Raw genomic sequence first — 72,089 nt, 5'->3', positions numbered from 1 at the left:
GTGAAGAGAAGAATTGAATCTCCTTTACAGTGGAGTATTTTCAGAATTCTTGTGAGAGGAGATCCAACTAAGAGATCCACTTGGTGTTGCTGTTGCAACTATTAATGAATGGGCTAATAGTTACAGTTTTATTTACAAATTTACTTTTCTGTGCGACTTTTTTTTCAAGGTTATAGTTAAAGGTGGGTCTAGGCGTTATAAATTCTTGGGGCTGCACAAAGCTATAATACCCCGACAACATAGTTGTGTAGGGTATAAAAAGGCTATGTAATTTGTAAATTTAGTAATTTAGAGTTTTAACTTAATCATATTTAAATTAAATACCATGTAGGATCGTCGCCACTTTAAGGACTTATGTATCTCCAAAGTGTGGTAAAAGATATAAAAACAAAGCTGTTTTATTGCGATCTGATACCTTGAATTAAATCCAATAGCAAATTTTGAAATAATCTCAATTTGTTATTGATTCATTTTAAACCCGACGTAAAATAGAATAATTTGTAAATGCCTATTTTTAGGTTCTTAAGTATCCCACAAAATATATACTGGTCGTATCATTAATTTCTCCGCATACCACTTGAGTAAATACGGAGTTTCTTAGCCGAACATTTTTCCGGAAACTATGCCCCATTTTTCAACAAAAAATCCGCTATTTACTAAAGATGCGACCATTTAGATGGAAAATAACACTTCTAAAAAAGTTTTATAAATTTCTCGTAAAAATGTTCTCGTAAATTTATGTTTTTTTTTTTTTATAAAAAACTACTGAGATATTTAAAATTTTAATAATTCTAAAAACTGCGATATAATTAATTTCAAAATGCCAAAATATTAGGTTTGGGAAAAATAAATAAATTATTTTTATATCAACTATAGGACTTTATTTAACAAGCTTCGGAATGTCCGATGTGGGCCAGATATGCACCGTTTTGTTGTATGATTTGTTGCCATTTTAATGGTAACTTCATAATGTCTCTCTCATAGAAGTCCTGCACTCTATTTGCAAAAAGAAACTATAGTAGTCGATTTTCACAATCCTCCCTAGATACCAATTTTTTATCATTAAAGAAATTTAGCAATGCAAGATAAATATGATAGTCGCTTGCAGCCAAGTCCGGACTGTATGGCGGTTGCATTAAAACTTCCCAACCAAGCTCCCGAAGTTTCTGACGAAACTTCGTGTCCTAGCGTTGTCCTGGAGGAACACTACACCTCTCTTGTTAGCCAATTCTGGCCGTTTGTGGTCAGTTGGTATCTTCAAACGGTCCAGTTGTTGACAGTAGAGATCAGAATTCAGCGTTTGGCCATATGGAAGCAACTCATAATAAATTATCCCCTTGCAGAACCTTCCTGGCCGTTAGTCCTGGTTTGGCCACCCTTTTCTGTTGCTTCAGCGCCTTTTGACCACGATCGTTTTCGCACAGGTTTATCGTATGTGATCCATTTCCCATCTCCGTTTAAGAAATGGGTCTATCTCATTCCGTTTGGCCAAGGATTCGCAGAAATGGAAATTCGATCCATCCTCTTTTTTTCTGTTAATTGATGTGGCACCCAAAAATCGAGCTTCTTTTGAATCCAGATTTCCTCCTGGACGACTGCTAACATGTCGGTCAGCTTCGATCATTTCTCCGATTTTATCGACATTTTCGACGACCAGGCTAATGGATTTCCGTTTTCCCCAACCTAATAAAATTTGCGTGTAAATAAAAAATAATAAAATGCCTCATTTTGCTCCATAAATGCTGGTAGCATGGTAGAAGTAGATCGATGGCTACCATCTTTGAACATCATCTACGAATTACGTAGATCTGAATGAAAGCGGACATTCAATCCTTTGATATTGATTTAACAAATTTTCAAAATATTTGCACCTTGTGTGGGAGGTACTAGAAGGAGTGAGCGATGGGTCCCAAGTTCTGACTTGACCTAGATTTGCTAAAAATATTACGTATGTAAAGTTTGGGTCAACTCCGGCTTCCATTCGCAAAATATTGGATATTTAAAAATAGAAATAGTTTCCTGAAAATACTGATGAAATCGCTCATAAAGACAATATCAATACAATATCAAATATAATGCACACCTTTTTCGGGACTTTTGGATATGTCGTTATTACCGACATATCGTTATAAAGGATTGTAGTTATTTTTCTCTCTAGAAATTTTGCAAAAATTATGTGTTTTCCAAAATGGGGATTTTTTAAGGGACTTTTTTGTCACTATCACAGCTTTCAATATCGATTTCTGAACCGATATGGAGTAGAAGTTTGCATTGTACTAACAATTTATGCTGATTTCAGGGTATAATATTTGAAATCGTAAAATGAAATGAACTCACCATTTCTTAATATTTTGATGATATTGAAAAACGTGTAACACCAACACGCTTGAGACAAGAAAATAAAACACACACTCGCGATATAAACAAAGGTATGATTTATATTTTTTGATATTAAGGAAGTATTAAATGCTAAGTTTAATTTGATTGACATTTTTTTTCCGATATTTAAAAAATCACACATTTTACCACTGACAATTTATTCAACAACGACGACGTTAAACGCATAAGCATTAAAACGAACCGGACGAAATGAAACCGACCGAAATGTGATACTCCCATGTAAATTTAACATTTACTAAAGAAATTTGTTGGTTTTCGTTATTCAACGAAGGAAATACACATTTATGTTATACACATTTATATTAACTGTAAATTTTAAGAGGAAATGCAAAAGCTTTTCGACCGGTAGCGGCGGATGTATTTGATTTCTCTTTAATAGACAATTTGCAAAGCAAAAGAGTAAAGATCTCTTCCTGTTAAGTCGTGCTCATATATTTCTCTTTTAACCGAATGCACACACTCTTTGTTATCACACGAACGAACACACACATATTCACGAGCACGAAAACATTGTTTTTTTTTTCTTTTTGCATCAAAGCTTGATGAAACAAACGAAAAGACAAACGGCAATACACAAACATATCGATCTGATTAAGAAAATCGATTTTATTTCATATTTTAGTACATTTCTTTATTAAATTTTTACAAATAAACACTCAATATTGATTATTTATTGAATTATTAACACTTTTGTAACATAATTTCATTTATTTTCTTAATTATTCACAATTTTATGGGAGAGCATCACAAACACAACCGAACTGAATGAAGACGACGGAAAGAACTAAATTGAGAGTAAAATTGCAATTAACATATTGGGGGGAGCTGTGAGAGAAAGAGTCAAGTGTTGTTGTTGGATCTCTGCATTACTTGAGTGATAACATGATAATTAAAATGTTTATGGATTATGGTGAGGGCCAAAGGGAGGGAGGCAGGAGGACTCTTAACCAACATAAAATTTTATGCTTGCTCTGTCAGGACCGTTTTAAACTGTGATAGAGTAAAATTGAAGGCAAGTGTTATTATTGTTTACATTAGAAGAGTCGGAAACAATGAGAACGATAAATGAAATATGTAAATGAAAATAAATTATGGTTGATGTTTACATTTCATGATATAGCATGATTTTTATACAAGCAATGCAATTACAGTTATAATACATGAGAGTGGAGAGCTGTTGAAACCGTTGAATAATAAACCGAATTTTTTACTTCGCAGAAGGCAAATTCTTATTCGGAGGGGATCATTTTTTTAAGAATTTAAAAAAAACCTTTGGTCGCTTCCAGTACTTTTTTAATAGTAAAAGGAGTAAAAATAATTTGAAAAGTTCGGAAACGCAAATCTAGTAAATATGCCCAAAATTAGATGGCAATTCTTTAAAATCAACATATAAGCCAATCAGATGTTAAGGCTACGTCTAGACTACTAAACGTCGATCTCAAACGTCAATTCCATTGCGTATACATCACGTTAATCCAGTTCACAAATCCAGTGGATTATATTTGACGTATACGCTATGGAATTGACATTTGAGATCAAGTGGATTTCGCAAATCTAAATGTAACATAACACTCCGGTTTACCATCTTTACTCGGACAAATTTTTCGAGTAAAAAGTTTACAAAGAGAGCACCATGTTGTACCAGTTTTGTGGGTTCAGGAACGGGTTTCGAGTAAAAAGTTGCAAAACTTGTAAAATTAGTAGATTCTTTTAGGTTCGGGAACGGAACTAATATTTGTTATGTTTATATAAATATAGTCATTTAATATACCGATTACAAATGTCATACCGCGAAATCAACATTCATTTTTAGTGCAATGGAAAGTTCCACTCTATATCGGTTCAGAAATCGAAAGGTATGAGCGTGGCAATCCCCTTAAAACCAAAAAAGGGGTCGCTTTGAAAATGTTAACAGAAAAACTGAGAACACTCATAATTGCAAAAACCCACTATTCCCGCTTATACAACTGATGGATCAGAAGGTGATTCGTTTAGTAAAACTGCACTATAAAAATAGTTCGATATCCAGACATGTAGTAAAAGAGACACAGGCACAGAATTTTTAAAAAACATTTTTCGAAGCGTGGAAATTAAAAAAAATATTTTCTTCAAGGACTATTACATGAAAAGATTAAAAAAATCGAGGCTTACGACAATGAAGATAAATAATATTAAACTATCCGAAGTGTGGAATAAGCTTCAAAATATTTGTTGAGGCCTATCACTTACTTACCTTGCTTATGACAGAACATTTGTTCCATAAGCCGAGCATAACAAAGATTTCCAGGCGCGTCGGTCTTTTGCGTAGTTCTTCCAATTTGAAATACCATTTTCCGAGATCTTTCTATCTATCATTCCATCTAATTCGTGGCCTTCCCCTAGTACGTGAACCATCAACTGGTTCGCTTTTATATGCCTTTTGATCTGGGCCATTCTCATTCGTTCGCACAACATGGCCTACCCAACATAGTCGCTGCATCTTGATTCATCTGACTATGTCGATGTCCGAGAATAGATGGTACAGCTTATAGTTCATTCGACGGATGTATTCAATGTCGACGCAGATCTACCCATAGATCTTTCGGAGAATTGTTTTCTCAAACACTCCAAGATCTGCCTCATCTGCTTCAGATCCATACAAGAGAACGGGTAGTATCACCGTCTTGTAGAGTGTGCGTTTGGTCTGGCTAGAGGTGGCCTCTGTTGGCCAACACTATTCTCCTCCGAATTTCAAAACGGATGTCATTAGTTTTATTTATGGTTTTACCAAGGTATATACAATATTTTACTACATCGATGCTGTAGTTTTCAAGTTCCACAGTTGGCCTTTGCATCTCCTACCTTTTGCAGCAGAATGTTAAACAGGACACACGACACGCTATCACCTTGTCTGAATCCTCGTTCGGTACTGAAGGGCTCCAAGAAGCCCATTTCGCCTTTAAATGCTGATCTTGTGCCACTAAAAACTATCCTGCATAGCCGTATTAATTTTGCAGAAATGTCGAAGGCAGCCATGACTTTAAACACCTCTGAACGGATAGGGCTGGTGAATACGGCGAATACGATTAGCTGAAATGTGTCGATGTCTTTTTCGTGGGTCTTTTCCAGGATGGAGCAAAGTGGAAATTTGGTCAAGGGTGGATTTTCCAGGTCTGAAGCCACATTGGTATGGTCCAATAATGTCATTGACCATTGGCTTCAGTCGTTCAAACAGCACACTGGATAGCACTTTATAGGCGATGAGAAGGAGACTTATTCCTCTATAGTTGGCACATATCGTCTTGTCTCCTTTTTTGTGCAGGGGGCACAGGATGCTGAGGTTCCAATCATTGGACATGTATTCCTCTAGCCAAATTGTATTAATCAGCTAGTGCATGCTCCTGACCAGAAATCTATGCACCGGTCTTAAATAGTTCGCTGGTAATCCATCGGTACCAGCTGATTTTTTATGCTTCAGCCGAATAATCGCTACTCGGACCTCATCTGGGCTAGGTGGTATACAATATATAGCGTCATCCTCCTCACCGCCACTATTTGATACCAAAAACTTTGCAAAATGCTCCCTCTAGATCATCAACACGCTATCTGTATCTGTCACCAGATTTCCATCTTCAAATCTACAGGAGGATGTGCCTGCACCAAAGCCTTCTGTTTCGGCCTATCACTAGCGTGTACTAAAAACCAGTAAAACCGTCGTTAAGGATCGGAATTTTTTTTAACCTCTACCATTAGATGGATATTCAAAATACCTAAATCATTTGGAGCTTCCATGATATGGCATACGTTGGTCTAAGACTGTGAATATACCCAAAATGAGGCATGCAGATTGGAAACGATGTCGTAAATCAAATTCTAAAGATATTCGGCATCTGAGTGAGTAGTCTTGGACAATCTCATTCAGTTCAGTGATCGAACGAACTAGATCATTTTTTAAAACTGAACCAGGGCGATCAGTTACTTACATCGTTCAAGTAGTTATTCAATTCAATTGACATGGCGACGTATTCGAATTAAGTTGTGGCAGTTCAACCAACCGTAAAGAATGATTGCCTTTCCCAATCATTCGAAGGACTTTCCTATATATTTGCTCCACTTTGTTATTGGGTGGTGGTCGATGGCATAACTTTGTTATTTTCGGCAGCACACTTGTTTGCGCTGCAGTTGTTGCTCTGGACGCCTTTGCCTCTTTTCCGTGATTTCCATCTGCACAGTTGTCTAGACCAAACTCCCTGAAAAGCTGAAAAGAATAATGGGAGGTACCATTACATGGGGATAACCTCGTAACTTAGGTCAATATTGATTACTTCTGATAAGAAGATATGCTATATAATGAGAAAACGAAAATACTAAATTACAACCCAAAATAACAAACAAATAGATTTTATACAAAAATGTGGGCCGATATAAATAGTTTCGTTCGATTTCATGTAATTTTTCCGATTTATAAATTTTGCAGGTGACGAAACTAAGTCTGACTTGAGTTAATTTCAGAATTCGACATACCTCCCTAGGATGCTACAACGAAATTCCATGTAAAAAATCCTGTGGTATATTCAATTTCAATTGGTTCAGATATAGATGCCACCGCAAATGGAATGCATTTGTATTTCATAATATAATGAAAGTAAAATTTTCCTTAAAGCATCTGACCATATAGAATCTATAGTTAAAAATTTCTTAACCGATTATCACTTCTTTATTAAATAATATCTTACTGTTGTGAAATATCTACACATATATAGATGAGAAGCGTGCCGAATAGTAAATTATATCGCCACCTATAATAATCGCCATTATTTTTATATTTAAACCACAATTTCTTTATTATTAAGAAAATATTCCGAACGATTATAGTTACGTGTATGTCTATCAGAGTGATAGAGTGATCTTATTATGATTAATTTGACGAACATGGTTCGAATGTACACGTCACAAAAGTGAAAAGTGAAGTTCCTCCTAGGGATGCGTAGTCGATCGTAAAAGTCGACTTTTCGATCTTTCGATTTTGTCAAAATTGTTCAAAATCGATTTTCGAATTTTACTGACTTGTGCAAAATTGATTGATTGATTGATTGATCAAAAGTCGACTTCGACTTTTAGACTTTTCAATACAAATTTACTTATCCCTAGTTCCTCCATGAATGAATGTCATTCATTAATTTCAAAATGAATATAATAATATATTTCCTTTTCTTCCAAGAAAAGCAAAATGTTTCACACATCGTTTTCATTATTTCCCCGGAAAAGGATTCACATGATCATGATGTAGTGCAACATATATAAACAATGCTAACACTCATTATATTAATTCAGTCGATCCAACCATAAATGCGGTTTATTTCCGGTGGCTCATTTGAATGTCAACTTCCGATTTTTAACCGCATGGCAAAGACTAGAAACAGAGATATACACCGCAGATTTGTAATTGTTATTAAAAAGAGACAACAAAATGTTATCGTCATTCATATTCGACGGTTTCAAGTGACAAATATATGGAGTATAGACCCCCTCACGCAATAAAATCTTTCTTTGATCCTTGCCCTATTTAGATTTATATAAGATTTATGAAATGAGGTGCATCAGATGCGGTCTTAGAAATAAATATAATATAAAAAAGAATACTACGATCGATACATAACTTCCTATTAGAACGGTACGAAAAGTACTAGATGTGGTACCATTTGTATTTGGCGAACCGGTAGATATGGAACATTTAAATTTGGAATGTAGGAAAAATGTAAAAAGACTTTTTTGAAATTCAAACTGAACGTATCCCAAATGTACTAAAATTTTAGGTAGTTCTGGAAATTTGTACTTATATGTACGAAAAGTACTAAATTTTGCTATATTTGGTAAAATTTGGATTTGACTGAACGGAAACACTGAAATTTGAAACTAGAATTGAGGTATATGGGTAGTTTTGGAAATTTGTACTTATATGTACCGAATGGTACTAAAATTTGATACAATTTGAATTTTGGTTTTACCGATAGAGCCTGAAAATTGGAGTTAGACTATTGGGGTACGTAGGAGTTTTGGAAATTCGTAATAATGTGTACTAAATTGTACTAAATTTAAGACAATTCGGATTTAGGTGATCCGGCAGGGTTGGAATCCTGAAATTAGGAAATAAGATTTCTATTGGAGTGTGTGATGTAGGTAGTTTTGGAAATACGTACTAATGTGTACTAAATGGTATTAAATTTGTTACAACATTAATTTGGGAGATACGATATACCTGGAGTCCTGAAATTTAGAATTAACATTATTGTTGAAGTGTAGAATTGAGGCAGGGATGTAGTTTTGGAAATTTCAGATAATTTTCGATATATATATTAGAGTGATATATATAGGACCCATTTTCCCATAGGACCGATAAATTGTTTATATTCTCTAGTTTTGGATTTCATCATCACTAAAATTGAATTGTGTATGGCATACAATATTTTATTAATTTCTCTTTCGAGATGAGTTACATGATCGGAGTTGCAATGAAAAGGAAAGCCAGAGAGATACTACATTCCCACCACTATGCGACGTGTTTCGCCGTTGGTTAAGCGGCTCATCAGGCATATTGGGCAATGTGGCTTACAAATGTCTTTACTTGATAAGTTGTATTTGTGTCGACTATTGTTGCGAAATTGCATCTACGAATTAAATTCAACCGTGTCAATGTTCGGCCATTTGGCATCACACCAGAATATTCCTATTCAGAGCAGATTTTTTCATGTAGTTCATCTCCAAAGAGAAATTAATAAAAAAACATTTACATGAATGATCCTTCGCCCTAAAAAGGCATAAAATAAATAAAATAAAAAAGGCATATATTTGCGGTTTCAAAAACTTTCTATAATTGCAATTAAAATAAGTGACAATATAATATATCACGGCGGCAAACATCACGTCTGTGTGTGTCTTTATTTCCGACATACCGACAGACGGGTGCGTCTTTAGTGCATCATTTATTTTAACTCGAATAAAATCAAATATCAAAACTTCAATGAAATTTAACCAAAAATCGATGGCGTGAATCATTCAAGCCGAACTTACTTTAACAAAAGTTAGTTGTCGAAATAGCACTTGGAAGAAAATGGTAGCCTTATTCTTCGGCAAACGTAGTCATGTTGCGATTGTTCCGCTTGAATAGTGTTGAACTTAGTTACACCACAATTGGTTTGCCTGGAGAAGAAATTTAAAAAACGATCTAGAGATAACGAATTATTATACACCATGCCAATGCGAGCTACTCATACATCGGCCAGAATATGGTACTGATGTGTTATCCGCCGTACAACCCTGGTTTGGCGCTTAACGACTTATTTAATCCTGGACATCAAGAAAAACAGTGCGTGGCCCAAAAATATCGTCGCCACAAGATGTTGTTGAAAAGTTCAGAATCCATGTTTTAGAGGTGTCTCCATCGAAGTGAAGAAAAAGCTACGACAATTGGTTTGAGCGCATGAAATAGTGAATATTTCATTTCGATCAAAAATATTGGAATTTTCAGCCGTTAAAGAAATATAGGTTTAAAAAAACAATATTCTGGTAGTTCTTGAAAATTTGGCATCGCTGCATCCTTAGATTCGGGAGATACAGTACATTCTTTCGGAAAAATGAAAGCCCAATTAGCGATTCGAATACGAAACGATTTAAATAGTTTGGACTGTATACACAAATTAGTACTGTACACATTTTGTCATCTTCTCTATATTGAAAAGCTCATAATTTCCCCAAAATTTTTCATTTTTCAGATTTTTCTTTCGATATATGTTGTCCAAAATCAGGTCTTGACATGCGAAATCCATATATATATATATTCAATCGGGTCAAACATTTTATATCTTCCTATGAAATATTACTGACATGAGAAAACGAAATACCAAACTGCAGATGTTCAGATTGTAAAATTGGGCACTTTGTAATGCTAAGATATTATATCGGTTGGAAGATGCTCCTACGACCATAAAAATACCAATAAAGGAACTGGATCTTTATATGGGGAATGCGCCCAAAGATTGACATTTTTTTTTTTTGTAGAAAGATTTGACTCCTGTGAGCACATTAAATACAGAATATTGGGGGGTAACGGACCATTTTTCATACCATCAAAATACCTAAAGAGAGGTAGGACCTATACATGAGGGCTACAATCAATTATGAACTGATATTTATAATTTTTGGTACCAAGATTTGACACCTAATGAGAATACAAAATACCAAATATTGGGAGAACCCATTTCCAATACAAATATCCTATGAGAAGTAGCAATACCTGTACATACATATATGCAATATTTCAAGACTTTATCTAAAATATTAGGACCACTATCGTGATTTCGGCAGACAGACGGCAAAAATACGTATACAATTTTATTCTGAATATTTTGAGGTGACAGACTCGATAATGCAGGGTATGAAAATTGACGTTTAAAGGAATTAACACTTTGCGGTTAAAAAAAGGTTCTTCAAAAAAGACTTGCTTTAGAATCGGAAGTGAACTGCCAACACAATGAACGGAAGTATCATTTGTCATTATTTATAACCGAATCACCTCCAACTTATGAAATTGTCTGATATTGCCGTTAGAAAACCACTGAGCTGGAGTGGGTGTGTATGTGAGAAGTACCTAATTGTCACAAAGATTTTTTTGAGATAATAAACCTGTTTACTCTTTTTATGTAATAGGAACATATATTTCCATTTATTAAGAACTAGCATATACCCGCTACTTCGTTAGCGAATGTGGGAAGTATTTAAAACCCAATACCAACCATTATTGAAATTTAAGAACCATTTAGTACATATGTTCACTTATAGTACGTTTTCCAAAACTACCTCTATATCTCAACCCTACACACCAATTCTCACCGCAACAGAAATCTACCACTACGCTATATTTGGTGTAATCTTTTTACCCTTTTAACTCTTGTAATAATTATTTTGAAAAACAATAACCCAATACCGACAATTAGCTTAATTAGCTTCACCAATCCAAATTAATACACGTTAATATAAATTTCCATAACTACCTACTTTAACAATCATAAGTACGAATTTCCAAAACTTCCTACTTAAACCCAACCTTAGATCTCCACAGTGATCATATATCAAAGTTTCCGGATTCCAACCCTATCGGTTCACTCACAATTCAAATTGTACTAAATTTAGTACACATTAGTACCAATTTCCTAGACTTCCTACATACCCCAATCCTACACCTGCACAGTGGTCCTAAATCCAAATTTCAGGATTCCAACTCTATCGCTTCACTTACAATTCAAATTGTACCAAATTTAGTTCACAGCAGTACGAATTGTCAAAACGTCATACTTAACCCAAACCTTCACCCCCACGTCGATCCTAAATCCAAATTTCAGGATTCCAACTCTATCGGTTCACTCACAATTCAAATGGTACCAAATTTTAGTACATAGTAGCACCAATTTCCAAAACATTCTACATACCCCAATCCTACCCCCACACTAATCCTAAATCCAAATTTCAGGATTCCAACTCTATCGGTTCACTCACAATTCAAATTGTACCAAATTTATTACACAGTAGTACGAATTTCCAAACTTCCCACATACCCCAATCCTACACCCCAAACTGATCCTAAATTAAAGTTTTAGGATTCCCACTCTACCGGTTCACCCATAATTCAAATTGTACTAAATTTAGTACATAGTAGTACCAATTTCCAAATCTTCCTGCATACCCCAATCTTACACCTCCCCAGTGTTCCTAAATCAAAATTTCAGGATTTCAACTCGATCTGTTCACCCACAAATCAAATTGTACTAAATTTAGTACATAGTAGTACCAATTTTCAAACCTTCCTACATACCCCAATCCTACACCTCCACAGCGATCCCAATTCAAAATTTCAGGATTCCAACTCTATCGCTTCAGCCACAACTTAAATTGTACAAAATTTAGTACACATTAGCAGAAATTTCTGCATATCTCAATCTTACACCTCAACAATGATCCTGACTCCAAATTTCATGATTCTAGCTCTATTGGTTCGCCGAAAATTCAAATTGTAACAAATTCAGTACCACTTAGTACGAATTTCAAAAACTTCAAACTTAACCCAAAGCAACACCCCCACAGTGCTCCAAAATCAAAATTTCAGGATTCGAACTCTATCGGTTCACCCTTAATTCAAATTGTACCAAATTTAGTACACAGTTGTACGAATTTCCAAAACTTCGTACTTAACTCAAACCAACACCCCCACAGTGATCCTAAATCCAAGTTTGAGGATTCCAACTCCATCGGTTCACCCACAATTTAAATTGTACCAAATTTAGTACACATTAGTACAAAATTTTAAAACTTCCTACATTTCTCTATCTTACAACTCAACAATGATCCTGACTCAAAATTTCATGATTCTAGCTCTATTGGTTCACCTAAAATTCAAATTGTACCAAATTTAGTACCATTTAGTACGAATTTCAAAAACTTCCAACTTAACCCAAACCAACACCCCCACAGTGCTCCAAAATCTAAATTTCAGGATTCCAACTGTATCGGTTCACCCACAATTCAAGTTGTACCAAATTTAGTACACATTAGTACAAAATTTTAAAACTTCCTACATATTTCAATCTTACACCTCGACAGTGATCCTGACTCCAAATTTTATGATTCTAGCTCAATTGGTTCACCTAAAATTCAAATTGTACCAAATTTAGTACCATTTAGTACCCATTAGTAATAATGTCCTAAACTGAGTCCTGACCCCAATCCTACACCCCTAAAATGATCCTAACTCCAAATTTCATTGTTTCAGCTCATCGGTTCACCCAAATCCAAATTGTACCAATTATAGTACGATTTAGTACTTTTCGTACACATAAGTAACAAATTTCCAAAACTACGTACATATCCCAATCCTATACTCCGACGGCAATGTTACTTTCAATTTTCAGGATTCCAGCTCCATTTGTATCTCCAAATCAAATTTGTACCAAATATAGTACCATATAGTACTTTTCGTACACATGAGTACACGGTTTCAAAACCATCTCCTTATATCGACCCTACTTCCCAACCCTAATTCGCATTCCAAATTTCAAGTTTTTAGCTCTATCCGTTCTCATGCTACAGAATTGTACCAAATTTAGTACATTTTCGTACATTTCGGATAGTTATAGTTCGAATTTCCAAAAACCCTTTGGTACATCTATCCTACACTCCATCAGTGACCCTCAATCCAAATTTCAGAGTTCTAGCTCTACTGGTTCGCCAAATACAAATGATATCATATTTAGTACTTTTTAGTACTTTTCGTACCCTTCTAGTACGAATTTCCAAAAACCCAGCCTTATCTGTCACATTTGGACCAAGAGTGACCCTCACCCAAAATTTCAAGATTCTAGCTTCAGCCGTTTCGTCTGGGCGTTGATGAATCGTTAAATCAGTCAGTCAGTCAGTCAGTCAATCACTTTACTCTTTTATTAGTATAGATAATAAATTTCTAAATGATATATTGGGCGTGTGTCTATTGAATTCTCACTTTAGCCTCCACACAACAATACAGCCCTATTTTAGGTATTTTGAAAAGGCTTGTTCCCATCTCAAGTTCGAATGGACTGTAATAGATTATGTATTTTATAATGATTATATATATATATATATATATTGGAACTCCCAACTGATTTAACGCATGTACCACATGGCATATTCTTCATTCATTATTGTGTTATATTAATTATAACCGATTCACTTCGATTATGAAATTACAAAGCCATAGCGTCTTCTCAATGGCTTTGTAATTTCATAACCAAGCATATCACACGACCACATGATCACCACATTCGCTGATATTGCCGGTAGAAAACAATTGAGATGCTGTGGGTATGTCGGTGTGAAGTACATACCCCCTTATAAATATAATTCTCATTATCGAAGGTTAGTTTTCACACTAGAACTAAAAATGGTTGCTGATTTTTTCTTTGAGATCATAAATCGGATGACTCTTATTTGAAAAATAGGAAATGATAGTTTCTTTTAATTCAACTAATACACATATGAATGATATTTCGAGTGTGTGGGTCTATATAATTTTGATGTTAGCCCCCCAAAAACAGTGCAGCAGATATTTTAAAGGGACTCCCATATTATCCTTTAATTGACTGCAATAAATTACACAGTTTTTAAAGATTTATGTACTTGTCGTATAATTAGGAGAGTTGGATGCCAAAATGATTAATTGTATTAAGAGCGACTTAATTTAATTAAATGATAATATTTATAAGGAGTAAATTATGCACTTTCTCACGGAATGAATAATGATCGGATTGGTTTAGAAATCTTTGCTGTTAAATGCTGAAGAAAATAAAATGTGCGTGTGTTTTTATTTGACTCGTTTTTAGGGCCATATATTTGGTAAAAAATAGTATCACAAACAATTTGTACTTAAGTATTAGAATTAAATAAATAAATATTAATAACAAATAAATAATACACAAAAAATAAATGTATAATATCACAGTCTAAAATATAAGTTATTTCCCGACTCTGTCACACCTTCTCCCTCCCTTGACAATTTATTGCCTCCAATGCGCCAATATCCATGGCAAATGTCGTTGAACATCAACACTAACACTGGGTCAACCCTTCAGACCACACTCCTTTTTGCCATAGGACATAACACCGATCACAAAATATTTTTTCTCACGATGACCCGCATGCATTGAATGCATTAGGGCGCCACCCGAATCACCCAAACACGTATCGACACCCTCCACACCGCCAGCACACAAATCATAATTCACATTGACATCATAAAATGTTGTTCGATATTTTTGACGGCACACCATCGTGTCCCATATCTTCAGATGCATTTTGAACTGGGTTGTGCTTTTGATTCCCTCAAATTGACTATCCACACCCCAACTGCCAAATTCCGCTAAGGTATTGGTCAGTTTCTCAGATTTAAGGTGATTATCAAAGGGTATACATATTGGTCGTATAAATTGCGAAAATTCCACATAACTTTCAAGGCGTATCAGTGCTATATCATGATGTAAATTTTCAGGATATTTGGGATGAACAAAGATTTTATCGATTTCCAGCGATTGAAATGTTGTGGGGTAATTACCACCTGGTTGGGTTAAACATTCGATGGCATTATTTTGATCTGAATGTCCCAACCAAATACGTTTGGCTGTCCATTTCTTATTGGTGACACAATGAGCTGCTGTCAGGATGTAATTGGAATTGATTAAACTGCCACTGCATAGATATTCGTGTTTGCTGGGATCTGCAAGGAAACAAGTGGGAAGGGTGATATTTAATATAAGTTGGTATGACACAGGGTCGAGTTAATAAAATTGGTTGCTAACCGCAAAAATTGTGTCACTAGTTCATTTTCAGTGAGAAGCACATGTTAAATGTCAATAGTAAAATGCATTGTGTTGGGTATAGTCAGTCCACAGTATTGGTGACAAGTCAATACTGATTTACTGTAGCCATTTCCTACAGGGTACTTATCGAGGCATATTAATAAGGTTATTCAGGGAGATCAGCTGGATACCAACTGTTTCTGAAATTTGCTGTCAAAATCCATTATTGTGCATTGACTTACATAATGAAAACGTAAACAAAGTAAACATTTTTGACATTCGACTTGAGAAAAAATAGCTGACTTTCGCTTACTGGCTGACCTTGTTAAAAGATCTTGCAACTAATATCAGCTGATTTTCCTGGGTATCCATAGTCCATGACAGAATTATTTCTTGATTAGAGTTCGCAAGATGCGTAGAATTAGGGTTGCCATGTCATTCGCATAAACCCCCTCTCCATTGATGCAATACGAATATCACACACACTCATATTTACCTTCTTTGTACTCATATTCGATCAATGTCATCCATGGATATTCTCCATCATTTATAAGTATCTTCGCATCGATAGGTTTACTTCCAGCACTCAAATGCGATGCCGTATTCTTAACCACTCCACACTGTTCAGTGTTTTGGGGACAACAAACCAAAACCCTATTTTCACGATCCTCAATTCTGGCATCGTAACCGCATTGAGAATTCCGTATCAATGCTTGTTCTTCTTTGGTTAATTGTTTGAAACTTTGAAATTGTTCATAGAGTATTGGACACATTTTGATTGGCACACAACTGCCACTGTGGGTGGCAACCGAACATTGCAAATAGTTGTCACCTTTAGTAACAACAACAACACACAGTAAAAAATAAATACGATTGTGTTTAGTAACCGGGTTTGTGAACGCATTCGAATTTTGGTAACCACCTAAACTATTTTTCGAATTTCCGTTTATTTTCTTTAATTCTTTTCACTTTTATTTCAGTTATTGTGTACTATTCCGATTTGCAGATTTGTATTTCCGTTTCGATTTTTTATAATTCTATATATCCGATATTGTGTTGTTAATTGTTTTACTCTATGATTGGAATGAATACAATGCAGTAGCATATCTTTGGTTTTATACCAACAAAACTCAATACTCGACCATATTCTAATAAAAGATCGGTATTATTCATGGCATTTTGCCGGTAACTGCAGTACCTACGGCATTACATCGAGTTATCTATTTGAGTTGAAAACGAACCTCAAGAAGCGGGGAATTTATGTAGAAAAACCACACTTATTGTAGCATATAATGAAATTGAAAACGGGCAACGGAATTACAATATGGCGCGAACATCAATTGAAATCAAAAAGACTCGAAGTAAGGAATTTCCTGAATATCAGGACTTCTCGTTTGGAAAAGTTTTGAGGAATCCTCAATCAGGTTTCTCAGCCGGAAACCGGGTTATAATGAATAATTGTTTCACTTTATAGCCATATATCCAACATGATCATCGTCATCAGTTATGATCCTTTTCAAGGATTGAGCCCAAAGCGCCACCTTTTTTGGTCGAAGACGCTGAAAAACATTTACGAGTTTTCGATCATCAACACACTAGAATCTTGAAATTTTAGGTGAGGGTTACTCTTGGTCCAAAGGTGTCATATAAGGCTGGGTTTTTAGAAATTCGTACTAGAACGGTACGAAAAGTACTAAATATGGTATCATTTGTATTTGGCGAACCAGTCTAGCTAGAACTCTGAAATTTGGGTCACTGATGGAGTGTAGAATAGATGTAGAAAAGGGCTTTTTGGAAATTCAAACTATAAGTATCCGAAAAGTACTGAAATGTACTGAATTTTTTTACTTATGTGTACGAAAAGTACTAAATCGTACTATATTTGGTACAATTTGGGTTTGGGTGACCCGATAGAGCTGGAACAATGAAATTTGGAGTTAGGATCATTTTGTAGGGATGTAGGATTTGGGTCAGGATTCAGTTTAAAAAATTAATACTTATGGGTACTAAATGGGACTAAATTTGGTACAATTTAAATTTTAGGTGAACCAATAGAGCTAGAATCATGAAATTTGGAGTCAGGATCACTGTGGAGGTGATGAAGTTGAAATCTTGAACCTGAGATTTAGAATCTCTGTCGGGTGTAGGATTGGGGTATGTAGGAAGTTATGGAAATTCGTACTACTGTGTACTAAATTTGGTACAATTTAAATTGTGGGTGAACCAATAGAGTCGGTATCCTGAAACTTGGATTTAGGATCACTGTGGGAGTGTAGGTTTGGGGTAGGAAGGAGGTTTTGGAAATAAGTACTACTGTGTACTAAATTTGGTACAATTTGAATTGTGGGTGAACCTATGGAGTTGGAATCCTCAAGGATTTAGAATCACTGTCGGGGTGAAGGATTGGGGTATGGAAGAAGTTTTGGAAGTTCGTACTACTGTGTACAAAATTTGGTGCAATTTGAATTGTGGGTGAACCTATGTACTGGGATTCCTGAAGCTTGATTTTAGAATCACTGTCGGGGTGTAGGATTGGGGTATTTAGGTTTAGTTGGGTATTTAGGTTAGTTTTGGAAATTCGAGTCACTCGATCAGTGGCATCACTATGGTATATTCACACCCTTATAAATTTATAAACAATAACAATGATAAGTATTCATTCAATTATTCAAGCCAAAAACGTGCTCTTCATATCCGGTAACTCAGCCGAGTGACTACTTTCGATTTTTAACCACATTCCACAATGAATGGCATGCGCCTAAGAGATGTAAGGAATGAATGGAATGATTGACGACTAATGATAAGTATTTCTGTGTGTTTTATCCTTTTTGCTCAAAATAAACATATTTATAAATTCCCCATTGCCTGCTTCTTCACGATCATCAATCTGCGTTATATTATAAAATAAATTTCATTCCACAGGCGGCTGTGGTTTTTTGACCTTCCAATTGATACCAATTATATAGCTGTATGTGGGAGATACACTTAAATATAATATTTACGGGTGTCTACGTATTCATGTATTATTTAGTAACCATTACCACGCTACAGGGCGCAAAATTTAACGCTACTCGCTTTGCAATTTTCTATGAAGTTCCAGTTGTGGTCAAGGACAACGCCAATAATAATGTTGGGATGAAATGGACCGAAAACTTAATTTTCTTGTGTTTTTTCGAGTCGACAATTTTAAGCCGAACAACACAACTCACGTAAAGGGAATCTGGACAAGTAATTAGAAGGGCTGTACTGAATATTAATAATATTCGGAAAATATGTCAGTGTAAGGAAGAGGTGCTGTTGACCTCTAATCGGGCAATCACGCCATATTACCCAGGCTCTGAATAAACATTCGCAGAAAGTTAGAGTTCCGTGGTAGTTGTGTAGTATATCATATGGTCCGCTCCGTCCGACTATACTACTCCGCTCATTGTTTTATATTTTTTTTTGTGCAAAGTTTAACTGAATTCAAATACAAAAGTGGATAATAAATATATATATATAGAAATAGATATTTTAATATAATTGTGTACAAAAACATGTAGAACTGGTGTTCTTAGAGTATAGTATCAGGGACCACGCCATGCCATTTCCTCCTGCAAAAGGAGATTTCTTTGACAAATATGAGAAGGTCCACTCGAGAGATATCGCATAAATTATTCAGAATAGCTTCTTATTCTTTATCAATTTATTAAAACAATAACAAAGATGATTATTAATTCAATTATTCAAGACAACCGCGCGCTTCATATCCGGTACCTCATCTCTGTTACTACATCTGATTTTTAACCACAATCGTTATCGAATGGCATGCTTTAAAGCCACGTAGGAAAACAGCTGCCACAAAAGAAGAATTCCCGAGTTTTTCCAGAAAGACTTGCTGAGGACATGTTATCACATTTTACAATGAATTAGAGTTTGATGTATGGTACTGTGGTGGTTATTTAATACTCTCTCTCTTTCGAAAAAACTGATTTTATACGGTTACTGCACCTGTTCTCAATACGGGTTTCCAAGTTGTTGTTTTGATTTCCTGGAAAATATTCTATAACGGCCGTTGATAATCAGCCGAGTTATTACCATGCAAAATCTCACTGAGGCGATTTTCCAAAGATCGTTGTTTAGACCAAATTCTTTACAATTTTGCTGTACAATTTTGGAACAGTAGAAATTCGCCACAAATATTTCCTGCCGAGTCGAAAAATATTACCATAGGCTTGGTTTTTAAATTAAATGCTTCTTCATTGTCCTTTTGCTGTTGTTCGTCCCGTTTTCCGGTATCTGAAATATTTATAAATAGCTGCGGAATTTGTCAAAGATAAAGCTTTTAATATGGTCTTAGAATGAATTGTTTCAAAAGTTCGATAGTATAAATATTCGATGACATGATCGACAAGTTCGGTAGCTGTCCTCGTGGTGTAAGAATAAATATTCTCTAGTTCGATTAATGTAAAATTTAGCGTTACTACCCTACACTGTAGGGGTGTGCAGAGAGAAAGTATTAACCACTTTATCTTCAAATATTTGTTTAGGAAATTTGGAGTTTTTTTTTTAAAAGCAGATCTAAGAGTTAATAGGTAATTATCGTATATTAAACTTATATTTCCGTTTACCATAAAAATTAAAATTATTTATTTAAAAGACAAGTTTTAAGTATCCGAAATTGTGTAAACACCTGAATATTTTCCATATTTTCAAGAAGGCATGATGATATAGTTTTGGTAGAAAAAGAACATTTTCGTAAATTCCCCCCATTAAATTGTTTTAAGTCCAAATTTGACAAAATTATAACGATCATACGATACCCTACACAACTACGACGGAGTTCTAACTTTCTAAGGAAGTTTATTCCGAGCCTGGGAAATATTTCGTGATATTTGCACCCTCTTGCCCGATTAGAGGTCAACCGCACTAATATTCAGTACAGCCCTTCTTATTAATTGAGCGTGGGTTGTATGGTGATGATCGACTTATAACTGTGGCCTATACAACGATTCGAAAAATAGCATGGACAATTTCAAATCGATAAGCGTTATTAGTAATGGGTTACTAAATAATATCTGAATACGAGTATTCGATCAACGAATTCATTGTATTATCCCTTTGGGTTCAATACGATATTTATACCCTACACAACTATGTTGTCAGGGTATTATAGCTTTGTGCAGCCCCAAGAGTTTGTAACGCCGCGAAATATTGGTCCTAGACCCACCTTTAAGTATACCGATCGTCATATCTCGACTAGCTGAGTCGATATAGACATGTGTGTCCGTCCGTCCGTCTGTCCATTATAATTTGTAAACACGATACAGGCCACAGTTATGGACCAATCTTCACATAATTTTGCATGTAGGGTGGGTTCTGGCCAGTGAAGACCCCTATTGTCTTTTCTACAGATAGGTTAACATTTAGGGGATGAAATGGACCAAATACTACATTTTTGACCGTTTTCTAGTCGCTTCAGAGGCCGCAAGTATACCGATCGTCATATCTCGACTAGCTGAGTCGATATAGACGTGTGTATCCGTCCGTCTGTCCATTATAATTTGTAAACACGATACAGGACACAGTTATGGACCAATCTTCACGAAATTTTGCATGTAGTATGGGTTCTGGCCAATGAAGACCCCTATTGTTTTTGGTAAAGATAGGTTAATATTTAGAGGCCGCAATAATGTCCTGAACATCGCGAAATTTTACATGGAGAACGGGATCGTGCTAAAGAATAGGCATGCCTGTTTTGATAAAGATTGGTCAATATATAGCGGGTCAAATGAACCCTGACTTTTGTCTGAAAATTGAAAAAAAAACCAGTGAGCGGAGCAGTATAGTCGGACGGGGCCGACCATACGATACCCTACACAACTACCACGGAACTCAAATTTTCTGCGGATGTTTATTCTGAGCCTGGGCAATATTTCGTGATTTTTGCACCCTCTTGCTTGATTAGAGATAAACAGCTCGTCTTCCTCACACTGACATATTTTCCGAATATTACGGGTATTCAGTACAGCTATTGTCCAGATTCCCTTCACCGTGGGTTGTGTTGTGATGTTCGGCTTTCATTTGTGGTCTATATATCGACTCGAAAATAACACAAAAAATTAAGTTTTAGGTCCAAAATTATTATCTGATCATCACCGAAAATTATACGCGTTGTCCTTGACCATAACTGGAACCTCATGAAACATTTCAAAGCGATCAGTGCTATAGTTCCGCTCTCTAGAGTGATAATGGGTTACTAAATAATATAGGAATACGGAGATACCTGTGAATATTTAGGTGTAACTCCCACATCCGAGCACATACAACAATATAATTGGTATTAATTTAAAGGTCAAGCACTGCTCTTGGATATAAAATCAACTTCTCGGGTCTATGTCCTTCAGGGGTAAATATATACGCTATAGAATACAAATTTTGTCATTTTTCACACAAAAGTCAAGGTCCATTTGACCCGCTAAATATTGACCGATCTTTCTCAAAACAGGCATGCTTATTCTTTGGCCCGATCCCCTTCTCCCTGCAAAATTTCACGATGTTCGGGCCATTATTGCGGCCTCTGGAGCGATCCGAAAAACCGACAAAAATTAAGTATTTGGTCCATTTCATCCCCTAAATATTAGCAGATCTTTCCCAAAAACAATAGGGGTCTTCATTGGCCAGAACCCATCCTACATGCAAAATTTCGTGAAGATTGGTCCATAACTGTGGCCTGTATCGTGTTTACAAATTATAATGGACAGACGGACGGACGGACGGACGGACGGACACACATGTCTAGATCGACTCAGCTAGTCGAGATATGACGATCGGTATACTTAAAGGTGGGTCTAGGACCAATATTTCGCGGCGTTACAAACTTTTGGGGCTGCACAAAGCTATAATACCCTGACAACATAGTTGTGTAGGGTATAAATATTCTATAGCGTATATATTTACTCCTGAAGGACATATCCAAGAGGAGTGGCTGGCCTTTAAATTGATACCAATTATATTGTCGTATGTACTCGGATGTGGGAGTTACACGTAAATATTTACAGGTGCTTACGTATTAATATATTATTTAGTAACCCAGGACCACACTAGAGGGTGGAAATATAGCGCTGATCGCATTGAAATGTTCCATGAGGTTCCAGTTATGGTCAAGTACAACGCCTATAATTTTCGGTGATGATCAGATAATAATTTTGGTATGAAGTGGACCGAAAACTTATTTTTTGTGTGTTGTGAAATCCGAACATCACAACACAACCCTGCTACAATAAGTGTGGTTTTTCTGCATAAATTCCCCCCGCTCTTGAGGTTCGTTTTCAACTCACATAGATAACTCGATGTAATGCCGTACGTATTGCAGTTACTAGCCAAATGCCATGAATAATACCGATCTTTTATTAGAATATGGTCGAGTATTGGGTTTTGTTGGTATAAAACCAAAGAGATGCTACTGCATTGTATTCATTTCATTCGTAGAGTAAAACAATTAACAACACAATATCGGATATATAGTATTATATAAAAATCGAAACGGAAATTCAAATCGGAATAGTACACAATAGATAGATAACTGAAATAAAAGTGTAAAAAGTTACGGAAAATAAACGGAAATTCGAAAAATAGTTAAAGTGGTTAGCAAAATTCGAATGCATTCCAAAATCCAGCTATACATAATCGTATTTATCTCATTAGTGGGTGTTGTTGTTGTTGTTAAAGGTGACAAACCTTTGCAATGTTCGGTTGTCACCCACAGTGGCAGTTGTGTGCCAATCAAAATGTGTCCAATACTCTATGAACAATTTCAAATTTTCAAACAATTAACCAAAGAAGAACAAGCATTTATACGAAATTCTCAATGCGGTTACGATGACAGAATAGAGGATCGTGAAAATAGGGTTTTGGTTTGTTGTCCCCAAAACACTGAACAGTGTGGTGTGGTTAAGAATACGGCGTCGCATTTGAGTGCTGGAAGTAAACCCATCGATGCGAAGATCCCTATAAATGGTGGAGAATATCCATGGATGGCATTGATCGAATATGAGTTCAAAGAAGGTAAATATTAGTGTGTGTGATATTTGTTTTGCAACAATGGAAGGGTGTTTTGAATGGCTTGGCAAACCTAATTCTACGCATCTTGCCAACTATAATTAAGAAACAACTTTGACATTAACCTCCAAATTTTTTAAAATTTAACATAAGAAATAAAAGGTATTCGATTTATGGGTGGCCTGATTGATAGTCCTTGAATTTAGTTATAAAGTGTCGTGGGTCGTTTTTTTATGTTATATCAAATTGATTAACCTTTATAGGGGACGTACTAAAAGTACAGGGGTGGAGAAGTAAATTTTTCGGAGTTTAATAAACTTATATTAAATATTACCCTTCCCACTTGTTTCCTTGCAGATCCCCGCAGACACGAATATATATGCAGTGGCAGTTTAATCAATTCCAATTACATCCTGACAGCAGCTCATTGTGTCACCAATAAGAAATGGACAGCAAAACGTATTTGGTTGGGACATTCGGAACAAAATAATATCATCGAATGTTCGGACCAACCTGCAGCAAATTGTCCTACCACTTTTCACTCACTGGAAATTGATAAAATCTTTATTCATCCCAAATATCCTGAAAATTTACATCATGATATAGCACTGATCCGCCTTGAAAGTTATGTGGAATTTTCACAATTTATACGACCAATATGTTTACCCTTTGACAATCATCTAAAATCTGAGAAACTGATCAATACCTTAGCGGAATTTGGCAGTTGGGGTGCGGATAGTCAATTTGAGGGAATCAAAAGCACAACCCAGTTTAAAATGCATCTGAAGATATGGGACACAAAGGTGTGTCGTCAAAAATATCGAACAACATTTTATGACGTCAATGTGGAGTATGATTTGTGTGCCGGCGGTGTGGAGGGTGTGGATACATGTTTGGGTGATTCGGGTGGCGCCCTAATGCATTCAATGCATGCGGGTCACCGCGAAAAGAAATATTTTGTGATCGGTGTTATGTCCTATGGCAAAAGGGAGTGTGGTCTGAAGGGTTGGCCCAGTGTTAGTGTTGATGTTCAACGGCATTTGCCATGGATACTGGCGCATTGGAGGCAATAAATTGTCAAGAGGGAGGGATAGATCCGGGAACTAACTTATTTTTAAGACTGTGATATTATTCAATATTTATTTTTTTATTCTATGCGTATTATTTACTTGCTATTAATATTTATTAATTTAATTTTAATACTTAAGTACAAATTGTTTGTGATACTATTTTATACCAAAAATATATTGCCTCAATGGGATCAAATGAAAAAATTACCCACACATAATATTTTCTTATTTGAAAAGCTACAATTCCTATATCAATCCGATCGTTAATCATTCCGTGATAAATTTCATAATTTTCTTCTCAGAAATATTAGACTATAATTAAATTATAACACTTTTAATACAATGAATCATTCTCTCCTGATTATACGCAATTGAGTGACGGATATTTATAAAATGCGTAAAAATAGGTAAAATCGGGTTGTACTGTTGTGTGGTGGAGGTTAAATTTAGAATTTTAATAATGACACACTCCCAATTACACCCTTGAATATTTATTAGCTATATTAAATGAAAATATCACCCCCGTTAAGATTAAAAAGAGTCATCCGATTCATCATCTCAGAAAAAAAAATCGCTAACCGTTTCTAATTCTCGTATGAAAACTAACCTTCGATAATAAGAATTATAACTATAAGGGGGTATGTACTTCACACAGACACACCCACACCATCTCAATTGTTTTCTACCGGCAATAACAGCATAGGTGCCCATCAGTATACTTTAAAGTAGCTGCCTACTCACACGCATTGTTATGCTCTTTCATTCAGTCGTTGTTTGACAGCCAACGAATGAACACAAGCTAGGGTGCGCGCACGACGTCGTGTCCACACAACTAGAAAATCAACGAAATCACACTTAGGGATAAAAGTATTTCAGTATATTTTTATTTAATTATTCAAAATGAGTTTGGGAAGGCACAATGTTTTGTATGTTTTAAAACTTTTAAAAACAAATATTTAATTATTTCAAGAATTAAATATTTGATAATATGACTATTATCTCAGTATATGCTACTTTATAAACTTTATTTGATTTTTGTAACATATACAATTTGTAATTCATATAAAAACATTTTTAATAATGCTTTTAATCTATATAATAACAAAAATTAAATTCATCGATAATTTTTTCCGACCACAAAAATGTACACACAATTTTGTTCAGTACTGTTCTGTTTTCTCTCACACATACTAACGCATTTCAATTTTGGGCACCTATGACTGATGGGCACCTATGCCTATGAATAACAGCCACCACATTGGCTGTGGTCGTGTGAGAGGCTTGGTAACGTCATCAGAATGACTTCAGAATTTCATAATCGAAGTGACTCGCTTATAGATTACAAATATTAGTGAATGGTACATCCGTTAGTAGAGTTGGGAATTCCCTTCCGGTTTGTGGCCACCATATATACCTCCAGTTAATTAAAGGCGTGATTTGAGAGTATCTAGAATATGTATATATATATATATATATATAGAAGATTAAGCTGATTCATAATCTCAAAAGAAAAAGTCCCAGACACAAAGATGCATGGATAATATGACAAATCGTACAACCGTTAGTTGACCACAATCCAGATACTATGAAAAAGCAACGACCCCTAATGTTAACGACCCCGCAAACGTATAAACGACCACGATCTGCGAATCTGCACTTTGAATGTGAGCACTTTGTACAGAATAGGCCCAGTTTTCGCTTTGCCGGATGTACTCATGAAGTAAAAGATCCGATATTATTGCCCAACAGGAATTGCGATGGAAAGGGACTGGCGTAAGGAAATCAGATGAATTGCTACAATCCGTATAAAAGCGAAGTTCTTCTACGTCAGTCTAATTTGAGCCCATGCTTAGATCGAAGACAAAAATTAACATACCAAAGACATATTTTACGAGCGCCTTGAAACAGCATATGACCGCTGCCCTGGTCATGAGGAGATTTCAATGCAGAAATCGGAAGGGAAAGTATTTTTGGCCCCACCGTCGGAAAATTCAGCCTCCATGAAGAAACATCCGACAACGGCATGAGGTTGATTGACTTCGCGGCAGCAAAAACATGATAGTTAGCAGCTCCAGATTCAAACATCAGATGAATTGCTTCAATTCGTATAAAAGCGAAATTCTTCTACGTCAGTCTAATTTGAGCCCATGCTTTGATCGAAGACAAAAATGAATATACCAAATACATATTTTACGGGGCGGGCGGCGGGGCGGGCGGGCGGGCGGGCGGCGGGCGGCGGCGGGGCGGCGGGCGGCGGGGCGGCGGGGCGGGCGCGGCGCGGCGGCGGCGGCGGCGGGCGGGCGGGCGCGCGCGGCGGGGCGGGGCGCGCGCGCGCGCGGGCGCGGCGGGCGGCGGGGCGCGCGCGCGCGCGCGCGCGCGCGCGCGGCGGGCGGCGGGCGGGCGCGCGCGCGCGCGCGCGCGCGCGCGCGCGCGCGCGCGCGCGCGCGCGCGCGCGCGCGCGCGCGCGCGCGCGCGCGCGCGCGCGCGCGCGCGCGCGCGCGCGCGCGCGCGCGCGCGGGCGGGCGGGAGCGCCTAGAAACCGCGCTGCCCTGGCCATGAGCAAAAACATGATAGTTAGCAGCACCAACTTCAAGCATCTCGATATACTCAAGGACACCTGGATTTATCCCGATCGAACGACGAGAAATCAAATTGATCATGTTTTGATATACGGAAGGCATTCGTACAGTGTTTTAGACGTTCAATCGATACGAAGAGCGAATATCGATTCGGACCACTACCTTGTAGCAGCCAAGGTTCGCACTCGTCATAATGTAGCAACAAAGGTGTGATCTAACACAACACGGACACTTGACGTCGAAAAGCTGCAAACACAGCAGATAACCGAGGCCTACTCCGCTCAACTTACCCATCTGCTTAACGAAAGCACTTCTTGTACCGATAATATTATAGAAGCACAATGGCAAAGAATTGCCCACTCCCAACAACCTGCAGCAAAAGCAACACTTGGGTACCAACAACCACCATCAAGAAACCCATGGTACGATCAGGAGTGTCGTAATGCTACTGATGTGAAACACACAGCGTATAGGGTAACTCTGCAGACAGTAGCAACACGTAATGTGATGGTGAATTATCGGGAGAAAAGGAGAGAGGAGAAACGTATTTTCAGAAAAACTTTGAAAGAACTAGAAAAACATGAGCGGGAGAAAATCGAGATTTACAGGTGTCAGAACGAAGTCCGGAAATTTTACCAACGGGTAGAACACCAAACCGAAGGTGCAGGCACATCCTCCTGTAGAGATGAAGAAGGAAACCTGGTGACGGATACAGACAGTGTGCTGAGGATCTGGAAGGATAGTTTTGAAAAGCTTCTGGTATCAAATAGTGGCGGCGAAGAAGATACCCCAGAACCAATATGAAATGACGCTATAGAGTGTGGTATACACCTCCCCAAGATGAGGTCAGAGTAGCTATCAATCGGCTGAAGAATAATAAAGCAGCATGTGCCTATGGGTTACCAACCGAACTATTCAAGACTGGTGGTCAGATGCTGGTCAGGAGCACCTGAAGCCAATGGTCAATGACATTATTGGAACATACCAATGCGGATTCAGACCTGGAAAATCCACCATTGATCAGATTTTCACTCTGCGCCAAATCCTGGAAAAGACCCACGAAAAACACATTGGCACATACCACCTATTCGTCGACTATAAAGCCGCATTCGACAGCCCCATCCGTTCAGAGGTGTTTAAAGACATGTCTGCGTTCGGCATTCCTGCTAAATTAATACGGCTATGCAGGATAACTTTGAGAGGCACAAGGTCAGCAGCATGATCCAATAAACAGGTTGTGTCAGAAGCAATCGTTATCAACAATTTTGGATTAAAATTCCCCAAGCTGTCAAATTTTTTGTTTACGTTTTCGCACAATTAGGTCTAAATTGAAAGCATTTTGAGCTCGGTTGAAATCATCTCGCCTTATCGGACGACCTTATTATTGGATCATGGTCAGCAGTTAACGTGGGAAAGGACCACTCGGAGCCCTTCAATACCGAAAAAGGATATAGACAAGGCGACAGTTTGTCGTGTGACCTTTTTAACATCCAGCTGGAAAAGGTCATACGAGAGGCAAAGGTCAACAGAAATGGCACTCTGTACACCAAACAACACATGTTACTCGCCTACGCCGATGACATCGATATAAAGGGTCGAACATTGAGAGCGGTAACAATCACCTTTGAACGAATTAAGAAGGAGTCTGCCAAAGTGGGTCGGGGAGTAAACGGCGAGAAGACCAAGCTGATGGTATCAATGCGCAAGACGTTCAGTAGACTCGGACCAACTATGGAACTTGGCACCGCCATAAGTAAAACTAATGACATCACTTTTGAAATTCGGAGAAGGATTGTGGTAGCCAACAGATGCTACTATGGTCTAAGTAAGCAGTTTAGAAGCAAGGCCACCTCTCGCCAGACGCTGATATTACCCGTGCTGTTGTATGGATGTGAAGCATGGGTGCTTGCGCAAGCAGATTAGGCAGTTCTTGGAGTGTTGGAGAGAAAAATTCTCCGGAAGATATATGGGCCGATCTGCGTCGATGGTGAATATCGCCGTCGAATGAACCATGATCAATGCCATATATTCTCCGACATCGACATAGTCAGACGGATCGAGCTGCAGCGACTACGTTGGTTAGGTCACCTTGTGAGAATGGATGAAGATGCTCCAGCTCAAAAGGCATATAAAAGCGAGCCAAGTGATGGTTCACGCAAAAGCGGAAGGTCACGAATCTGATGGAAAGATCAAGTAGAAGACAACATCACGGAAAATGGTATTCCAAATTGGATAAGATGCGCACAAGACCGACGCGCCTGGAAATCTTTTTTAAGCTCGGCTTATGGAACAATCGTTCTGTCATAAGCCAGCTAAGTAAGTTATCAACCGAATTGGCTGAAATTTTGTATTGAGGGTTCTCATTGCATAGCAAATCTCCATACTAAAATAATTAATTTAAATTCCCTAAGGAGTAAATAAATATTGGCTATGGAGCGTCATTGAAAATAGAGTCAATATGTACTCATTGATAATCCATTCACATTATAGTATATAGACAATGAGTCTATAAAGTTAATGACAAATGTCCACAAATGGTCGCAAAAAGGACCAACCTCTTATAGGCTTCAAATCGTCTATAACTTCTTTCAGCCCTTCAACTCGTCTTAAAAGTCCACTCGTCGCTTAGTTCACCTATAAGTACTTCCAACTCTCCAGTTCGTCTATAAAGGCTCCCAGAACTTCAGCTCGTCTATAAAGACTCCCTGCTTCAGCTTGTCTATAAGATTCCCTACTTTATAACGTCTATAAGGACACCCTGTTTCAAATCGTCCTTCGACTCGCCTTTAAAATCCTAGGATCGCCCAGGTCGTTTATAAAGGTTTCCAGCACTTCAGCTCGCCTATAGAAGACCCCCAACATCACTTGGTCTTCTGAAGATTTTCTGCTTCAACTATTCTATAAAGACTCCCAGCCCGTCAGGACTACTCTAAGTACTTCCTGCCCTTCAGCTATTTTAGAAAATCTCCCACTTCTTCAGTCAGTCTATACAGACTCCCAGCCTAGTCTGTGGGTAAAAAGCTGTTGCAATATCATGCAATTGTGAAATATTTACACATATAGACGAGAAACGTGCCAGTGTGGTAAATTACATTGTAACCTATTTGAGTTGGAATTATAAAAAGTTTTTGAAACCGCAAATACAAAATATTGTGTCTCATACACTCTTCAAAAAAGGGTGATTGGTGATGAAATTCAAGAGAATATTTTTCATTGCACCTATCCTTTGGTGAACATTAGAAGGCGTGAATTCATAACTATAACAAGGCGTGGATTTATTTTTTAACGTTGAACTTCACTGTTTAATTGCCACTCAAAACCGTGAGGCATTATCTATTAAACTTAGTTATTTTTTTTTTCTTCACGAATATACAATATGAGAATGTACTGTTGCCTATATTTTAATAAAAATTACAAATCTTTCGTTTTCGTGTATGCCTCTGCTTATGACTATTGCTAATAGATTGTGGATACAAATCGGACCACTTCCGATTTTTAACCACAATCTGATAAGAATAGTCATAAGCAAAGTCATGTATAGGTTGTTCATAAGTCGTGTCCTAGGTCATGGTTTTTCTCTCTTCGGTTGCTGGTATATACAGTGGATCACACTGAAAGTTTTTGTCGGTGTATCATTGGGATTTGTTCCATGCATCCAAATGTTTGTCTAATCAAAAATGTTTGTCACATGTCTCTTTACATAGTCAGGTGTATGTGAGTAATAGTGTTGTAGACCGGCACCGGGGTCATCACCTTTTACCAATAGTAAATTATGCGGGTCTCAGTCATAACTTATTTGTTTTGGCAAACAATTTCGTGCATGGCAAAGAATCCCCCTTGCAAAAACATTTTGGTAATTTTTTTCTTCTATTGAGAAGAAGCCTAGGCAGTACATCCCCTCCATAAATAAACATTTCCCCTAAGGGATTTTAGTAAATATGCAACTATTTCGAATTAGTTATAATTTTTTAGATAACTGTAACATGAAATAAAAAAAACAAATAGATAATAAACCTCGTGAAGTTCAAGGTATGCAGTTATGTAATTTTTTTTTTTTTTTTTTTTTTTGAAGCCAACATTTTATGAGTGAATGAATATTTTTTAATTTTTATTAAAGAATATTTTTTCAAGGCCTAAAACAAGGCCTGCACATATTAAAGCATATTTTTTCAAGGCCTAAAACAAGGCCTGCACATATTAAAGCATATTTTTTCAAGCCCTGAAACATGGCGTTGATTTATTAAAGAATATTTTTCAAGGGCCAACTGAGGCGTGGATTTATTAAAGAATATTTTTTCAAGAATTATAAAAATCGTTGGTTTATTAAATTAATTATAATTACCAGATAAAATTAAATATTAGTGTCAAATTTCACCTTTTTTAAAGTCTGGCAAATACGAATACATTTCTGCGAGCTCCATAATGTTTATAATTTCTGATATAAATTGCGCACATGTCTTGACTATGTTATCACTATGTCCAATATTGACAGACTTATGTATTTATGTGTGCATACGTATGTGATCAAATAAATCGATTATATTCTCAATGTACTTACTATATTTTCAGCACAATATTGTGCAAAAAATTAATCAAAACCAGTTAGGAAAGGACTAAATGATTCATATCGGTTTTATTTGGACCTATATATAAATCGGATTCACGTATAACAGCTAATTCCTATGAATGGGAATTAAATCCATTTATAATTTCGAAACTTTCTTTCAATTCCCAGTCATTCATGAATCATTTTTCGATAATAGATCATAACAAACCAGACAGGCAGCATTTGAAGACTACCAAAAACAAAATCAGTAGCTATATATAGTTTGTTTAATTGAAATTTACAATTTTTTTATTTTATTAGGTTTTGTTGGTACATATCTATGTTTTGTTTTATTTTTTCTTATCATTTGAAACAATGTATTTTCTTGAGGGTATTTATGTTGTCGTCTACATTACGTTATCAATATCTTTAGATAACAAGTTTATCGATATAATTTCAAACTAACAATTAACTATATCGAAGTTTAAGTAACATGAATTTGAAGGGGTGTGTGTATCAATTAATATGTGTGTTTTGGTTTTGTTTGCATGTTTGTTGATTTGAATAGTACTGGCTACATTTCTTAGTTTGCCTTAATTTTATTTTGGTTGTTGTTTTCTAATTTACTTTATATTATTGCCAATTTAATAAATTAAAAAAATGATAATCTTAAATTAATTTACCATAATTCAAAAATATATAATAAAAATTTAGATTTTGTTCGTGAAATGAATATCATTTTTAGTTTTCATATTTAAATTTCTATTATATATTTTTGAATTTTGGTATTTATTAGTTAACTAATAGTTTATAGTTGGTTGTTGTTGATTTATTGATCAACTTTGCCACTGGATGATGTTGGTCCTTGTATCATATCTAAGGCGGCAAATTTCCAACGCATATAGGCAACACGCATACGATCCCATACATTATCGACCGAATCTAAGGCTGGACGAACATCGAGCAGAGCAAATTTATAATCATTGTCGACAACACCGCCATCGTAGTAATCAATAACGTAACGTACTTCTTTGCCGCAACGATCAACAATCCAATCGTGACGATCGAAGGGTAGTTCATAACTGAAAGGGAAAAAAGAAAAAAAAATTAATTAAAAGAATATTTTTTCAAGGACTGTAAGAAGATGTCGATTTTTCAAGAATATTTTTTCAAGGTCTATAAGAAGGCATGGATTTTTAAAGAATATTCTTTCAATGTCTACAAGAATGCGTGAATTTCCTAAAGAACATTTTTTCAAGGTCTATGGAAGGCGAGGATTTTTAAAGAATATTTTTTCAAGAACTCTAAGAAGGCGTGAATTTTTTAATGCATACTTTTCAAGGACGTAGATTTTTTCAAGCCGGGGATTTTTTAAAGAATATTTTTTCCGGGTCTGGATTTTTAAAGAACATTTTTCCCGGTCTATAAAAAGCCGCAGATTTTTAAAGAATATTTTTTCAAGGTCTATAAAAAGCCGCAGATTTTTAAAGAATATTTTTCAAAGTCTGTGAAAAGCCGCTGATTTTAAAAGATTATTTTTTAAGGTCTATAACAAGGCGTGGATGTTTAAAGAATATTTTTTCATAGTCTATGAAAACCCGCTGATTTTTAAAGATTATTTCTTAAGGTCTATAACAAGGCGTGGATTTTTACAGATTATTTTTTAAGGTCTATAACAAGGCGTGGGTTTTTAAAGATTATTTCTTAAGGTCTATAACAAGGCGTGGATTTTTAAAGATTATTTTTTTTAAGGTCTATTACAAGGCGTGGGTTTTTAAATATTATTTTTTTTAAGGTCTATTACAAGGCGTGGGTTTTTAAAGATTATTTTTTTAAGGTCTTTAAGATGGTTTGGATTTTAAAGAATATTTGTTCAAAGTCTACAAGAAGGTGTGGATTTTAAAGAAAATTTTTTCAGAATATTTGTTCAAAGTCTACAAGAAGGTGTGGATTTTAAAGAAAATTTTTTCAGAATATTTTTTCAAGGTCTATAAGACCCGGATCAAAGAATATTTTTTTAAGATCTAAAATTAATTTAGGTGCGTCTATCAATATTACATAAATATTTAAATTTCCCACGATTGTCCTTTCTATGAATTACTACATAATTTTTGCAGTGGGAAAATCCATATTACTTAGTTCCAAAATACCCTTTCTAGTAACTGACATTTTCTACCTCCTCATAGATTCTAAATTCAATATCCTTTAAACTAGCCCCCATTCATTTATCCTTTCCAACTTACCCCAACAAACTGCGGAAACGAGCACGAGGACTGTAATCGGATGCCTTGCCGCCAAAACTCTTCAAACGAGGATTACCGCATTCTTTGGCATGTAGCGCTTCCCATTTGAGAACCTCCTTCCAGGCCTGTTCGTTATTGGCATTGTGTATGCGAATAATATCACCCATATCCTTTTGCGAGATATCCTCATTCTTCCAGCGCCAACCTTTGCGTAACATAGCATTCCAGAACATTTGCTGACTAGGATATTGCCAATATTGTACACTACCATCTTCGGTTACTTTGGGTATACTTGATGTTTGACGGTCAGTGGGCAGAGGGAAGGGTTGATCGGGAGCTGGCTTTTGATTGGCTGGAGGCATCATATTCAAGGGATTTACATCACTTTCATCATGTTTAACGGGGCATTCGGAAGCCGATACTGTTGTTGCTTGCATCTTAGGATGTGGTGGCTTAATGTCAGCACCGGCTGTGGCACCTTTTTGGTGCATAGGACATTCAGGAGGAGGATTAGCACCGGAGGACATCATGTTCTCGTGACTTTTAGGAGGAGCCTGGGCGGCTTGCATTTGGGCTATTGAAACAGCGTTTCCCATGATTGAGAATTCTAGAAACAAAACAAAAAAATTGAAAATTAAATTATTAACACATGTTTTGTAACACAACGCATGTAATCTTCCGCTGTGCGGAGACGGATGCACCCACCATAACAACAAAAACAACAACTTAAAGCCCCCACAGAGAGGGAATATGAAAATTCCTTAGAGTGTTATTGCGTAATGTTGTTGTAATATTCGTTTCAAAACAATTCCATTTTGATTTCCACATTAATTATTTAATACTTACATTTGTTTTTCTAAACAATCTAAAATTTCAGAACTTGTTTTTCCAAATTTTGTTGCCTGACTATATTTTCAAGTTTATTTCATAAAATTTATTTTCTACACATCGAATTGAATGTTCAAGGGAACAAATTTGAGGGAGAACTAGAAATGTCAATGGAAATTTAGAATTTTGTAGTGATGTTGATGTAGTTAGCGGGTACCTTTTTCAGCAATGGGTAATCGTTCTATTCACGTGTTAATATAGGGTTACCATGTAGCAAGAAATCGTAGTATAAATTAGGAATGGAAATTTTTCATATATTTTAGAAAGAAAAAATAATTTAAGAAATTGAGTGCACTGTTTTCGGTGAAATTGAAACCATTACATAAAATTGTATTTGAATTAGCCTAATTTTCTCAAGAGAAATAGTCACCCAGGGGATTATTTGCTTCGAAGCATGGTAATACGAGGTAAATAAAAAAGAAAGCAACTCTGTTGGTGGTGTTTCTTTTTGTCAAATATAAAAAAATATACGCACAAGATTTTTGTTGATTTGTATTTTTTTTTTTTTTTTAATTAAACTACTCTCCATAATATTGCCATTGCCCTACCTTGTAATAATTATACCATGGAAGTAACCGATTTCATTCACATTTTGCACATCGTAGCATTTCTTCCAAACATAAACCGAGTTCGATGATGGGAAATATCGGTCCTCTCCCTCTGGTATCCGCCATACAAAATGTTGTTGAAAATTAAATTTAATCAATCAACATGCCTGTATTGAATTAAAATATAAAGCAAAATAGAACCTCCGAAAGAAAGGGCTCCGAAGAAAAGGCTGAGGGTATTTATCCGTAGTTGCAGTAGGTCTTGATAGTTTTTATGAATTGTGAAATAGTTAAGCGATTAAACGAGCCATTAATGTCATATATGCAGTCACTACATTTTTTATTTTCACCAATTTAACATAATTTGTTCAAGCAATTTTCAGACATTTATCTTTATTTGCCAAATAAAAAACAGCTGATATGCATACACAAATAAAGCGGCACCTAAACGAAATGACATATGTTCTGTCGTATCGTTTAAACAGAGGTAAATCTTCCTGTGAGCCACAATACATGTGCAGTATTCACATATATACAATTTGACAGTACATATGACATTGATGGCTCGTGTGACAATGACTTTAAAGGGCTAATCAGAATGCTCGCGTTGAGCCATCCGTCGAGTTATATGTTATCGAAAATACAACAACCACAAGGAAACGATATGCGTTTATGTTATCGTTTCTGCTTAGGCCCTAAAAGCGAATTTACATATAACATTTAATCATGATTAAAGGCTGAATCAGGGTTTATTTTCTTAATCAGGCTAAATTTACCATGATTTACCACACAAATTTAAATCATCGTGCAGCAGGATTTATTTTAAATCATGATCGAAATCATGATACTACTGAGATGCAACGCGGGCTTTGTACGAAAAAATACACCCCTCTCACAATGTACCAAAATTTGCAACTGTTTTTACATGCCGTTTGTTTTTAAATATAAAGGCTGACAAATACAAAAATGACAGATCAAATGAAAATAAAATTTAATTATAGAATTTTTGTGTTTTTAGGTGTTTTTTTTTTACTTTCCAAACGATCACAGTATTGCAAAAACATTTCCATTGTGATAATTATTCTATTCTTTTTCAAATTGCATACAAATATTTTTGGCGCAAATTAATAATTTTGTATGTATACTAACAAACATCAGCTGATCGGCATTTATATCATGATTAAGGGTATGTGTAAACAATTAGGGTGTATTTCTGGATTTCATTAATCGAGTCGATTTAAAATCGTATATGTAAATGTACTTTAAGTGGCATTTAGCTAAGTAAAAATAGTAACCAGTAAATGTAAATATACATTGTGTTTTTAGTAAATTCAATCGATTTAAATTGTCAATTCCTTTGCATATATGTAAAATATATTGTCAAAGAGGATGTTAAATCAGAAAAAAGTTATAATTTTTTGAATTGTTCTTGTGTTGAATTATAAAGATTTCCATTATTTTTCCAATTGATACATTTGCAATTTTTTCATAACTTTTCGTTTTATGTTATACTCTGAAAATATTGTTGATATTTTACCCTGGCATTATTCTTTTAGGGTCGTACCCATGGTATAATAATTACAAGGTAATTACAGCTACCAACTGATTACAATTTTTTCTCAAGGTGGCTTGTTCCATTAAATCAAAATACATATTTTGTGTATGTGTGTGTATTGTTGTGAATACAATGTCAAATAAATTCAAAATAAATTGAAATATATTCAAGTTTAATTGAAATGAAAATAAAGTTTTAACACGTTCGTCTGGAAGTAGTTACTTTGTTATGGACGAAACAAACATTTTATGGTATTCCCTACTGGATTTTGGGAAGAAATCATAACCTTTCATTCATTTTTTGCGTTTTTAGTTTTGTGTTGAAAATATGTCAAATAAACACAAACGCTTGTTGCGTATATTTATTTTATGTTTGGCAGAAGAGTCCAAACGTGCATAGTTGCTTTTTTGTTATTTACCTCAAGCTGCCCTACCTTGTATTATTGTACCATGGTCGTATCTAAATACATGCGTATGCGTACGATTTTATTCACCTCAAAAGTTAAATACATGTATTTCAATGGATGTTACCAAAATACACGTTGCCTATCAAAATATAAAGTTGAAAATTTTTAACATTGACAACGCGTATTTTGGACTTTTTGTTTTTTGAAAATAGAATTTCAGACATTGAAAATCTTGTGTTTTTATAAAAGTAAACTTTTTTCAATCAATTAAAAAAATGTTTTCATCCAATTTCGCCGTTTTCAATTGGCACAGATGCAAATAAAGTCCTTGCGTATTTGGGTAATACGGACGTATAACAAACCCTACAAAGGGGAAAAGGTGAGTATTTTTGTACGGAGAGCAATAAATTAGGTACGATTCTTAATGGAAATTATTATTTTCAACATTCCCTACATTTAAAAAGTATTATTCAGAATAATAACACGTTAATTTACAAATTAGTTGAATACTCTACTATAATGCACGTTCTGAAGCAAAATTAATTGCAATTCATCGATTAAATTCTCATTTTTTAAATAAAAGCTGATTATAGCAAATATTTATTTAAAAGTGTCTTCTGTAAACACAATCTAATTTTTATTTTCCCACCAAAATTGTTTATACCATAATCGATTTACAGTAGCCTATCATACAAGCCAAACAAATTGTAACGGCGTCACTGAAATTTCACAGCAGCAATGTACTCAATTTTGGCGTCGCGAATTGGCATATTCTCAGCTATTTTAGAAGAATTATTTCGTTCGTTTTGTTTTTCTTAATTTTAAATAACGAAAAAGTGAATAATAATGCATGACGTTGGCAGCTTTCAAAGGATTGAGAAAATTGGTGAAGGCACCTATGGTATTGTGTACAAGGCAAGGGATACAAAGACCGGAAAGGATGTTGCGCTTAAGAAAATACGCTTGGAAAGGTATGAAACCATAGAATTGAAGGCAAACAGTCTGTGTAAATATTGTGCGGTAAAAAGGACATTTTTTTTGGTTTTTGCATATCTATTTGCAACCTAAATGTCGCGACATATATATGTGTTGTTTGTGTGTTTTGATTATTTTTGTATGTGCATCAAAAGCCATACAATCGTTACATTCATTGGTCGTTCGCTGCCGTTAAGGATTTCGGGGCAAACATTTTGTTATTGTTTTTTTTTTATTTTTTTGTTTTAAAAAGCGGCATTAATTGAATTGAAATGGAAAGGAGGTCGCGGTATTAGACAGACAGGTGTTTTTGTTGTAACAATGTGTGTTGAATGTCCTTCATGAATGTCATTTGCTATGCGTTTCCTTTTGTGTGCCATGGCGCGGTGTATTTTCAATTGTGTGTGTGTGTTCGTGTGTATGTAAGACTATTTATCCTAGATATTGTAAAACAAGGAGAGACATTGCACTCTTTATCCCCAACTGATGCTAGACAATATCCGAATCATGTACGTGCTTCGGTGTATTTAAAATTCTAGAACGTAGCACCACATGATTCGGCTTTGTATAGTTATCGGAAATCACAAGTCAATAATGCAAAACGGTTTTTTTGGTTTTCAATCATAATATTAATTAAATCTATGTTCTACTTTCATCTTTTTCTTCTCTTTGCTATCCTATTGTTATGAGCTTTTTGAAGGTAATCATTGTTGCTATTAATTATTATTTTTATTAGAAATATATGCAATTGATTAATATTTTGTTTTTTACATTCCAGTGAAACGGAAGGTGTCCCTTCAACGGCAATACGTGAAATATCCCTTCTAAAGGATCTTCAGCATGACAACATTGTCCAATTGTTTGATGTTGTTGTGGCCGATTCTAGTCTTTACATGGTTTTTGAATATCTCAATATGGACTTGAAGAAATTGATGGATAAGAAAAAGGATGTCTTTACACCGAAATTGATAAAGGTTTGTAAAAAGTGTTTTGTTTTTATTTTTTATTTAATTAAATTACTGAATTATTGTTTGTGTATGTCATCATCCGACGATGTAGTCATGTCCGTCTGAATTGTCATAGAATGCTGAAATTTGGTTCACAAGTGTACTTTACATCTATCAATCATATAAATTTCGAAGATGGGACCTATCGTTCCACGCCCGATTTTTGCCTTTGCACTTCCAACCGCTCTGAATTGATATCCATATTGTCCCAGTGGATTTTTAAAAAGCATTTTGGAACAGCGGGAGCAGTACCTTTGGCCCTAACCAGTTCTTATTTCAGACATAATATATTTGACCGGTCCTTATATTAAAGGCAATGATCTTTACAGGTTCTTATCTCGGAGATAATGGTACTGACCGGCTGTTACCTCAGGGAAAAATGTCCTGATTGGTCCGTATCTCAGAGATAATGGTCCTGACCTGACCTGACCATTATCTCCGAGATAATGGTCCTGACCGGCCCTTATTTCAGAGATAATCATGCTGACCCAGAGATAATGATGCTGACCGGCCCTTACCCCAGAGATAATGACCCTGACCGGCCCTAATCTCAGAGATAATGGTCATAACCGGCTCTTATCTAAGAGATAATGGTCCTGGCCGGACATTATCTCAGAGATAATGGTCCTGAACGGGGCTTCTATCAGACATAAGGCTGACGTCAGAGTGCGCGCGAGAAGCGATGCTATGATATGCCGCTAGACGACGCTATAAACCTCTGCGTATGTTTTCTTATGGCATAGCGCAAAAGCTGTCAGAGTGGGTGCTACGCTGCAAGTTAGACAAAGCGAGTGCAAGCGATAAAGCGTGTTGTGCAATGGTTTATAACAAGAGCTCGCTTTGGCTCTGTTTGAGTTTCTTTGTTTATTATATTTTAATTTTGTATCTTATCGAATTTTAATGGCATGGATCAATCTGTCGGGATTTTTGTGGACTCAATTCCAAATTTAATTAAATAATTTGGAAAAAATAAGGGAAATCGATGCAGAAGTATTTGTTAATTTCATGAATTTTCTTTTAAAAATTACTTTGAAAATATTTTGCTATATGAAAAATTCTTCCTCTAAATCCTTCTTGAGTCAATAAACACCAGTTTACAACAGAAATAGGCGATGTAAACCAACAAAACGCTTTGCTCTCTATAGCACTCACTCTGACATACTATAGCATTGAGGTAGCATGAACTATTATAGCATGTAGTATCGCATCGCTTCTCGCTTGCACTCTGACGTCAGCCTAATTGTCCTAACCGACACTTACCTCACATATAATCCTCACTCGTCGCTTTTAAAATAAGGAGTGATTATTATTTAATTTTATCTGCTGTACGATAAGTCCTAAACAAGGATATGGCTTTCGATCGATTTTAAGGATTACCATTTTCGAAACTACAATTCGACAGAAGTCATTCTTGGCTCAATTCAGTACGCTATGCTAAATTTGGTGTCAATAGGACAGGCATAAACTGTTTGGTGCCATATTTACACAAAATCCGACGCAAATATATATGGCAGCTATGTCTAAATCTGAACCTATTCTCACAATGCCATGTTTTATAGGAGGTGTATATAAAATGTGAACTTTAATTGGTATACAAAAATTATCCCGGAATTTCTTTCTCTATTATTTTTTATAAAATAACAACATTATTCTTTATTCCTAATTTCAGAGTTACATGTTTCAAATGTTTGATGCAATTTCATTTTGTCACACAAATCGCATACTACATCGTGATTTGAAACCACAAAATTTACTCGTTGATGCTTCGGGTAATATTAAATTGGCGGATTTTGGTTTAGCAAGAGCTTTCAATATGCCCATGAGAGCCTATACACATGAAGTTGTAACATTATGGTATAGGGCACCGGAAATTTTATTGGGTACGAAATTCTATGCGACTGGTATGGATATTTGGAGTTTGGGTTGTATATTTGCTGAAATGGTAATTATAACAAAATATAATTTTCAAATACAATATTTTTACAAACATTTTATTTTTGTTGTTTTTGTTTTCAGATAATGCGTCGTGCCTTATTTCCTGGTGATAGTGAAATTGATCAGTTATATAGAATATTTAGAACCCTGGGAACGCCCGACGAAACAACATGGCCTGGTGTTTCTCAATTACCTGATTACAAAGCCAAATTTCCCAGATGGGAAAAAACGAATATACCCGAAATTATTGTTAAACATGAAGCATTTGATCTCTTTAAGGTAAGTCCTACTATTTTACACATCACATTATTTGTCAATATTCTTTGCTGCTAATATTACCCTCTATTTGATTAATCAAAATAATAAATATATAACTATTTTTTTCTTTTTATAGGCCATGATGGTATATGATCCCAATGACCGAATATCTGCCAAAAATGCAATGTTGCATCCCTATTTTGATAATTTGGAAATTGTCAAACATGTTGATTTACCAAGAGAACCATAATAGTTAATTCAATTCCTTTTTATTTTATATGATTGCCTATCTCAAGTTATTATTTAATGCAATTTATACCGAATGTGTGTTTCGTTTAATAGTTAAGTATAAGTAAATTAATTTATAACTGCCGGGTTTAATTTTTTAAACTTTTTTATATTTATATTTTTAAAACATAGATTTCTTATAGAAATGATGAAATAATAAACGAAGTCTGTTCGATGAAAATGAATATAAGTTAGCCATTTAATTGCGAAACGGGCCGATAAGATTTGTCAAACTCGAGATACTAGTTAACGTCTTTATATGGAAGAATATCTTTAAAATATACCGCGTAAAGCATCGACGTAGCATGATTAAACAAATAGCAAAATATCAAAGTAAATGACAAAATCGTCCGGTACAACGACAGCAGAAATAATTACAACGTCTTAGAACTCAAAAACATTTATTCAACTTCGGGATTCGAAAGGAGCAAAACGAGTTCGGTAAGAATAAAAATGCTAAGCATATCTTATTCATTTCCTAAGGCGTGAATTTTTTATACAATTTTTATAGCCTCTTGCCTTAGGGCCTAAGGCGTAGATTTTTAAAACAATTTTTATAGCCTCTTTGTTGGCCCGAAGGCGTGAATTTTTTAAACAATTTTTATAGCCTCTTGGTTCGGTCTGAAGGCGTCGATTTTTTAAACAATTTTATAGCCTCTTTGCCGGCCAAAAGGCGTCGATTTTTTAAACAATTTTTATAGCCTCTTGGTAGGCCTTAAGGCGTGGATTTTTTAAACAATTTTTATGGCCTCTTGGTAGGCCCTAATGCGTGAATTTTTTAAACAATTTTTATAGTCTCTTGGTAGGCCCTAAGGCGTGGATTTTTTAAACAATTTTTATAGCCTCTTGGTAGGCCCTAAGGCGTGGATTTTTTAAACAATTTTTTTTGGCCTCTTGGTAGACCCTACGGCGTGATTTTTTAAACAAATTTTATAGCCTCTTGGTAGGCATAAAGCCGTAGATTTTATAAAACAATTTTTTTAACCTCTTGGTAGGCATAAAGCCGTAGATTTTATAAAACAAATTTTTTAACCTCATGGTAGGCCCTAAGGCCTGGTATTCCCATAAAAAATTCTTTAAAAAAAATATTCTTTAAAAAATAAACGCTTCTTGGTTTGATATTCCTTTAAAAAATGTTTTTAAAACTCCACACTCCCACGCTTCCTCCTCCTTAACACTTATTCATTATAAACTCGAACTATAGAGGTCGCCACCATTTTGAACCTTGAGTTTAGAAGTATAACCATATTGAGCCACCCATATAAAATTGTATATGAGTTAAAATATGATTCTTAGGACCTTATTGGTTTATTATTCGGAGACACTATTTTTTGTGATTTTTTTTTTATTTTTAATACATTTTATTATTTATTTCTATTGATAATATTTTGGATATAAAATATAAAAACCTCTTTGTCTTGGCATTTCGACCAATCGCAGTGGTTTTGTTGTTTTCGGCACCGCAGTTTGTCTTCGTCGATTTGTGGGATCATCTTTCATAAATGAACTTAAAATATTTTGTACTGTTTCAGTTTCGATGTCTTCGGGAGTACGTCTTGTTGCCTTGGGTTTAAGTCTACGTTTGGATTTCTTTCTTATTTCTACAACCTCATCATCATCAGAATCTGAGGATGAGTCTTCTAGTTTTCTTTCCATGGGCTGTGCGTTTGGATTCTTTTTCAGTTTCAGCTTCATTACATCTTCTGCTGTTTCGGGTGTCAACAGATTTTTGCGTATTGTTACAATTGATTGGTTTATTTGTGAATCAGTGTTGTCGTTCTCTTCTTCCTGATCACCAAATAATTTAAAACTAAATGGTTTATTTTTAAGTTTTCTTTCGCCGAAGATCTCGTCATCGGTATAACCCCAATTATCCACCACTTGGACTTCATCATCATAATCGTAACCCGGTTCAGCTCCTTCAGCATCTTCATCACCGGTTTGATCTTCTTCGGCGTACTCTTCATCATTGTAACCATCATAAGTGACTTGGTGTTGGTGTGGTTGTTGTTGGACATGTTGATAATGGCTATTATAGTCATAGGCGGCAACGTCATCCTCCTCGTTGTCATTACCATAATAATCTACCTCACCCTCATCATTTGTCGCATGACTGTGGTAGTAATCGTCATCATGGCTTGGACCTCCGACCAATTGCAATGCATAGTAGTTTCCTGTATTGGGATCATAAAAATGCATAACATTATCCTCATCCATACCCAAGGGTTGCAATTGCAGCTGTTGATAGGCACCGCTGCGGCTACCATAACGACTGTAATAACGGTTCGTTTGCTGGCCACGGGAATAGGTTTTACGCTGCTGCTGTGGATTTTTGGATTTTTTAGTCGATTTTTTGGCCGAAGATCTACGACTTGGACGAGTTCTACGAACACGATTCGGTTCTACATCTTTGTGTACACTCACTGGTGTCTCGAGAATTTGATGTGTCTGTGAATTAAATAAATTGCTGATGGGATTTGTCATATTTGGCAAACGGAAACTGCGAACAAAATTTTGCCAATACGATTGAAATCCTGTACTTTGTCTTGCGGCTTCATTTTGAAAATGATAAAGACTGGGATAAATACCAACAATTTGAGGAAAATTATATGCGGGGTAGGATGATGTTGGCATTTTAGCTGATTTCGCCAGAGCTATGCTAAGGCATAGGGTAGTGAGGATGAAGTAAATCTGGAAATATAGAAAAAAATTACATTTTTAAAATTGTGGTCTAATATTCGTAAAAAATGGTATTCTTTAAAAAATGATCTGATATTCCTTAAAAAATATTTTTTAAAAAAAACCACGCCTTGTGATCTGATATTCCTTAAAAAATATTTTTTAAAAAAACCACGCCTTGTGATCTGATATTCCTTAAAAAATATTTTTTAAAAAAACCACGCCTTGTGATCTGATATTCCTTGAAAAATATTCTTTAAAAAATCCACGCCTTGTGATCTGATATTCCTTAAAAAATATTCTTTAAAAAATCCACGCCTTGTGATCTGATATTCCTTAAAAAATATTTTTAAAAAAACCACGCCTTGTGATCTGATATTCCTTAAAAACGTCGTGTTAAACGTCGTGATCACATTTCTCCTTACGTTAAAGAGTTCCTCGGTTGTACCTTTGAAAGTTTTGTGAAAAATGTTTTGTTCTATAAGGTATTTAAAACCACTTCCTTGTAGTTGATTTGTTTATGTTTTCTAGATCTGTTACAAAAACAAATACTTTCCGTTTGTGTCCTTTATTGGAAAAATATTTTTTGTAAAAAAACCACGCATTGTGATCTGATTCTCTTAAAAATTTTCTTTTAAAAATCGAACTCATTTATACGATTACTTCAACCTCAATTCATCTTAAATTCGTAGGTTTTGCTTATTTGTTTGTGTTTTTATTGCATAACTGATTTCAACATTTAAATAAATTTAAATATAATATATTATTTTTTTTATTTTTTTTTTTAATTGTTAATTGTGATATAATAATAAGATATTTGAACCTGTAAAAAATTTAGTGGTTGAGAGTAAATAAATATTGAAGTCCTTTGCCCTATGTGATAGGTCGCTGCATCAAATAATGGAATAATAATAATAATAAAAATGTTTTTGAAGCCTTGTGATCTGAATTCCAACTGAATAAAAAACATATTCACTTTAGTTTTAAAAATATTTTGTTGTTTTTTGAATCCACGCCTTGTGATCTGATATTCCTTAAAAAATATTTTTTAAAAAAGCCACGCCTTGTGATCTGATATTCCTTAAAAAATATTTTTTAAAAAAGCCACGCCTTGTGATCTGATATTCCTTAAAAAATATTCTTTAAAAAATCCACGCCTTGTGATCTGATATTCCTTAAAAAATATTCTTTAAAAAATCCACGCCTTGTGATCTGATATTCCTTAAAAAATATTCTTTAAAAAATCCACGCCTTGTGATCTGATATTCCTTAAAAAATATTCTTTAAAAAATCCACGCCTTGTGATCTGATATTCCTTAAAAATATTCTTTAAAAAATCCACGCCTTGTGATCTGATATTCCTTAAAAAATATTCTTTAAAAAATCCACGCCTTGTGATCTGATATTCCTTGAAAAATATTTTTTAAAAAATCCACGCCTTGTGATCTGATATTCCTTGAAAAATATTCTTTAAAAAATCCACGCCTTGTGATCTGATATTCCTTGAAAAATATTCTTTAAAAAATCCACGCCTTGTGATCTGATATTCCTTGAAAAATATGCTTTAAAAATCCACGCCTTGTGGTCGGCTATTCCTTAAAAAATATTCTTTAAAAATCCGCACTTATAGATTCGAAATTCTTTCAAAGAAAATATTCTTTAAAAAAATCCCCGAACTGTTTTTCCATAAATCCACACTTTCTCTTACCTGTGATTTCCCCATGTTCTTTCTATTAATCCTTTAAATTCTCCAACTCCTATTGTCTTTTTTATTCCACTTCTTATACTTCGGGCCTTGTCTTTTTCTTCTGCGTTCTTAGCTGTTCAAAATCTTTGGTAGTACTAAAATTCAGTTTACAATGCCAGTTATAGATTAGGTCAATGGATAACATATTTTGCAGTTTCGACGACTTAACCCAATTCTGCAAACTCATTATTATTGATGAATAAAATGTGCTGCCACACAAAAAAACTCACTTCCATTCATTCATTTTTTAATAACCAATTCAACACCGAAGAACATTGCTATTATTTGATGATTATTGGCATCAATCCATCTGTGATGATGACCATTTGTATTTTTTGAAAAATAATTTGAATATGAATACAAATGAAAGTTGGTTAGTCGATCGGTCAGTTCGATCATAAGGGGCAATTCAAAATTCTGTCTGCTAGAAAATAATTTCTTCGAAAGAAAAAAACTACTTCCAACTCGACCATCATCGCCAGCACCACCACCACCACCACCACACTCATCATCATAACCGTAACACTGGAGAAACTGAATTAACATAAAAATTTTCAATTCAATTGTTCATCGTATTCAAAATTTTAATATTTGTATGGCAACGAATGTTATTTCTTGGTAAACATGTTTAGCTACTTCCCATTCCTCCAAACCCCTCCCCTCACCCATTTCCTATTACCTCTTTCTGTTTATTGTTGTGTGTTTTTTTTTTTGCATACGCCAATAACCGTTGTTGAAATCATAAATTTATGGCCAATCGAAGATGATGATTGACTTATTTATGTTTCATGTGGACCAATATCGACACGACGGCTTCTGCTTAGAATGGTAACTCATTATAATATTTTGAGTTCGTTCAAATGGCACCAATTTTTTCGGTATGCTTGTTTTGTTGTTGTTGTTGTTCTTAATCTGTTCGTTTTGTGGATGAATGAAGTTGAAAGTGTTTAGGGAGAGATTTATATCGGCATAAAATATCGGTTATGTTATATAAATATATAATGCTTATTTCTAGAATAGCTTTTTATAATTCTATAACCTTCGTCGCCATAGGTTGGATGGGTATATTTGATTTTGGCATTTCGTTTGCAACATTTTCAAATATTCCAGGTTACTGAAAAAATCTGAAACTCACGGATGGTTATCTGAAAAAAAAACTGTATTCTTATTTACTTTTGAGACGGATTTTTGAAATAAAAAAAAAACACCATAGGAATACTGATAGAAGCTTGAAATGAAAATATAGGGTACATACCAAAATTTGGATCTATAACGATAATTTTACCAATCAATTGTTGTAACCAAATACAAATTTCAGCAATTTCAATGGAGGGTATCCCTAAAATCTCAAACCCCAAAATGTTGACCTATATTATTAACGCTTGGTAGGTTGATACATGTGTATAAAATCCTGAAAATACTGCAATTTAGAGGGCCAACGTATATAAGGCATATTAAAGGGGGACCAACATTGCGTAGGAATTAGCGAATATTTGGTGTTTTCATCATAGTAGGTTGGAGAAATAGAAAACAGATTATTTTTATCTGAACTAAAGGACTTTATTTTAAATGCTTCGGAATGTCCGATTTGCACCGTTTTGTTGTATGATTTGTTGCAATTTTAAATGTAACATCATGATGCCTCTCTCATAGAAGTCCTGCTCTGTATTGAAAGCAGCTACTGTGATTTATAAACGTAGTTCTATGTGGTACAAAAAGTCACCAAATTTTAAAAAGCTGTGTTATATAAAGGCCCGAAATGGCCGCCTTCGGCAATCTAGGGTTAATTAAATCGGCTTCATATGAAATTCATTAGGTTTTAAAACGTTGAGCCTTCGTGCACGTCATATTTTGATATAGGTTTGGTAAAAAATATTACGATATGCACAGATATTCCATTCGCTCGCTATTGGTTTTAAAAATCTTCAAAATGTTAGCTCTATGTAGGAGAGTAACAGAGGGTCCCATCTATATTTATGTTTGTAAGAATGAAACCAGGCAGAACGACACAGACCGGACATTTGTAAATCGACTCAAAATTTTCTGGGACAGATTTTGTCTAAAAAAACTATGGGTTTATACCCATAGTGAATTGAAAATGGGATATATCGATCAGGAATATAACTCGAATATGGTTACCATTTCGTTGTAGTCAACCGAAGAATCTGTACTACGACTCAAAATTTTCTGGGACGGATTTTGTCTAAAAAACTATGGGTTTATACCCATAGTGAATTGAAAATGGGATATATCGATCAGGAATATACCTCGAATATGGTTACCATTTCGTTGTAGTCAACCGAATAATCTGTACTATGGTGTTTCGAAATCTTTAAAGTTTTTTAAAGTTTTGCCATACACCCGTCTAGACATTCGCTTTGGCTTCTCTAAATGAATTTTTGTGTAAAAGTGCTCCGGATTTACTCTTGGATGTTTGAATATATCCCGAATATGGGGAGCATTTCGTTTTAGCAAACCGAAATGTTTCTACTGTGGCATTTCGGAATTATGAAGGATTAAATAATTGTTTTAAAGGTTTGCCATAACCCATATGAAGGAAGTGTGCGTACGGCATTCGTTTCTTTGGCTTCTCGGAATGAATTTCTGTGTAAAAAGGGTCAGTATTATGGGTGTGTTACTATAATATAATTAGAGATTTAGTAAGTATGGATATAACAAATAGATTGGCGGGGTAGGATTTCAGTGGGGTACTTATTTAAGTAGTTTTGATCGTGAAGCGTTTGGGAGAAGACATGTACTTTACAGGAAGTCATTGGTTTGTGGTGAGTGCGGGGGATGGGTTTGCGGTGTGGATATTGTATCACCAGTCCGGACTTGGGTCAAACTGGTAGAAGCTTTGGTTTCGGGATTGAGACGAGATTTTCCGTAATGAGGGTGTTTTATGCCTCTAGATCTGTCGACTTAGTCCAGCAGTTTGTGTAGCCCCCTGGGGTGCTTCGCCGGGTGTGGTGGTTCGCTACTCCCGAAGGGGAAGAGTGTGTTTTCTACATATTATTCGATTGGTATAGCATTGCGATTGTTTGATACAATGGCGTTAATTCATCTGTGGCACAGATACCGTGAGCTAGGCCTTAACGTGGGTGCTTTATAAGGTTTTCCGTTCCGCCCGTATCATGGTGAAGTGGACGAACTCAATGAAAAGTTTATTAACGTACCTTCTCTAGACACTGACCCGTCTTACTATGGATTTAACTCAGGGACATTAAATGATGTAGCTAGTGATGGGAATTTTGAAGTTCTTAAATGCTTTAAAGAAGTTACATCTAACGCCATTGGTCCTGGCGGGATTGACCCTAAGTTTGTATGAATACTACTCCCTTCTGTACTGCCATACATAACATATCTCTTTAATTCCATATTCACTTCTAGCACATTTCCTAGTCGTTGGAAGCATGCAAAAATCATACCTATACCAAAATCAAATACGGAATTTTGTGCTTCCTTTCAAAAATATTTGAAAAAATCGTGCAGGAAAAATGTCCGAGTATCTTCAAAGAAACTCACTGCTCAGTAATGTTCAATTTGGTTTTCGTGCGGGGCACAGCTGCACCACTGCTCTTATAGAAGTTTCAGAGGCTATAAGGTGCGAGATTGACGAAAATAACATATGTTTTCTTATTCTGCTTGATCACTCAAAAGCATTTGATACCGTCGACCATCAAAACTTGTGTTTTAAACTTCGTCGTTTTTTTAATTTTTCCACAACCTCTACAAAACTAATTACGTCCTATCCTTCAAATAGATCTCAGTCAGTTTACACGGGAACCTTGATCTCTAAACCTATGGCTGTAAAAAAAGGAGTCCCCCAAGGATCCGTAATAGGTCCGCTCCTCTTCTCCTTATACGCGAACGATCTTCCTGATCAACTTCACCATACTCAAGCACACATGTACGCAGATGATGTGCAAGTATTTTTGAGTAGCTCCCTAAACAATATAAGTCAGTTTGTAGGAATTCTTAATCAGGATTTCTCTAGATTATGCGAGTGGGCTAAAGCTAATGGATCCGCTTAAATCAAAATGCTTGATCATTCACAAAAACAGAAAAATATCATTGCAGCATATTGACATTCTTGTCAACAATGAAAAAATCGAGCTGGTATCCAGCGCCAAAAATCTTGGAGTAATTTTCAACAAATCATTAAGCTGGAACAACCATACCAATGCTATCGTAGGACAAACCTACTCAAAACTAAGGGCTCTGTGGCTATCACATTCATACATACCTCTAAATATTCGCTGTCTGCTGGCCAAAACCTTCCTAGTTCCAAGCTTATTGTATGATTGTGAGCTGTTTGCCTATCGTCACAAATTGAATGTCGCATTTAATAGCATAACACGATACGTGTATGGCCTAAGTAACAGACAAAATGTCTCACAGTATTCTAAATCCCTGTATGGAGTAAGTAATTTCAAAAAACGGCTTTTACAACATTTTTCATAATTGAAAACGTTATGTTTGATCATACAATCCATTTATTTGATTTACTAATCGTTCTTTTTGTTAACAATTGTAATAGAAACATTTTTGTATTTATTATTTTATTTTTCCATAATTTATTTATTTTTCCATAATGTATCCATTCTTTTACCACTTTTATAATATCTAAGATACTTATTATTAAAAAATGATGGACATGTGATAAGACTTTTGTCTTGTTGTACAGGAAAAATAATAATAAATAATAAATAAATTGTTTCAGATTTAAATTGTGGTGATGTTAAAGTCAAAATTTCGATTTCAACGCCGTAAATGTAATAAAAAATAGAACGAGTAAAAAAGTTGCAGTCTGCGTTGCCGACAGATATATACCCTCACCCTACGGTTTGAGGAGAATGTCTTCGGAGTTACACACAGGTTTCGGATTTAATGTGGTTGAATTCTATAATATTGACCCTTTTTTGGGAGAGGTACCAGAGAAGCAGACTGGCAGACTGGTGCCAACTTCTGACTTGATCTAGGCTTCGTAAAGATAATAGGTGTTGAAAAGTTTGATTGAAATTGGACATTCCATCGCCTGATATTAGATTTATAAATTTTGAAATTGTTTACCCTTTATGGGGGAGGTACCCGAAGGAGTGGACCAACGAGTCGCATCTTACTACTTGATCTAGGCTTGCTTAAGATAATAGGTTGGTTGGTTAGAGAGTTATCGTGCGCAGCAGCCGACCAGACAGACAGACGGACAACGGACGGGTGGACATTCGTAAATCACTTCCAAATTTCCTGAAACGGATTTGGTCCAAAGAAACATGGGGCCTAAAACCAATATTTCGATGGGGCAAATTTTCACCCTAAGGCTGATGGTATACGAAGTTTCTAGAATAGAATAAATGTAGGGTCATTGGTACACCATCGAATCAATATAATGAAATCGAATGAATATAAATATATGAGAGCTACATCGATATCATCTAAACCTAATATGCTCTCCATCAGGTGATGTAAAACAAAACATGTTTTAAATTTATGTATGTATATATTCCAACTACGTCACAGTTTATGATAAACCAACACCGTTTTTTTTTTGGGGAATTTCTAGTTGTAAAATTAAATTTTATTACTATAATTCGTATTTGAGATTTTTTTTATGTTTTTGATCTAATATCGATTGACGTGTGGAATATTTGATGGCCAAAAATTGTGAAGTTAACACATTAATGGTTACAAAATTATGCAAATTGGAACATTTTAGCCACGGCAAGTTTGAAATAGCTGTAAATTCTTGATCTTTCGAATGACAAGAGAAGTTAAGACTATCGAGCTGACGTAAATGCAAATGTGTAATTATTTCTAATATTTGGAAATTTAAAAAGTAAATACAAAATCATATTGAGTTTTGAGCTACATTGATGGAATGTCCATACACGTTTTGGCAATTAATAACAATTTTATTATTTTAATATTCAAATAGATTCGTAAATTCATTACAAATCACCTGCGATAAATTTATTCAAACCCATAAAATAACCAGTGAGCGGAGCAGTATAGTCGGACGGGGCCGACCATATGATACCCTACACAACTTCCATGCACATCTAACTTTCTGCGGTACCACATTCTGAGCTAGGGCAATGTTTTGTGATGTTTGCACCCTCTTGACCCACTAGAGGTCAACAAATTTTACTAATATTCTGTACAGTCCTTCTAATTAATTGTCCAGTTTCCCTTCAACGAGGGTTGTTTTGTGATGTTCGGCCAACTTCATCCCAATATTATTATTATTAGTGAAAATTTTCAAAGCGATGTGCGCTATAATTCCACCCTCTAGTGTGGTAATGGGTTACTAAATAATATCTGAGTACGTAAGCACCTGTAAACATGTAAGTGTAACTCCCACATCCGAATACATACGATAATAAAATTGGGATCAATTTAAAGGTCAACCACTCCTCTTGGGTATACTATCAACTTCTCGGGTCTATGTCCTCCATGGGTAAATCTGTACGCTAAAGGATACAAATTTTGTCATTTTTCAGGGTCCATTTGACCCGCTAAAAAAACGGGCCGATCCTTATCAAAACGGGCATGCTTATTCTTTGGACCAATCCCCTTTGCGGCCTCTGGAGCGACGAGAAAAACGGACAAAAATTTAGTATTTGGTCCATTTCATCCCGTAAATATTAACCGATCTTTTCCAAAAACAATAGGGGTCTTCATTGGCCAGAACCCATCCGACATGCAAAATTTCGTGAAGATTGGTCCATAACTGTGGCCTATATCGTGTTTACAAATTATAAAGGACAGACGGTCGGACGGACACACATGTCTAGATCGACTCAGCTAGTCGAGATATGACGATCGGTATACTTAAAGGTGGGTCTAGGACCAATATTTCGCGGCGCTACAAACTTTTAGGGCTGCACAAAGCTATAATACCCTGACAACATAGTTGTGTAGGGCATAAATATCTTCCATGCGTATTAGGTGTTACAACAAATTTTCTAATTTGACATGTGTATAAACATCATGATATAAATTATAATATTTATGTTTATGTAAATTCTGTAAACATAAACTATGTGAAAGTATACTAAAGACAAATTCGGGATTTTAATGTAACCTGATATTAATTGGCAGAATTTTTATTTTTTTAAATAAGCATTAGTTATGTGTAGGTGACTTCAGGGATGATAGATACCAAGCAACGGCTCTGATTGGCTTTCACACGGCGAAGCCCAGGCTTATCTTGGTCCCTCTTTCATCGCAATTGTGGACACTGACCTCCCCGCGGTGTCACCTGGGGTAACTATTTTCAGCATCCATTAAAATAGTGAGCTAATATGTGCCGCGAGTTCACCTATATGAACTATAAAAAATGGGAAACGTCGGGTCAGTTGCCCATATTCAGAAAATCCCTCCTACAATGAAAAAGCAACGAAAAAACCAAACCCCCCTAATGTTGACTACCCCCACAAACCCCTATGATCTGCGAATCTGCACTTGGAATGTGCGCAAGTTGTACAGCACAGGTACAGTTTCCGCCTTGGCGGATGTACTCAAGAAGTACCAAGCCGATATTATTGCCTTAAAGGAAATGCGATGGAAAGTTACTGGCGTAAGTAAATCAGATGATTTTGCCCTGTATTGTAGCTACCATGAAACGAGACGTGAATTTGGCTGCGGATTTATGATTAATAGGAGAATAAAAGACCTCGTCTCCAGATTCACTCCAATAGATTAGCGAATTGCTATAATCCGTATAAAAGCGAAGTTCTTCTACACCAGTATCATTTGCGCCCATGCTCCGACGGAAGACAAAAATGAACAGACCAAAGACATATATTACGGGCGCCTAGAAACATCATATGACCGTTGCCCTGGCCATGACATTAAAATTATGCTAGGAGATTTTAATGAAAAATTCAGCCTCCATGAAGTAACATCCGACAACGGCATGAGGTTGATTGACTTCGCGGCAGCAAAAACATGGTAGTTAGGAGCACCAGATTCAAGCAAGGCCACCTGGATTTCTCCTGATCAAGCAGCCAGAAATCAAATTGACCATGTTGTAATAGACGGAAGGAATTTATCCAGTGTATTAGACGTTCGATCGATCCGAGGAGCGAATATTGATTCGGACCACGACCTTGTAGCAGCCAAGGTACGCACTCGTCTTAATGTAGCAGCAAAGGTACGATATAACACAACACGGAAACTCGACGTCGATAAGCTGCAAACACAACAGGTAGCAGAAGCCTACTCTGCTCAACTTACGCAACTGCTTGATGAAATCACCCCTTGTCCCGATAATAATATAGAAGCACATTGGCAGAGAATTGCCCACTCCCTACAAACTGCAGCAAAAACAACACTTGGGTATTAAAAACCACCATCAAGAAACCCATGGTACGACCAGGAGTGATGTGAAAAACGCAGCGTATAGGGCAACCCTGCAGACAGTAGCAACACGTAATGCGATGGAGAATTATCGGAAGAAAAGGAGAGAAGAGAAACGTATTTTTAGAAAAAAAGAAGAAGGAGCAAGAAAAACGAGCGAGAGCAAATCGAAATGTACATGACTCAGTATGACCGGAAATTTTACCAACGGGTAAAACACCAAACCGAAGGCTTTGGTGCAGGCACATCCTTCTGTAAAGATGAAGATGGAAACCTGGTGACAGATATAGATAGCGTGTGGAGGATCTGGAAGGAGCATTATGAAAAGCTTCTTGTATCAAGTAGTGGTGGTAACAAAAGATACCCCAGAACCAATAAGAGGTTACGGTATATACTGTATATACAGACGGTATATACAGTGTATACCACCTAGCCAAGATGAGGCCAGAATACCAATCATTCGGGTAAAGAGTAATAAAACAGCAGGAGCCGACCTATTCAAGACTGGTGGTAAGATGGATCATGCACCAGCTGATTAGTACAATTTGGGTAGAGGAATGCATGCCAAATGATTGGAACCTCTGCACCCTGTGTCCCGTGCACCAAAAAAGGAGACAAGACGATATGTGCCCATATAAAGTGATATCCATCGTGCTGTGTGAACGACTGGAGTCAATTGTCAATGACATTATTGGACCATATGATACCATATGCGACTTCAGGCTTGCCAAATCCACCATTGACCAGATTTTCACTCTGCGCCAGATCCTAGAAAAGACCCATGAAAAAAAACATCGACACATTCCACCTATTCGTCGACTATAAAGCCGCATCCTCTCGTAGCCCTTCAATACCGAACGAGGATTCCGACAAGGTGACAGTTTGTCGTGTGACCTGTTTAACATCCTGCTGGAATAGGTCATACGAGAGGCATTGACACTCTGTACACCAAACAACGCATGTTACTCGCCTACGACGTCGACATAATGTATCGATATTGCGAGCGGTAACAGCCACCTTTGATCGAATTGAGAAGGAGTCTGCCAAAGTGGGACTGGCTGTAAAACTTGAGAACTACAGCTTCGAGGTAGTGAACAATTTTATATACCTCGGTACCGCCATAAACAAATCTAATAACATCAGCTTTGAAATCCAGAGGAGAATAGTGTTGGCCAACAGATGCTACTATGGTTTGAGTAAGCAACTCAAAAGCAATGCCACATCTCGCCAGACCAAACTCACACTCTACCCATGCTGTTGTATGGATCTGACGCTTGGTTACTTGCTCAAGCAGATGAGGCAGCTCTAGAAGTGTTTGAGAGAAAAATTCTCCGGAAGATTATTTTCTACCCTACGTCGGCATTTGTTTATTTTATTATTATTTTACTGTGGTACACTAAAATCGATTTTATACAAGCTTCGTGAGAGCTTCTCCATACACTTTGCAGTCGTCCATATGCTGCTCTCGCTTTATGAACCCTATTTTCCCTTATCACAGGCATATATTTTTCATTCGTGAATTATTTCCAAAGTAAATGTCGTTTTTAAACAATCTTTAAGAAGTTATTGACGAAAAACTTTAAGTAATTTAAAAATTTTACAACAAAAGAAATAACAACTGCAGGTTATTACTCTACTTAGAAAATTCCGACAAGAAATACAATTGCCTACAAACGTATAGAATGTTACCGGTGTTAAGTTTGTTAACTTCCATTTGTTTATAGAGTTTTGCATGATACCGGTTACCACAAACGTTCAACAACAGTGAGTTAAGAAAGCACATCGTTACATTCAGCCTGGTCGAAATTTGGTGTGACCTATAAAAATACAAAAGATTTTTATACCCTCAGTATTATGGCTAATGTGCCTCATCGAAATATTGTTATTAGACCCCATGTCTCTTTGGACCAAATTCGTTTAATCCAAACTTTGCACATCGTAATATTTCTTCCAAACTTAGTTCAAGTTCAAAGATGGAGAATATCGGATGAACACATCTTTGTTGTTGCAAGGTGCAAATATCCTCGTTATATATACGACTGAGCGTGTACAATTCGGTCGTTTTGGTTTCTCAGAGAAGAGAACTATTCTCATTATTACTGCCAAATCTTCTCATGGAAGAGCAGAAGGTCTTCTTATAGAAGTCCAATAGATCAAAAGGTATTCTTATTGAAGATCAATTCTAATTATAGATGGCAAAGGGCGCTGTTATAGAAAACCAGAAGATATTCTTATAGAAGATCAAACGTCTTCTTATAGGAGACGAATAGGTCTTCTTATCGCAAACGGTGTTATCACAGATGATATAATTCCAGAAGGAAATCTGATAAAGGACCAAAAGATCATCTTATACATGATCGGAAGGACCAAATCTTTAGAAGACCAAAATCTGAGTTTTTAAAATTGTTTTCAAAATCCATGCTTATAGACCTGAATGTAGGTTTTAACAAGTGAAAAAAGCGTTAAGTTCGACCGGGCCGAACTTTGGATACCCTCCACCATATGTATACTGACAGATACTTGAAATGAAAATATAGGAAAAATAACAAAAAGTGATCCTATGCCGATAATATCATCTTATACATGATCGGAAGGACTTCTTTAGAAGACCAAAATCTGAGTTTTTACAATTGTTTTCAAAATCCATGCTTATAGACCTGAATATAGGTTTTAACATGTAAAAAAAAGGCGTTAAGTTCGGTCGGGCCGAACTTTGGATACCCTCCACCATAGTATACTGACAGATACTTGAAATGAAAATATAGGGAAAATAACAAAAAGTGATCTTATGCCGATAATTCTACAAACTGATTATTATGTACACCAAATACAAATTTCAGCAATTTTTAATTCGGATTTTTCCTAAAATCTGAAAACCCCAAAGCATGGACTGATACTAATAACGCATGGTAGAGTATAAAATCCTCAAACTACTGCAATTTAGGCTATGCCTAATGGGGACCAATATCGATTACATAGTGTAAGAATTAGCGAATATTTGGGGTTATCATTATATGAGGGCTATGCCCAATATTTTAGTTATACATCTCAATTCATCCCTTCAGGAATTATCATTATATGGAGGAGATGCCTGAATGCCTGCCGATATACAAAAATACAAATTTCACAAAATTTAATGGATATTTTTCCTTAAAACCCCAAAAAATGGACCGATATTGACGACGCATGGTAGGATGGAACATCCCCAAAATACTGCAGTTTAAAGGTTAAAGTTATGTAAGGTCAAAAAATTCCACGCTCACAGGCCTTGTTTGAAAATTCACACTTATACACTTGAATCTGGCTTTTATAAATGGTTTTAGAAATCAATGCTTATAAACCTTAAACAATGTTTTAAAATTAATTTTAACCAGTGAGCGGATCAGTATAGTCGGACGGGGCCGACCATACGATACCCTACACAACTACCACGGAACTCAAATTTTCTGCGGATGTTTATTCCGAGCCTGGGCAATATTTTGTGATATTTGCACCGTCTTGCCCGATTAGAGGTAAACACCACCTCTTCCTCACACTGCCATATTTTCCGAATATTACGAGTATTCAGTACATATATTGTCCAGATTCCCTTCACCGTTGGTTGTGTTGTGATGTTCGGCTTTCATTTGTGGTCTATAGATCGACTCGAAAATAACACAAAAAATAAGTTTTCGGCCCACTTCATTCCAAAATAATTATCTGACCATCACCGAAAATTATAGGCGTTGTCCTTGACCATAACTGGAACCACATGTTCTGCGATCTGCGCTATAGTTCCGCTCTCTAGAGTGATAATGGGTTACTAAATAATATACAAATACGGAGATACCTGTAAATATTTAGGTGTAACTCCCACATCCGAGAACATACAAGAATATAATTGGTATTAATTTAAAGGTCAACCACTCTTCTTGGATATAATATCAACTTCTCAGGTCTATGTCCTTCAGGGGTAAATATATACGCTATAGAATATAAATTTTGTCATTTTTCACACAAATTTTGTAATTTTCAAAACCGGCATGCTTATTCTTTGGCCCGATCCCCTTCTCCATGCAAAATTTCACGATGTTCGGGTCATTATTGCGGCCACAAAAACCGACAAAAATTTAGTATTTGGTCCATTCCATCCTCTAAATATTAACCGATTTTTCCCAAAAACAATAGGAGTCTTCATTGGCCAGAACCCATCCTACATGCAAAATTTCGTGAAGATTGGTCCATAACTGTGACCTGCATCGTGTTTACAAATTATAATGGACAGACGGACGGACGGACACACATGTCTAGATCGACTCAGCTAGTCGAGATATGACGATCGGTATACTTAGAGGTGGGTCTACGACCAATATTTCGCGGCGTTACAAACTTTTGAGGCTGCACAAAGCTATAATACCCTGACAACATAGTTGTGTAGGGTATAAAAATCCACCCTTATAGATCTGAATTGTGGTTTCAACATTACTTTAAACCAATGAGCGGAGCAGTATAGGCGGACGGGGCCGATCATATGAGTTCCAACACAACAGTCACTGAGGTCTAAGTTTCGGCGGATATATATTCAGAGTCTGGGTAATATTTTGCCATATTTCATTTGACCCGCCAAATATTGACTTTCATTATCAAGCCATTGTCTTCCCCTTGAAAATTTGTGATGTTCGGCTTAATTGTGACGTTTAGAGCGACTAGAAATATTTTGCCATATTTCATTTGACCCTCTAAATATTGACCTTCATTATCAAGCCATTGTCTTCCCCATTGAAAATTTGTGATGTTCGGCTTAATTGTGAAGTTTAGAGCGACTAGAAACCCAAGTAAAAGTAAAGTTTTTGTTCCATTTCGCCCCAAAATATATCGTGATCATCGTCGAAAATTATAGAGTAGTCTTGACCATAACCGAAACCTCATGATAAATTTCCTAGCCATCAGTGCTACAAAAATAATGTTTTTGGTCTATTTCATCCCCTAAATATTAACCGATCATTACCAAAAGCAAAATAGGTCCTCAGGCAGTGGATATATGAAGATATCCTCACAACATAGTTGTGTATGCTATAAAAACCCAAGTTTACATGCCTGTCTAATCCGATAAATAATATATAGATAACGTATATGAGTCCTTTAGCGATTACTTCAAACATAATGCAAAACTTAATATACCCGCCATGCCACATTGGTGGTTATAAAAACGGAAAAGGAAGGAAGAAAATGGTGCCGTTATGACTGGCAGTAAATAAAGTCAAACAAGACTAATACAACACAAACAACAATAACAAAAATACAACAACAATGTTTGTAAGTCTAGAGGTATGATATGAACTACAAAAATAATAATAATAACATTCCATAAAAATATGGAACAAAGCACAACAACACAATAACAACAATTGCAAATACACAAACGAGTGTCAGGGTGTATGTGTTTGTTTGTGTGTGATGGTGTTGGGTTAAGGAATAACAGGTGCAGGTGCATTGACACCGCCAGCAAACGTCAAACCTTGTGTCTGAGACTAGATAAGTGTTTTGTTATGTTTTGTTGGTCAACATGCAATTGCATATATACGTATGGGTGTATGTGTGTGTGTATGCATGCTGAACGTGTGATATAAACAGCAACAAACACATACATACCAAAACATTTGGCCCCATGGACTAACAATTGGTGAACGTCGGCGCACTGGAATTGTTTTCACCAACCAAAAAATGTAAACAAAACATTTAACAAGTGTCCGTTCAAATAGTAGAGAGAGGGAGAATAAGAGTGAGAGAATAAGGAAATATTGTATATAGAGAGAGTGCAAGAGCACAAAATCTAGGTTTAACTACAAATGAGTTAGGTGAGTAGAAAAATGGAAGAAAATAAACAGAAAATTTGCTGATTCTTGTGAGAAACAAATGAACCTACAATGAAAAGTCATTGAAAAGCTAGAATTTTTTTTCAGTTCGTGTTGAGATCCCCAGATGTGAAAACACTGAAAGCGCAAGATAACAACGGAGTGGAAAATTAAAAGAATAAATACAAAAAAAAAAAAATCCTTTCAGTTTTGTCTCTATGTTAAATGATTGTTTGTGTGTAGATAAAAAATAAGAGTTGTGATTATTCTGAAATATAAAGAAAAAAAATTAAATAAATTGTGAATGAAGGAACATTGTTTTAAAAAAATGAGCAGTCATTGAGAAAAATAAAAAAAATTGATATTAATAAAAAATCCGCAAGAAAAATATTTAAAGACCTCCAAAAAAAGGAGTCAACATTATTTATTCACCAGCACTGACCACCAGCAAGGTCGTAAATTTCCCAAAAAAAATACATCTTTAAAGTAACTACATGGTAGGTTATTTAATATTAATGCTGAATGAATGAATGTTTGTTCGGTTAAATGTTGTGCGGTTAAATGTGTGGGTGTTTATATCAAATCGAATCAATTAATTAAATAATAGAATCCTCATTTAACTGCAGCAGCAGCAATAGAAGAAGTCGAAAAAATGTATATACTTTGGATAACACACATTCGTGTCACACATCAATATATAGAAACAAAAAAGCTATACTTATGTAGACAACAACGCGTACAAACATACTGCCACAAAACATAGATAGTTATGTAGGTTTGTTGTTTTCGTCGTCTTTTTGTTTCTTTTTTTTTTGTGTGAAGGGTATTCCCTTTGGTGGGAGAATGTTTGCTTGTTGTTTTTTTGAAACATCATGAGTGTGTATATGTTAACATTTATACACACGCACTGCTATATACACAGTGATGCTAATTTAGTGATTTTTTCTTAATGTATAGTTAAATAATAATAAACTCATAATATAATATTGAAATAATAATCACTGAAAAAAACGTTGGATACCCTCCACCATAGGAATAATGACAAATACTTGAAGTATAGGCAACATACAAAAAAGTGGACATATAACAACAATTCTAACAATCGATTGTTGTAAACCAAATACAAATTTAAGCAATTTTAATGGGGGATTTCCCTAAAATATCAAAACCCCAACGTTTTGACCTATAAGCATGGAAGGATGAAACAGAGTAAAATTATATGAGGCACACTAAAGCGGGACCAATATTGACAACATCGTGTAGGAATTAGCGAATATTTAGTGTTTTCATTATATGAGGGGTAATGCCTAGTTAAGGACCGATATAGCTCAAGAACCAATCTATTCCAATCCAAGATCCAATCTATTCCAATACCTTCCTTCACGCTAAATATTAAACCGATAGATGGTTTTATATAACGGTTGGAACTAAATGCGGAACGAAATTGTTCATTCTAGTTTTTCATGTCGATATCCTCTGAAGGAAGACTAATTATAACATACGGGAAAATCGTCTTAGAATTTCATATTATGTGGGGTATAAACTGAAATTTCGTGTACAGAATATCCTCTATACTATGGTGGAATACAGCTATATGGAGACAACCCCAAAACGCAGAACAAATCACTTAACTATTTTAATATGACAAAAGGGGGTTATGTGAGACTACCCCAATAAGGGAGCGAATATAAAAACATTTGTGTGGCGAAATTTGTTACTAAATACGAATACAAAATACCACATTTCAGCTAATTCGTTTTAAAAACGCGCTTAAAATACTGAAAACTTGGGGATTCTGTTATATGGGGGCTACCAGAAAATGTGGACCTATATTTATAATTTTTAGTGAAGAATATTGGTACCCAATAAGAACCCATTGTACTAAATTTCGTCGAATTTGGTTAAAAAGCGCGCTCAAGAATCCCAAAATATCGAAAATTAGAGGTACCGCTATTCGGTAGCTACCAGAAAAAGTGTACATATATTTATAATTTTTAATAGAAAAAATTTATACTCAATAAGAACCCAATGTAGCAAATTTCAGCGAATTCGGTTGAAAAACGCGCAAGAACCCCAAAATACCGAAAATTAAGGGGTATCCTTATATGGGAGCTATCTCAAAAAAATGCGTTCTTTTTAGTCGATAAATTTGGCCGAGTAAAAATGCTAAACATGAATGCTATCTTCTGATTGGCTGTTGTGTTGATTTTGACGTATTTCGATTTTATTTTTACATATTTACTATATTTACATTCCCGAATTATTTTGGGAACAATTCTAGTTTAGTGAAAACCATCAGATTTTTTTTTTAAATTTTTTTTCCAGAGATAGTTATTATTACCCTAATTATTGAGATATATTTTCACCTTCGCCAGCATACATTCAATATTGTTTGGTCGCCTGGACGTAAAAGATCTTTTTCTCGTTGGATAACGAATCACGATCGCGGTACCTCAAAATAAGTTTTTGGAATTGTCACAGGTGACGAATGATGGATGTAGGCGTAGAGGCCGAAAAAACAGCAATCGACCGCATTCAATGTGTGTCTTCGAAGACGTAAATTGCAGTTTTTTTGTAAAAAAACACAAGCAAATGGTTGTCTGTTTCCTCCGTCAAATTGGGTCATGTGGTGACTGTTCCGCTTGAGTAGGCCTATTCTGAGTGGTACCTCGGAGAAATTAAAAAAAAAAAAATTAACAAGAGAATACGAACCATTGTGCAACATCAGATGCAATGTGTGCTCTCACACATTGCGCCTTTTTGGGGCGGATGACCCATCAGGTTTGGTACACACTGACTTCATTTGTTCACGCTTATTAGGATTTTTGGAGCGCAGCCCAATTGTCGAAGTACTTTTGTACCCTCCGAATGAGATACGTCCAAAACGCTTCAACAGCATCTTTTGGCGATAACAAAAAAGTTATAGGGCACCCAACCAGATCCCGGCTTGTAAAGAGATGCTGTTATGAGTTCGTTTACATCAAACGAATTATCAACAATTCCAATCTGGTTCGTTAATGGGCGTTTTAGTTTACAAAATATATGGACATGCATACATCGAATCAGGATGAGATAACCTATGTTTATCTGGTCGATCTTCACGTGTACGGTTATATTTTACCTTATTTCTTGGGTTATATTTCGACGACAGGTGTTTCATGGTCGACCTTAATTTTTTTATCCTTGTGGATTTAATTCCAATGCCAATCAAGATATGCTATTTTTCTTAATGTGTGACGAATCAATTTCCTGCGATTAATTTGTTACTGTGTGGTAATAGGTTATTTGGTAAAGAATATTTTACATATGGTCCAGCGGCATTTCTTTTGAATGCATGTAGCATGTTTTATACCCTCGTTATACAAAAATGTGTCTTATCGAAATATTTGTTTTAGCCCCATGTTTCTTTGGAGCAAATTCGTTTCAGGAAATTGGAATCGATTTACAAATGACCGTCTGCCTGGTCGGCTGGTGTGCACGACAACTCTCTTCCAAAGTGTAAGTTCGTAGATGGGAAATATAGGTATACTCCTTCTGATACCTCTCCCTCAAAATGGTCAACATTTTTCTGAAAAGTTATTTTATAATATTTTGCGAACGGACTATCCCTTTTGAATCAAACTTTGCAGAACTTATTATATTTATCAAGCCTAGATCAAAACCGAAGATGGGACCCATTGGTATACTATTTTTGGTACCTTCCCCACAAGGCTCAAAATTTGAAATATTTATTTATCCTATATTAGACGAATGGAATATTCGATTGAAACCAATCTTTGCACAACCTATTATCTTTACCAAGCCTAGATCAAGTTCGAAGATAGGACCCATTGGTCCATTCCTTCTGGTACCTCACCCACGAATGGTCAAAATTTTCAATATTTATCAATTCAATATTAGGCAAAAGGAATGACCGATTTGAATCAAATTATGCATAACCTATTATGTTAGCCAAACCTAGATCAAGCCCGAAGGTGTGACCCGCCGGCAAACTCCTTCTGCTACCTCCCCCCCCCCCCACAAAGGGCCAATTTTACGCGCTAAATTTATCAATTAGGATTATTATCGGTTTTATTAACAGGTTCAAAAATTTACAAAAACGGATAAAATTGAGACAATACCACTAAAACCTTAAGAGCCACACCTAAAACCTATGGGCAACATTTTTGTAAAATATTGCGAAGAAAAAAATCGCATCTTGTTATAGTTGAAGTCCTATTCAATAAATTAAGGACGAAAATGTCAAACAAAGAACCGATGATGATTTCACTGAAGAAATGTAATCTCAAAAAATACATGCAATAGTTACAAATCAATATATGAAGCTATATATTCATATATAGTGGGGGTCGCCAGAAAAAAAGGTCACTTCATATCTCCGAACTTTGATCTATGGCGAATTTTTCCTTTTCGGGCTTTCGTATACTCTTTCATCCTCAATAGGAATTTTATACCCCAGACTCTGACCTCGGTTTTGTCACACTGTGTTATTTACCAAAGCTACTTTAAGTGGCCCTCTTTTCCTGTTTCAAAATTTTTAATTTTTGTTTTTTTTATTTTTTTTGAACATACAATACATAAGGAATGCCCCTTTAAAATTTAAAAAAAAATTAAAAGTGGAAATTTCAACAGCTATTGAACAACGGCAAGAGAGTTCTAAGACTTTAAACGCATTTTTCTGGAAGCAAAAACTAATCAACCAATGTGTTCCGTTATTCACGTTATTCTGTTTATTAATCGTATGAGCTCCTAGTGCCTTATTTCCTAACTTAGTTTGTGGTCGAAAATAAGGGTTTTCCAAAAATCAAAAATCAAAGCTGATTTCCAGTAGAAAGAGTTGACATCTCTGTTAAAACCTAGCGAGCCCTCTCCCAGATTGTTAAGAATGGAATTAAATTTAACTGCTGGCCATTGAAACACACAAAACTCCTGTCAGACGGACCTGCCCGAATATTGTTAAAAACAGCCAGCAGCAGCAACAACAACAATGTTATTTTATGGGCTTCTCAATTTTGGTTGTTATTTTTTTTTATTTCGTCAGAGATTTCAGCGTAATGTGTCTCCTTGCATTCAAACTCTTTTTCTTGAGAAAACAAACCTAAAATGAGAGTAGAGAATACCCTTTTACTCTAACACGTGCGCTCTTTCTCTTGTTTTTGTTTTTTCGAATGAGCCCAAGAAGTGAGTAACAGTTATTTTCGGTTGTTGTTGCTGTTGTTCGACAATTTGATTGAAAATAAAAACCTTGGTGCGTATGAATGAACGAATGGACGAATGAAAAAAACATACACACAAAAGAAGGAAGGAAGCAGCACAACGTATACGCTGCGGTGTGCACAACACAACGTGCTGGTTTTTTGAAAAGAAGGCACAACAAGAATTGTTGGGGGTGGGTGGGTGTAAGTTGATGATATTACAGAAATACGAGATATACAAACAAACAAATATATTTATGTATGTACTTATTTATGTACATATGAAAAACGGGGTTTTTTGTTGTCTTGTCTTTTATTTACAAACTTGTGATATTTCATTTCATGTGTGTTTTTGATTGTGCGTTCGTTGGAAATCGTTTTTTTTTTGGGAGGAGGTTTGTAATACCGCACTTTGCCAACAATTGCAGCTGTCTTTTCTTGTTGTTGTTGTCGGTGTTTAATAATTCAACTTTGACCATAACCAATACCAATGTCATTCCATGGCAGTTCAACTTATCATGACTTTTGGTGTTTTTTCGGTTTATTTTGTTGTTGTTGTTTAAGACCATAATGACGTGCTTCGTCCAATAGTTCTTTTGGGGGTTTTTTAAATATTTCAAAATGTATATTTGCCAGCAAGAGAAGTTGTTGTTGTTGCTGTTTTTTATTTTTGTTTGCTGTTTATTGCGCATTTTTATTGCAACCATAAGAGCTGTTAAAAAATCATATTATTTTACTTTGGAGAAAAATGGGAAATAATATTTTTTTGTTCGCACAAAAATTGTTGTATTTACAACAACAATGTGTTTACGTATGTTTAAACTCATATTGAAGTTTTGGTGGAAGGGCAACATAGTTTTTCAAGGAGTCTAATAAGGCGTGATTTTTATAAAAAAATATTTTTTCCAGTAAGACAAGGCGTGGATTTTTAAAGGATATTCTTTCAAGGACCAGTAAGACAAGGCGTGGATTTTTAAAGAATATTTTTTCAAGGACCAGTTAGACAAGGCATGGATTTTTAAAGAATATTTTTTCAAGTACCAGTTAGACAAGGCGTGGATTTTTAAAGAATATTTTTTTCAAGGACCAGTAAGACAAGGCGTGGATTTTTAAAGAATATTTTTAAAAAGGACCAGTAAGACAAGGCGTGGATTTTCAAGGAAAATTTTTGAAAAGGACCAGTAAGACAAGGCGTGGATTTTTAAAGAATATTTTTGAAAAGGACCAGTTAGACAAGGCGTGGATTTTTAAAGAATATTTTTGAAAAGGACCAGTTAGACAAGGCGTGGATTTTTAAAGAATATTTTTTTCAAGGACCAGTAAGACAAGGCGTGGATTTTTAAAGAATATTTTTGAAAAGGACCAGTTAAACAAGGCGTGGATTTTTAAAAAATATTTTTGAAAAGAACCAGTTAGACAAGGCGTGGATTTTTAAAGAATATTTTTGAAAAGGACCAGTTAGACAAGGCGTGGATTTTTAACGAATATTTTTGAAAAGGACCAGTTAGACAAGGCCTGGATTTTTAACGAATATTTTTGAAAAGGACCAGTTAGACAAGGCCTGGATTTTTAAAGAATATTTTTGAAAAGGACCAGTTAGACAAGGCGTGGATTTTTAAAGAATATTTTTTTCAAGGACCAGTTAGACAAGGCGTGGATTTTTAAAGAATATTTTTGAAAAGGACCAGTTAGACAAGGCGTGGATTTTTAAAGAATATTTTTTTCAAGGACCAGTAAGACAAGGCGTGGATTTTTAAAGAATATTTTTTCAAGGACCAGTTAGACAAGGCATGGATTTTTAAAGAATATTTTTAAAAAGGACCAGTAAGACAAGGCGTGGATTTTCAAGGAAAATTTTTGAAAAGGACCAGTAAGACAAGGCGTGGATTTTTAAAGAATATTTTTGAAAAGGACCAGTTAGACAAGGCCTGGATTTTTAACGAATATTTTTGAAAAGGACCAGTTAGACAAGGCCTGGATTTTTAAAGAATATTTTTGAAAAGGACCAGTAAGACAAGGCGTGGATTTTTAAAGAATATTTTTTTCAAGGACCAGTAAGACAAGGCGTGGATATTTTTTCAAGGACCAGTAAGACAAGGCGTGGATTTTTAAAGAATATTTTTTTCAAGGACCAGTAAGACAAGGCGTGGATTTTTAAAGAATATTTTTTTCAAGGACCAGTAAGACAAGGCGTGGATTTTTAAAGAATATTTTTTTTCAATGACCAGTAAGACAAGGCGTGGATTTTTAAAGAATATTTTTGAAAAGGACCAGTTAGACAAGGCGTGGATTTTTAAAGAATATTTTTGAAAAGGACCAGTAAGACAAGGCGTGGATTTTTAAAGAATATTTTTTCAAGGACCAGTAAGGCAAGGCGTGGATTTTTAAAGAATATTTTTTCAAGGACCAGTAAGGCAAGGCGTGGATTTTTAAAGAATATTTTTTCAAGGACCAGTAAGGCAAGGCGTGGATTTTTAAAGAATATTTTTTCAAGGACCAGTTAGACAAGGCGTGGATTTTTAAAGAATATTTTTGAAAACGACCAGTTATACAAGGCGTGGATTTTTAAAGAATATTTTTGAAAAGGATCAGTTAGACAAGGCGTGGATTTTTGAAGAATATTTTTGAAAAGGACCAGTTAGACAAGGCGTGGATTTTTAAAGAATATTTTTTTCAAGGACCAGTAAGACAAGGCGTGGATTTTTAAAGAATATTTTTGAAAAGGACCAGTAAGACAAGGCGTGGATTTTTAAAGAATATTTTTGAAAAGGACCAGTTAGACAAGGCGTGGATTTTTAAAGAATATTTTTTTCAAGGACCAGTAAGACAAGGCGTGGATTTTTAAAGAATATTTTTTTCAAGGACCAGTAAGACAAGGCGTGGATTTTTAAAGAATATTTTTGAAAAGGACCAGTAAGACAAGGCGTGGATTTTTAAAGAATATTTTTGAAAAGGACCAGTTAGACAAGGCCTGGATTTTTAAAGAATATTTTTGAAAAGGACCAGTTAGACAAGGCCTGGATTTTTAAAGAATATTTTTGAAAAGGATCAGTAAGACAAGGCCTGGATTTTTAAAGAATATTTTTGAAAAGGACCAGTAAGACAAGGCGTGGATTTTTAAAGAATATTTTTGAAAAGGACCAGTTAGACAAGGCGTGGATTTTTAAAGAATATTTTTGAAAAGGACCAGTAAGACAAGGCGTGGATTTTTAAAGAATATTTTTGAAAAGGACCAGTAAGACAAGGCGTGGATATTTAAAGAATATTTTTGAAAAGGACCAGTAAGACAAGGCGTGGATTTTTAAAGAATATTTTTGAAAAGGACCAGTTAGACAAGGCCTGGATTTTTAAAGAATATTTTTGAAAAGGACCAGTTAGACAAGGCCTGGATTTTTAAAGAATATTTTTGAAAAGGATCAGTAAGACAAGGCCTGGATTTTTAAAGAATATTTTTGAAAAGGACCAGTAAGACAAGGCGTGGATTTTTAAAGAATATTTTTGAAAAGGACCAGTTAGACAAGGCGTGGATTTTTAAAGAATATTTTTGAAAAGGACCAGTAAGACAAGGCGTGGATTTTTAAAGAATATTTTTGAAAAGGACCAGTAAGACAAGGCGTGGATTTTTAAAGAATATTTTTTTCAATGACCAGTAAGACAAGGCGTGGATTTTTAAAGAATATTTTTTTCAAGGACCAGTAAGACAAGGCGTGGATTTTTAAAGAATATTTTTTTTCAATGACCAGTAAGACAAGGCGTGGATTTTTAAAGAATATTTTTGAAAAGGACCAGTTAGACAAGGCGTGGATTTTTAAAGAATATTTTTGAAAAGGACCAGTAAGACAAGGCGTGGATTTATTAAAGAATATTTTTTCAAGGACCAGTAAGGCGTGGATTTATTAAAGAATATTTTTTCAAGGACCAGTAAGGCGTGGATTTATTAAAGAATATTTTTTCAAGGACCAGTAAGGCAAGGCGTGGATTTTTAAAGAATATTTTTTCAAGGACCAGTTAGACAAGGCGTGGATTTTTAAAGAATATTTTTGAAAACGACCAGTTATACAAGGCGTGGATTTTTAAAGAATATTTTTGAAAAGGATCAGTTAGACAAGGCGTGGATTTTTGAAGAATATTTTTGAAAAGGACCAGTTAGACAAGGCGTGGATTTTTAAAGAATATTTTTTTCAAGGACCAGTAAGACAAGGCGTGGATTTTTAAAGAATATTTTTTTCAAGGACCAGTTAGACAAGGCCTGGATTTTTAAAGAATATTTTTGAAAAGGACCAGTAAGACAAGGCCTGGATTTTTAAAGAATATTTTTGAAAAGGACCAGTAAGACAAGGTGTGGATTTTTAAAGAATATTTTTGAAAAGGACCAGTTAGACAAGGCGTGGATTTTTAAAGAATATTTTTTTTCAAGGACCAGTAAGACAAGGCGTGGATTTTTAAAGAATATTTTTTTCAAGGACCAGTAAGACAAGGCGTGGATTTTTAAAGAATATTTTTTCAAGGACCAGTAAGACAAGGCGTGGATTTTTAAAGAATATTTTTGAAAAGGACCAGTAAGACAAGGCGTGGATTTTTAAAGAATATTTTTGAAAATAATATTTTTGAAAAGGACCAGTAAGACAAGGCGTGGATTTTTAAAGAATATTTTTGAAAAGGACCAGTAAGACAAGGCGTGGATTTTTAAAGAATATTTTTGAAAAGGACCAGTTAGACAAGGCGTGGATTTTTAAAGAATATTTTTGAAAAGGACCAGTTAGACAAGGCCTGGATTTTTAAAGAATATTTTTGAAAAGGACCAGTTAGACAAGGCCTGGATTTTTAAAGAATATTTTTGAAAAGGATCAGTAAGACAAGGCCTGGATTTTTAAAGAATATTTTTGAAAAGGATCAGTAAGACAAGGCGTGGATTTTTAAAGAATATTTTTGAAAAGGACCAGTTAGACAAGGCGTGGATTTTTAAAGAATATTTTTTTCAAGGACCAGTAAGACAAGGCGTGGATTTTTTAAAGAATATTTTTGAAAAGGACCAGTAAGACAAGGCGTGGATTTTTTAAAGAATATTTTTGAAAAGGACCAGTAAGACAAGGCGTGGATTTTTTAAAGAATATTTTTGAAAAGGACCAGTTAGACAAGGCCTGGATTTTTAAAGAATATTTTTGAAAAGGACCAGTTAGACAAGGCCTGGATTTTTAAAGAATATTTTTGAAAAGGATCAGTAAGACAAGGCCTGGATTTTTAAAGAATATTTTTGAAAAGGACCAGTAAGACAAGGCGTGGATTTTTAAAGAATATTTTTGAAAAGGACCAGTTAGACAAGGCGTGGATTTTTAAAGAATATTTTTTTCAAGGACCAGTAAGACAAGGCGTGGATTTTTAAAGAATATTTTTGAAAAGGACCAGTAAGACAAGGCGTGGATTTTTAAAGAATATTTTTGAAAAGGACCAGTTAGACAAGGCGTGAATTTTATAAAAATATGGGACCTTTACGAATTCTTCCCCAGGGGCTTTGTTACTGATTAACTGTTCTTGTTTGTAGATCCTTACCTTTATGTTTGTCCTAAACTTTGTTTTAGCCAAAAAATAACCTGCAGCTTTAATATAAATATTGCCTCGTTTAATGTCCTTGTTATTATTGTCGTTGTTGTTTTTTTATTGCCTGTATTGTTGTCACTTTGTTTGTCTTTTTTTGTTGTATGTCTCTTTTTGTGGAGCAGTTTGTTTGTGTATGTCCTCTTTTCAAAACATTTTCCTTTGCCCCACCACTTAAATTCTCTGAACTCTCTACTTAAGAATGTCGTTGGTTTTTTTTTGGCTTGGCACAGATCGCCTCGCTTCGACTCGAATAAAACGCCACGATATGGCCTGGCATAACTAGACTAGCTCGACTGACTGAGTGTACCCTGTCCCTGTCATTTAGCGTCTCTTTGGCGCTAATGAACATTTTAGTGTGACATCCATTTTAGCGTGAGAGCGCACTTGAGTCAACAAAAGCATAGCCTGCTGGCGTGATGAATTCAATGTGGACACTTGAAAATATAGTTTCATATTTCATAGAGAATAACGGCAGATAAACGAATGGACGGACAGACATCGCTGGCACTTTATTGCTAAATTGTTGGCCGTTTTGTTGTTGTCGTTGTTTGTTTGTTTGTCTGTCTGCCTGTCATTGTG

At 35.5% G+C, this 72,089-nt stretch overlaps 4 protein-coding genes across 4 annotated transcripts; 2 read left to right on the top strand and 2 right to left on the bottom strand.

Annotated features, from left to right (window-relative positions):
* Positions 1-15,023: 15,023 nt before the first annotated feature.
* LOC133334122 (spaetzle-processing enzyme-like) lies at positions 15,024-16,531 on the bottom strand. The gene is made up of 2 exons (XM_061542417.1): positions 16,255-16,531; positions 15,024-15,676 (listed from the first exon to the last, which is right to left on the bottom strand). The coding sequence occupies exons 1-2, from the start codon at positions 16,529-16,531 to the stop codon at positions 15,024-15,026; spliced, it is 930 nt and encodes a 309-aa protein (XP_061398401.1).
* A 6,996-nt stretch (positions 16,532-23,527) lies between these two features.
* LOC133334121 (spaetzle-processing enzyme-like) lies at positions 23,528-24,871 on the top strand. Its single transcript, XM_061542416.1, has 2 exons — positions 23,528-23,804; positions 24,156-24,871. The coding sequence occupies exons 1-2, from the start codon at positions 23,528-23,530 to the stop codon at positions 24,869-24,871; spliced, it is 993 nt and encodes a 330-aa protein (XP_061398400.1).
* Positions 24,872-32,822: 7,951 nt separating this feature from the next.
* On the bottom strand, positions 32,823-34,877 carry LOC133334119 (holocytochrome c-type synthase). The gene is made up of 2 exons (XM_061542415.1): positions 34,237-34,877; positions 32,823-33,075 (listed from the first exon to the last, which is right to left on the bottom strand). The coding sequence occupies exons 1-2, from the start codon at positions 34,830-34,832 to the stop codon at positions 32,823-32,825; spliced, it is 849 nt and encodes a 282-aa protein (XP_061398399.1). The 5' UTR covers positions 34,833-34,877.
* A 3,600-nt stretch (positions 34,878-38,477) lies between these two features.
* On the top strand, positions 38,478-42,058 carry LOC133334118 (cyclin-dependent kinase 2). The gene is made up of 5 exons (XM_061542414.1): positions 38,478-38,604; positions 39,387-39,582; positions 41,285-41,557; positions 41,632-41,829; positions 41,945-42,058. Exons 1-5 carry the CDS (start codon positions 38,480-38,482, stop codon positions 42,056-42,058), a joined length of 906 nt encoding a protein of 301 aa, XP_061398398.1. The 5' UTR covers positions 38,478-38,479.
* The last annotated feature ends 30,031 nt before the right edge of the window (positions 42,059-72,089 follow it).

Source organism: Musca vetustissima, unplaced genomic scaffold (assembly GCF_032173495.1).
Source record: "Musca vetustissima isolate MV318-11 ecotype Yass unplaced genomic scaffold, APGP_CSIRO_Mvet_v1 utg262961, whole genome shotgun sequence".
Classification (NCBI taxonomy): Eukaryota; Metazoa; Arthropoda; class Insecta; order Diptera; family Muscidae; genus Musca; species Musca vetustissima.
Note: the sequence above shows the minus strand (reverse complement) of the source record. Positions and strands in the feature narration are given on the sequence as shown.

Bases quoted from the DNA above. Each gene is read 5' to 3' on its own strand.
- LOC133334122 (XM_061542417.1), bottom strand. From the start codon at position 16,531: ATGTGTCCAATACTCTATGAACAATTTCAAAGTTTCAAACAATTAACC. The intron at 15,677-16,254 runs GTAAATATGAGT...GTTTCCTTGCAG, and splicing joins CGAATATGAGTACAAAGAAG to ATCCCAGCAAACACGAATAT.
- LOC133334121 (XM_061542416.1), top strand. From the start codon at position 23,528: ATGTGTCCAATACTCTATGAACAATTTCAAATTTTCAAACAATTAACC. The intron at 23,805-24,155 runs GTAAATATTAGT...GTTTCCTTGCAG, and splicing joins CGAATATGAGTTCAAAGAAG to ATCCCCGCAGACACGAATAT.
- LOC133334119 (XM_061542415.1), bottom strand. From the start codon at position 34,832: ATGGGAAACGCTGTTTCAATAGCCCAAATGCAAGCCGCCCAGGCTCCT. The intron at 33,076-34,236 runs GTAAGTTGGAAA...TTTCCCTTTCAG, and splicing joins CGTTTCCGCAGTTTGTTGGG to TTATGAACTACCCTTCGATC.
- LOC133334118 (XM_061542414.1), top strand. From the start codon at position 38,480: ATGCATGACGTTGGCAGCTTTCAAAGGATTGAGAAAATTGGTGAAGGC. The intron at 39,583-41,284 runs GTTTGTAAAAAG...TCCTAATTTCAG, and splicing joins TTACACCGAAATTGATAAAG to AGTTACATGTTTCAAATGTT. The intron at 41,558-41,631 runs GTAATTATAACA...TTTTGTTTTCAG, and splicing joins GTTGTATATTTGCTGAAATG to ATAATGCGTCGTGCCTTATT.